A 64,609-nucleotide genomic window follows, 5' to 3' on the forward strand; every position below is an offset into this window, starting at 1 on the left:
TCAAGGAACATTTACATTTGCAGTGTATAAACTTAACATGATGAACAGGAATTACATTTATGCTAACGAGTGACAAAAAATTACTGTGCCTCAAATAAGCCACGCCTCCAATCTGATAAACTTCCACCTCTATAATATATTACTAAAAAGGTTTTAAAAAATGTACCCCTCCCATCACAAAAAGGTTCCGGTTTTAACCTTTAGACATGGGTTCTTCTAAGACCCTTTAGGAACCTCTAGGAACCCTTTTCAACTGGAAAGCAACCCAAAAGGTTCTTCCAGGCACTTTTACTTCTAAGAGTGTGTAAGGTGTATCATAGCTTCACTCTACACTGCCATTTTTTCACACATAGTTGATTGCAACTGTACTGTAAGTATTTTATATTTTATAGGCATTTGCCTCTAATTCATAGTAGACATGTGGTTGGGTTATAAATGGTGTCATGTTTTATGGCTGACATTTTTACATCTCCTCAGAGCGGCGGAATGGTACCTACAGTGGGTACCATGCACTAGCTGGTTGACTTCTGACCCTGATTGCCATCAGATATCTAGGACTGGGCACCAGCTGGTCCCAGAGGGGGCATACCCTCGTACCCTCTCCTCTGATCCTCTCACCCCTCCTCACTAACACCCCCCCTCCCTCTCTCCCTCCCTCCCTCCCCCTCTCCCTCCCTTCCTCCCCGACCATAACTCACCTCAGAACGCTTGATCCCGTTCTCTGTCCCTCTCCACACCTAACCTTCCTCCCCCTGGTCTGCCCCCCTTCCTCACCTCCCTCCCCACCTCCCTCCCTCCTTCCCTCCCCCCTCAGACTTCCGTCATCAACACCTGTCTCCTCTCATGTTGCGACTCCCAGGAAGCTGCTGGGACTCTGGTTCAGAGGAGATTCCACGTGTTGACAGGAAAGGCCTGCCAGTGCTTCTCTAGTCTCACTACATTGGGCGAAATCCACGCCACTCCAAGGTCATGCTATCCCCCCCCCCAGTCACACACACACACAAGCATGTACTCACACTTACACACTTGCACAAACACATACACACGCATACACTTACACATAAGCGTAACACCATAAAAACGTAAAGTACATCACTGGGGCCGTGTTCCCACCCATCCAGGAGATCTACTTAAAACAGCGCCTGAGGAAGGCCCGCAGCATCATCAAGGACCCCACACACCCCAACCACGAGCTGTTCACTCCCTTATCCTCGGGCAGACGGTATCGGAGCATGAGGTCTGATACCAACAGGCTCCGACCCAGTTTTATCTACAAGCCATCAGACTGAACTGACCACCTGTACTCACTCTCCGCACCTTAGCACACATCACTCACACACGCACACACATCACAATTGCTGCTACCAAACTCTTCTATTGCACAGACTCTGATTTAATACTGCACAATTTAAACATTTGCCCCCCAATCCCTTCTTTCTCTCATACATGTGTAAATATTGTACTTTAAATTGTGCATTCCTGTATTATACTTATGCTAAAACATTTACTTTATGTTCGTATTCTTGTCTTTTATTATTTCTTATTCTTGTTACATTGTCGAGAAGGAACCTGACTGTAAGCATTTCGTTGGATGGTGTATACCATGTTTATTCTGTATGTACCACTAATAAAACTTGAAACTAAACCTTGTCCTAAGTGAACTTAAGGAAAAGCCTCACAGCTCAGTGACTGGGATGATAAAACATATAGGCTACACAAACAAAACAATTACACTGAAATGGCTTTCTCTAAACCTGTATAGAGCAGTTATACATGACACACCTTGTAATAGAGATTTGTTACATTACATGTGTCACGAACCGGCTCGTAGCCCGTAACAAACAGGGAGACAACGTGGAGATAAGGAATAACAAAATATATTTATTAACTAAAGCAAACTACAGTTGAAGTCGGAAGTTTACATACACCTTAGCTTAGCCAAATACATTTAAACTCAGTTTTTCACAATTCCTGACATTTCATCCTAGTAAAAATTCCCTGTCTTAGGTCAGTTAGGATCACCACTTTATTTTAAGAATGTGAAATGTCAGAGTAATAGTAGAGAGAATGATTTATTTCAGCTTTTATATACACTCAATTCTTATTTGGTAGCATTGCCTTTAAATTGTTTAACTTGGGTCAAACGTTTTGGGTAGCCTTCCATAAGCTTCCCACAATAAGTTGGGTGAATTTTGGCCCATTCCTCCTGACAGAGCTGGTGTAACTGAGTCAGGTTTGTAGGCCTCCGTGCTCGCACACGCTTTTTCAGTTCTGCCCACACATTTTCTATAGGATTGAGGTCAGGGCTTTGTGATGGCCACTCCAATACCTTGACTTTGTTTTCCTTAAGCATTTTGCCACAACTTTGGAAGTATGCTTGGGGTCATTGTCCATTTGGAAGACCCATTTGCGACCAAGCTTTAACTTCCTGACTGATGTCTTGAGATGTTGCTTCAATATATCCACATAATTTTCCTTACTCATGATGCCATGTATTTTGTGAAGTGCACCAGTCCCTCCTGCAGCAAAGCACCCCCACAGCATGATGCTGCCACCCCTGTGCTTCACGGTTGGGATGGTGTTCTTCGGCTTGCAAGCAACCCCCTTTTTCCTCCAAACATAACGATGGTCATTATGGCCAAACAGTTATATTTTTGTTTCATCAGACCAGAGGACATTTCTCCAAAAAGTACGATCTTTGTCCCCATGTGCATTTGCAAACCGTAGTCTGGCTTTTTTATGGCGGTTTTGAAGCAGTGGCTTCTTCCTTGCTGAGCGGACTTTCAGGTTATGTCGCTATAGGACTCGTTTTACTGTGGATATAAATACTTTTGTACCTGTTTCCTCCAGCATCTTTACAAGGTCCTTTGCTGTTGTTCTGGGATTGATTTACACTTTTCGCACCAAAGTACTTTCATCTCTAGGAAACAGAACGCGTCTCCTTCCTGAGCGGTATGACAGCTGCGTGGACCCATGGTGTTTATACTTGCGTACTACTGTTTGTACAGATTGTACCTTCAGGCATTTGGAAATTGCTCCCAAGGATGAACCAGACTTGTGGAGGTCTGCAATTTCTTTTCTGAGGTCTTGGCTGATTTCTTTTGATTTTGCCATGATGTCGAGCAAAGAGGCACTGAGTTTGAAGGTAGGCCTTGAAATACATCCACAGGTACACCTCCAATTGACTCAAATGATGTCAATTAGCCTATCAGAAGCTTCTAAAGCCATGACATCATTTTCTGGAAATTTCCAAGCTGTTTAAAGGCACAGTCAACTTAGTGTATGTAAACTTCTGACCCACTGGAATTGTGATACAGTGAATTATAAGTGAAATAATCTGTCTGTAAACAATTGTTGTAAAAATGACTTGTGTCATACACAAAGTAGATTTCCTAACCGACTTGCCAAAACTATAGTTTGTTAACAAGAAATGTGTGGAGTGGTTGAAAAACGAGTTTTAATGACTCCAACCTAAGTGTTTGTAAACTTCTGACTTCAACTGTATATACAATTAACAATGGTGTGTGTAGTCAGTAATCAGTAGTGTAAGTGAGTGGATGCATAGAGGTGATAATGAGGAGGGTTGCCAAAGCAAACAAACCATACAGCCAGAAAAATGCCACAACCAAACTCCAACAGTGTGTCTGCATGGAGAGAGTCTCCACAATAAATAGGGGAAAGGTGTATTTATCCCTGGGACACACCCGAGCCCAGGTGTGTCCCATTTCTCTGACGACCCTCCCGGCTCCGCCCACCAACATCCTATTAAGGAAAACAAGAACAAATAGAGAATTCGGCAGACAGAGTGGGAGGGTCGTCACACATGATAACATGATAATGGCAACATTTGTTGTATTTTGAAACACATTTATGACACTATCAGACAGTTGGACTAGTAAGTTATATTAGCTGCCAGTTATCATGTGCTAGAATTTGTGTGAGCCTCTGTGTTGCTCATTATAGTCACCACACCAAACCCAAGCCCCTTCCCTCCAGTCATCACAAGCATGTAGCTAACATCTGTAGCTAATCTCCTTGACCTCCTGATCGGTCATAGGGCCAAGCTTGGCATGTGTAACAGGGATCGGTCAGTCAGTGTGAGGAGTGAATGGGTGTAACATTATAGTCGTGGTCCCACTCCTGGTCCTGCAAACTAAAGAGAGACATGTAGAACACACAGACCCTCGCTGTCTTAAGGTCGTTACGCACTGATGACCCCTGACTTGTGCCGTACGCTTGGAACTCGGAGAGGAATAGTCCGGCAGACACCTCCAGCCAGAGGCCCCATTGCCCCCACCGCTCTCCTAAAGGAAGGGCCTGGTTAGAGAGAGAGACCAAAAGAGAGAGAGAGTGTGTGTGTGTGTGTGTGTGTGTGTGTGTGTGTGTGTGTGTGTGTGTGTGTGTGTGTGTGTGTGTGTGTGTGTGCGTGTGTGTGCGCTCGTGCATGTGTCTGGGGAAGAGGGGAGGGGTTGTGCTTTGGTATTGGAGGGCAACTGCTCCAAACCCAATGGGTTCTGATTACAGTACTGCTGCTGCTGCAGTCAAATGCCTGCTGGGTGAGACGTCCTGAAGGCACAGCTGAATGTTTTTCATGTGAAGTGAACACAACCAAAGTTCAGCACTTTTAACACAGCACTCTGTTTTGTTTTTGAAATGTAATGCTGCATTGATAGCGTTGGCAGGAAACAAACAAAATGTTCTACCACTGTTTAATTATCAATTCTGTTTCTCTTGAGTTTAATTATACATTCATCATTGAAGAAAAAAGTTGTTTAGCTATTTACTATACTGTATTCAGGCCTTTAGTGCATGATATCCTTTTACATGACAGACTAAGCTATGGTATGGCTGTGAGAACTATCTAATTGATGTCTTTGAGGCACGATAATAAGGTGAGAGAGTATTTATGGACTGTGAACTAAGTCCTAACGCTATATAAGGTTTAAATAGATATGTGACTGCTGGATAAGGACCCACCCACAGGAAATAGAAAGATGAACAAAATCTAAATCTCAGAGTTCACAAATGCTTAAGGGATTACTCTTCTCCTCCAGGGGAAAAACATCACATCTGGAAATTGTTATTGATCATAACTGGGAACAAAGGTGTCATGACTGGTAAAAGTGAGATAACTGAAAGCTACTCATGTCTGACAGGCAAGTTGTGAATTATATAGTTGTCCAGCAGATGGCATATACAGTATGCATGTGAACAAATACATCATAAAGATCCCTCCAAAATATTTGTGTAATACAATTCAACTGGCAGAGGACCCAAAACACATCTTTATTTTTTATTTGAAATGTATTAGAATTGTTAGAAAGTAAAGCTGTAAAGCATAATATGTACTGCTGTGTATTTGCATGTATAGTTTATCATTAAATGAATTAAATGCTCTTTATATAGATAATATAAAGTAATACAATCTACAAAAACCTCCAGAATTGAGCATTGAACATACAATGTTTACAGGCCACAGCCTCCGGAAAAATACAATATAAGCGTCCTTCTCGATCTCTTTCACACAGTATTAGTTTTGTAAACAATGGTGCATGATATCTATATAATTTACATTTCACAATTCCAAGGTCCTCTGCTTGAATGTTCACACAGTGCATAGAACATGATTTAGAGGCAAACCCCTCTCCCTTTAGATGAACTGCTGTTGTAGGTAGCACTTACAAATAGGCACACTTGGCTTAACAAACATGGAAGATCTTGTACAAAAGTAAGCAGTTGCTAACTTAGTATTTGTCCTTAATTCAAACTCAAGACCCCTTGTAATGAAGTACTAACTGGTTAGAATTAGTGAATCGCTGAAATAAATAGAACATTTATTTATGTTATCTAAGTTATCCTCCACACATTGTTTTCAAAACGCAAACAAACACAAATTTGATGGTGCAGTTAAGAATTGTAGTAGTAACTCAAAGCGGTTCCATGCATGTGTAATTAATCCATGCCTTTCTCATACAAGTTTCCAAAGAAATTGCAGTGTGCTTGATTGTGCTTATCGAAGTATTTTAGTATCAATAGTCAAATATGCCTCTCCAGACAGAGATTGGGTAAGATACTGTACACACATTTAGGTGAGATTGATATTACAGTATAATTAAAAAGTAGTTAACATCATACTTTTTAATTAATAAACTGCATTCCTAACAAGGCTTCATTCTCCAGTACAAATGATGTTTCAAAGTGCTTTCCTACTGTATTCCCATGATTAAGACATTTCTGTGTTAAGACTTGTATGGTCATTTTAGCTGAAGCTTTTATCCGAAGCGACTCAGTTAACACATATAGTATGTGCCCCTTGTGAAAATCAAATCAACAATTCTGGTGTTACAAGCCCCATGTTCCAATAAACTGCCCAGTACATTTTCAGCATGTGCACCTATTGTGAAAATATGTCATTATTAATTTCTATCATCATACTGCATAAATAATTGCAGATTAAAAACCGAACAATGTTAGTAGTACTTGTGTTACTACAGTACTTGTGTTACTACAGTGATAAAAACTAAAAAAGAAAGGAATCAAAGGAATAAAATCAAAGGAAATATACAGAAAATTAAGAAATTCAACAATAAAAGAAAACTGAAAAGAAATTTGACACATTATTGTGTTAGTCAGCAGAATTAGTTAATTATTGCAAATGTAAATAATTTCTCAGTTAGTTTTCTAAATCTGTTTCTTCATTAAAGCTTTTTGTCATTTTCATATGTTTAAAGGCACATGTCATATTTATAATTAAATATATTTTGGTTAAAAAAAGTATAAAATACTTTGTATAAACTGTACATCCCTGTGTGAGTATTTGCTTTAATACCTTAAAATGAACACACAAAAGTGTTTGCCAAATACGTCAAACCAAACTCCAGACAAATAATAACTTTGGGAAAATACAATTGTATTCACTGAAAAATATATTTAACATTTTTATTTGACATTCTTGTACCGGTATTTGGAAAATGATAGGGCAGTCATAAAAGTTTCGATTAAAATGACAGATGTACCAAAAGTCAGATTCCATATGAAAAAACTATAATACTTGTTGAGAATCCTGTTTTTGGAGTCATATTTAAACTTTGAAGATAGAGCTGAGAATATTGTTGGCCTTTTTTGTTGCAATTGAATACTGTAAGTGCAGATTTGACTTGAAGAATACATCTTGAATAAAAAAGGCATTAAAAATACGAAAAGGAACATATTTATTACTTTCAGGGGACTGAAAGGTATTTTTTTGTGTTAAGAGCAAAACCATAGGAATCAGGTCCCTACTCTCTGGTGAGATGGAGTTTTATTGACTTATTATATTTTACATTGCTACCTATCTCTTAGGTTATTTAATTCTCAATTGATCTCAACTATATATTACAAGGGGTCTGCTACCAAAACTGGGCTTGCATCCATAAATGGGCCCAAACTTTCAGCTCAGGCTTTGGTGATTGTCTTGCCAACAATACATTCCAGGTTATCATCATCAACATCAATTAAATTGACTGCTATATTCGTTATATCATCATCTCTATGCAATCTCTTTGATTCAGTGGGCTGGGCTCAATGTGTCCCTCAGAATTAGTTAGCGAGAACCCTGTCTTTGACCCAAGCCAAACATACCGAAGTTGGACATTGGAGATGAACAAGCAGTCTCATCGTCAAAGGCAGAAGACCATGATGATGCAGTTTTTATCCATTGGTTGCACTAGTTATTCAAACATCAGACTCTTTCAGCTGTGAGTTACGGATTGAGGCAGGGATGACAAAGGGGGCAGAGCGCAAGATGATCTCGTTCTGAAGCTTCACAGGCTGCGGCTCTTCAGTAGTCTCCTCAGGAGGTTGTGTCTCTGTCAGTTCTTTGCTGTCCCGTTTTTCAAAATAATTCACTTCTACAACGGTTTCATCCCCTCCGAGTGATTGTTGGCTTCCATACAGTTTGCTCATCTTGATGGCAATCATTCCCTCCTTCTCTGGTGGCACTTCGTCCTCCTTGGTTAACTCGTTCTTTTCACGGTACTTGTAGGAAGCGAGTTTCATCGAACGTCTCAGCAGATGCTTACGATAGGCTCTCTGAATAACAACAGCTGCTACCTCCTCCTGCTTTCGCCTCAGGGTGGTGGTGATTGGCTCGTATGACACTTTAGAGGGGTTGTTGGCCATGAACTTCTCCTCCATGCTCTCCTTCATGGCATCCATCTCCCCTGACTCTCCCAGCACCTCTGTGGTCAGTGCCAGCAGGATGTCCAGACAGTGGATCTTATCCCCAGGGACAATGGGAAGGTCCATGGTGATCAGCTTGATTGTGTTGGGTTTGGGGATCCTGAGCGGGTCTTTAAGCGTGTCACAGAACTCTGACAAAATGTCGTAGGCAATGAATTGTGATGCGTCAGGGTCGAACTTCTCCCAGGTCTCGTAGAACATCTCGAAGTCTTCCTCACACAGAGGGTCACCACTCTCCTCTGTGGCCACATTGAAGTTCTCGAGGATAATGGCAATGTACATGTTGACCACAACAAGGAAACACATGATGATGTAGCTGCAGAAAAAACAAATTCCCAAACCAGGGCTGCCGCAGTTGCCTCTTACATCTGTGCCGGGATTTTCCACGTCCGGGTCACAGTCCGGAGGTCCACTATTCAGAATGGGTGAGAGGAGACCATCCCAACCGGCTGAGGTTGTGATCATGAACAGACAAATTATACTGTTGCCAAAAGTTTCAAAATTGAACATATCGTCTATTCCGGCCTCCTTCTTGACATATGCAAAGTTGGACATTCCGAAAATGGAGAAGATAAACATGATGAGGAAGAGCAGGAGCCCAATGTTGAAGAGAGCAGGAAGTGACATCATCAGGGCAAACAACAGTGTCCGGATGCCTTTAGCTCCTCGGATGAGTCTCAGAACTCGACCAATCCTGGCCAGTCTTATGACACGGAAAAGGGTAGGTGAGACAAAATACTTCTCTATGATGTCCGCCAGCAGTATACCTGGAATGGAAAGAAAATATCAATATTTTAGTTTTCATTCTTATTACTATGTTCTTCAATCATGTTTCATTTAAGCAAAAATAAAGAATTCTGTAGCTATACGACTAACGAATACAATCATTTCTTCATATTCACCAACGATGGAGAGAATGACGACGACAAAATCAAAAATATTCCATCCGACTGAGAAAAAATGTTGTCGCAGTGCGATCAACTTGAGGGTACACTCTGTGGTGAAGACAATGATAAACACCAGGTTGATGAGGAAGAGGATTTCCTCCTTCTCCACGCTCTGGTCGTCCGTCTCCACCATCATCGTTACCATGTTGAGGCAGATCAGCACCATTATGAAGATGTCGAAGAATTGTTGGGTGATCAGGTCGAAGATAATGCCTGCGAATTTGTTCTTCAATCAATAGAGACCAAGAGAAGGAGAGGACAAAACAGACTGAATTAGAGGTATGTTAGGTCAATGACATGCACATGAAAATAACAGTTTGTCTCTATACTTTAGAGGGAAAGATATCTTCATAAGGGAGGAACAGAAGCGGACAAGAGCAGTTAGTGATAAAGTCTTGCCAATACCTTCTCATTGAGTGGTACTGTATGTAGCTGAATGTTTTCCTCTTAAACATTGGTGGAATACACACTCTTTTGTTCTACATCTTAAGGCAACTTTCCAGTCACCCAAGCAGGTGCTTACCTGTGGTCTAGGAATGGGTTTCTGTGGCTTCTTGGAACCAAGCTTTTTCATGGCATTGTAGTATTTCTTCTGTTCCTCTGTCATGAAAATATCTTTCCCTCCAAAGTATAGAGACATACAGTTATTTTCATGTGCATGTCATTGACCTAAAATACTTGTAATGTATATGTGTATAGTATTGTTGTGATAACATGTTTTAGAAATGGCTTGCATGTTGTGTTTGGTATTTAGTGATATTAGTCTGTAGGAAGGCTACTTATCTTCTTTTTTTGTTGGTTGAAGTTGTCGATAATGACACCAATGAAGAGATTCAGGGTGAAGAAAGACCCAAAGATAATGAATATGACAAAGTAGATGTACATGTAAACATTATCCTCATATATGGGCTGGTCTTCCACCTTGTTGGAACAGAGAGTATAAAATCATAAGAAATGAGTTTGTTTTCATACTCATCTCAAAGTTGATCATTATTATGACAGTATAAAGAAGGAATTGTCTTACTGAACGTGAATCCACAGCTCCATACATTATATCCATCCATCCTTTAAATGTTGCCTGGACATGAGAAACAAATGTATGCTGTAAGATCCATGTGTACATGTAACACAGGCCAACACCCGTATTACCACTTTAAACAACTTCAACTACACAACGGTAGTAGGCTATATGATTAGTAAGCAACCTGTTTTGAAACTCACTACTTGCAGGAGGGAGAGGTAGCCCATGGGCACGTTGTCATAGTTGACCTTTGCGTTCATCCAGCGCACGTCGTCATTACCCTCCATCATTAGTTGATAGCATTCGGTCTTGTTATTCACAACGTCAGCAGAGAACATCTCCTCAGCGGTGGTGTTGAAGCAGTGGTAGTACTTCCCAGCAAACAGGTTGACTCCCATGATGCTGAAGATGAGCCAGAAGATGAGGCACACTAGAAGCACGTTGAAGATGGAAGGAATGGCCCCCACCAGAGCGTTCACCACCACCTGTGGAAAGGAAATCACGTGTCCAAATTTGAGAGAACCTGCAAATCAAATCCCTGGTAAAAGCAGAGCTTGTATAATATGTAAAAAGGGATTAATGCTGAACTGCTGAGACTCAATGGAATGAAATACTCTTTGGATTGTTGTTCAATTCTCGAAAATGTATCAGCAAATGCATTTCATTTCTAGGGCCACAGATTCACATGTTTGGGACTCATCAAATATACCACCTCTCGTTTCGGTTTTCTCGACTTGTGAAAGACTACTCACCCTCATTCCCTCAAATCTGGACAGGGCGCGGAGGGGCCGCAAAGCCCTTAACGTTCGAAGAGATTTGATTGGTCCAAGTTCAGCGTAGCCCAGGATGTTAGCCGTTAAGCTAATCAAAGACACCTAGGAGATTTGGGATGTGACAACAACATGTGAAGATTAGCTTTCTCAAATGAACTGAAATATTGATCATTTATATTGATTCAATATTACTTATAAATGTTGATAAAATAAAATATAGCTTATTATGACGAGGATGCACTACACAGATGGACTGGAGTTATTACTTTGACTTACATCCACAATGAGGAAGTCCAGCCAGCACCACGCGTTTGTGAAGTAGGCCTGGAATCCGTAAGCCACCCACTTCAGGAGCATCTCAATAATGAACACGTAGGTGAAGACTTGATCAGCATATTCCAGGATGATTTTTATGGTCCTGCGCTGTTCAATGTATATGTCTTCAAAAGCCTGTGAAGAATTGAGCAAAAGATTATGGACCGTTGTTTCAAGATACTGTGTGTTGGTATTTGTATTGTACTGAAAGAAGGCAACACTCTCTCACCAAAGCTCCACTACTCATCAGGATCATGAAGATGATGAAGGTCTCAAAGTAGTTGTGCTCCACAATGAGGAAGCATGTTTTCCTGAAGTTCCACCAAGTCTTTCCTTTGCCCGTGGTGATGTCAAAATCAAGGCAAGGGCATCGTCCAATGCATTCTACCAGAGATTTGAGGAAGGAGAACATTTACATTTACATTTACATTTTAGTCATTTAGCAGACGCTCTTATCCAGAGCGACTTACAGTTCGTGAATACATATTTTTTTTATACTGGCCCCCCGTGGGAACATATGAGTAAGATTAGGCAAAACAACCCTCGCACCCCATCTACCAGTTCTATCCACATTTGTCAAGGCATTTCAGAATTACAATCAATGCAGGTGAAAAAACCCATTCATTAATGGAGATGAGTGGGGTGCTAATGAATTCATGTTCACTTAAAGTGTATTCTACCACTTGAACCATACAGAGAACCACCATTTAAATAGGCAGTATAGCCATTGTCATATCAGCCAGGGAAATGCAACATGACTCAGACAAATCTAGACTAAGTAAGCGAGCCCTGCTCTCTCCCTCTCTCCTCCTGAACAACTAAGTAAATCATTGGAGGCTGATGTAGGTTAACTACAGTATACTGAACAAAAATAGAAACGCAACAAATTCAAAGATTTTACTGAGTTACAATTCATAAAAGATGAATGGCACGACAATGGGCCTCAGGATCTCTTCACGGTATCTCTGTGCATTCAAATTGCCATCGATAAAATGCAATTGTGTTCGTTGTCTGTAGCTTATGCCTGCCCATACCATAACCCCACCGCCACCATGGGGCACTCTGTTCACAACGTTGACATCAGCAAACCGATCGCCAACACGATGCCATACACATGGTCTGCGGTTGTGAGGCCGGTTGGACAGACTCCCAATTTCTCTAAAACGACGTTGGAGGCAGCTTATGGTAGAGAAATGAACATTCAATTCTCTGGCAACAGCTCTGGTGGACAGTCCTGCAGTCAGCATGCCAATTGCGCGCTCCCTCAAAACCTGAGACATCTGTGGCACTTTAGAGTGGCCTTTTTTGTCCACAGCATAAGGTGCACCTGTGTAATGATCATTATGTTTAATCATCTTCTTTATATGCCACGCGTGTCAGGTGGATGGATTATTTTAGCAAATGCTCACTAAGAGGGACGTAAACAAATTTGAGAGAAATACGCTTTTTGTGCGTATTGAACATTTCTGGGATCTTCTATTTCAGCTCATGGAACATGGGACCAACACTCTACATGTTGCGTTGATATTTTTGTTCAGTGTATATTGACTCCCATGGTAGCATCAAGCCTGTAAGAGGGAGATCCTATTACTCTCGGTCCAGCAGTTCTCAGGGCTGGTGGGGTCTGCCTCTTCTTCCTCCTCTTCCTCCACTTCAGGGGGATTGTCCACTGTGCTGCAGATTGAAGAGGCATTGTCCTGTGCAATAGGTTTCCTTAACTGTAGTGGGAGAGACATCTGTATTAGATCATCTGGGGTATCCCATTTATAGCTCAAATAAATTAAAAACATCACATGTGAACTATCCCTTTAATTAAATGATATCTTGAAATCAGAGGTTAATCTGGGTTGGATTGAGAGACATGAAATGTCATTCCTTATCATCAACTTACTATGACCTTATTTACTCTCTGTTTTGAGCAGATTGCATAAAGATCTTCATACTTTTGCTGAGACACAACACAAAATGATATCGGTTTAGTAACAGGAGGAATGATTTAAGTTACCTATGTGCCTATGACTCTTTGCCCAGTCACAGATTCATGTGGTATCTCTCTTTCACATACAGTGCCGCTTGTCACATTAGATTAATGAGTAAACACACTGTGGGAAAGAAGTAGGACATAGCAACTGTCGCCCTACAGTCTCTTTTAAAGTTTGTAAACATGTCAGCTCCAAAGAATTCTTCAACCTCTGCACTGAAGAAAGTAAACATAAATTGTAATTCAGTAATGGTATATGTTAACTGCGAGTTATTATGAAAAAAGACTGGCTTTGTTTATTTATACTGTGCTTAAATATGCACCGTCTGATCATTCGACAAGATGGAGTGTCTTATTTCTTGTTTTGTTTATGAGGCCAAACTATTTATTTACCCCTTTTATAATTTATTTACACCATATTCGGAGAAATGGGTCTCAGCTGGGGTGGCTAAAGCAGAGGTCAGAGTTGAAATGCCATGGGTTTAGCCGTAAGCAGAGCTGTCATGTGAAACATGTCATTTGATCCATTTCAGAGGCACGCCAAAGGTATGCATTACTCAATCGTTCGGGCTTTAGCTCCTGAATGAAACAAATGTTATATGATTTGGCCTGCTGAGGAACTGACAAAGGCATGCCCTGTATTTACAAGACACTAAAACAAATATACGAGGTATATATATATATATCTATATATATTTAGCTTTCATAGATTTGGATTGGTACCCCGACACAGTAGGAGTAGGAGTGGTGTGAAATGTTTCCTTTAGGAGTGTGTGTGAGGATGCAGGTAGCTGTGTGGGTCAGGTTTGCTAATCATGCTGCGCTGGTCTTCTTTCCCACGCTCCGTCATTCAGTCACATGGTCTCTCCTCTCTTTGCAACCAGACGCTCAGAGATAGATAGATGTTCTCTCTGTAGCAGAGGCTGTATGTGATCTTTATGAGCTTCTATCTGGGGCTGATGGGGCTGATCCCAGTTAATTGAGGACAGCCTACCCACATGAACAAATACTATACTATAAATACTATACTTTTCACTGTAGTGTTTTTGCAGACTTTACTGTAGTATTTTAGTATAGTGTTTTTGTGGACTAAAGTCCGCAAAAAACAATACAGTGAATACTGTAGTATTTACTGTAGTATACTATAGTATTTACAGTTAACTATAGTATAATTAATGTAGTTAAAAAAACTGTAGAATATAGTATAGTATTTACTGTAGTGTTTTTGCTGACTGTAGTATACTGTAGTATTTACTGTAGTGTTTTTGTCATAGAAGTGAAGGCTTTCTCCTTGAGGAAACCTACTGGAGAAATACTAAAAGTTTTCCATACCCTGTAGGTAGATAGGTAGGTAGGTAGTACTGGGGTCTGAACGGATAGTTCAGAGCTTCTGCTCTTTTCTATAACTTATAGGGAACACAATATATGATCTATACTTGGCATGTAGGTTTCTCACTTGGCACAAATTGGGATATGGGGGAGGGGAATGGGCAGGGTAATTGCAAATGAAATACTGTAGTATTTACAATAGTTTAAAACATTTCGTGTTTTTGCGGACTGTAGTGTTTGATTGTTACCGCGGCACAAAAAATACTGTAGTTTGCTTAAGTTATTTGGCCATGACTATAAGAAACCAAAGGCCCCATAAAATGTACCAAAAGGAAAATGTTCGGTATTTTATCAGTATTACAATAATACTGATACTGAATAGAATAATACTAATCCTAATAATATTGGCAATTGATAACCATATATGATGTGCATGTGCTTGTATATCGGTTATTTCTCTTGTCAGTATGAAGCCTTAGTCTTGATTACTCTCTATATTGCTTGTAATGAATGCTCAAAATATAACCCACTGGGCACATATGTCAATTCAACATCTATTCCACATTGGTTCAACGTAATTTCATTGAACGGACATGGAAACAATGTCGATTCAACCAGTGTGTGCCCAGTGGGAACAGACGTCTGTGTCATGTTTTACTCATCAATAATGCAAAGGTCTTACCTCAGTATCCTCTTTAGCATCCTCATTTGCGCCTTCTCCTTCTTCCTCTTCGGAGCTGTCATCCTCATCATCAGACTCCATTTTGGCAATAGGTACATCCAGGGTAAAATCCGCATTTGTAAGAAATCCACTTGGGTTAACATCGTCCACCCAAACGTCCAGCATTTTGAGCTCCAAATCAGCCTTTGGGTTGTCACTGGAGTTTATATTTTTCAAAGCCAAGCTGTCCTCCGGGAGGCCGTCCACATCTTCATTACTACCCCCATTACCATCAGCCCCGTCTCCATCCTCCTTAGGCTGCTTCCCTGTCAAAATGCAGAACTGTTTGATTACGTAGGCCTTGGCCCAGTCGATGCCCCTGGTGATCCTGTTGATGGCGATCTGCAGGTTGTTCATCTCCCCGTCCTCCTCTGGAGCCGCCAGGTTGTCGCCGCTGAACGAGCTCAGCAGCAAGGCCAAGAAGAGGTTCAACACCTGGATGGATAGTTAGAACAACTGGATTTTATTTTATTTTAATTTTATTTTATAGTATTTGTTGTTATTGTCCCCTATGTTCTTAAATCAGGGTCGTGAAATTATAATTTGTTATTTTTCTGGTTAATATTGTCAAACGTTTTCTAAAACGTTTTCCAGAGGTCAGTTAAACAGTAACCGTGTAACTTTACCTCTCAATAGCATCTAACAGTGGTATTGGACTTGTGTGACCTGTTACATCATCAGTAGACTTAAGGCTGCCCCCTCCATGATTCCTGTAAGCCCTCGGCTATTTTTCTCTATGCCACCTGCCCCATTGGATCCCCAAACACCCCAAGGTCAGAACTGCTGGCCCATATCATGGAGCTAATAATAGCCCCTTCATTGAGTGAATGGTGTGTATCCTATTTGATGCCACTGTTAGTCTATGGGATTCTCCCGGGAGTTCAGACAGAAAGGCCTGTTTGTCTTTGCCACATAGTTTGTTGTCAGGCTTTTGCTACCTCAACTGACATAGCTATTTCCTCTCTTCGTCCTATGAATAACCAAAGAGGAAACACAACCAGTTTCGTTTACAGTGAAGGATCGCCTGGTATCCATCAAAAGTATGGAGGTGGCATAATCAACTCATTATCTAACAGCAACATAAGAGCTGCATCTGTGGTATGTGCACGGAATACTCCACCAAACACTCTCCCTGATCTTTCATGTTATGTTCATTACACTTTTTTTTTTTTTAAAGTCATTTAGCAGACGCTCTTATCCAGAGCGACTTACAAGAGCAATTAGGGTTAAGTACCTTGCTCAAGGGCACATTGACAGATTTATCACCTAGTTGGCTCGGGGATTAGAACCAGCAACCTTTCGGTTACTGGCACAATGCTCTTAACCACTAAGCTACCTGCCATCTTCTGAGTAATCCATGAACTAACTGAACACCAAAATACTTCAATGCCAACCCTCCAGTGCCCACATCCCATGGTTCAATGTATCACTCACCACTAGGTTACCGATGACCATGACCATCATGAAGACAACGAGACACATGCCCTGTCCGGCCACCTCCATGCATTCCCACATGGTCTCGATCCACTCTCCGCACAGCACCCGGAAGATGATGAGAAAAGCGTGGAAGAAGTCATGCATGTGCCAGCGGGGCAGCTCGCAGTCCAAGGAGATCTTGCAGACACACTCTTTGTAGCTCTTGCCGAAGAGCTGCATGCCCACCACGGCGAAGATGAAGACTATGATGGCCAGGACCAGGGTGAGGTTACCAAGGGCGCCCACTGAATTACCGATGATCTTGATTAGCATGTTGAGTGTGGGCCAGGATTTGGCCAGTTTGAAAACACGCATCTGCCCCCAAAACAATTAGAGAGATTATTAGGTTACATAGGGCTGGTTTCCCAGAAACTGATACAAAAAAATTATAACTTGATTTTCCATTGAGCTGTGTCCAGGAAACTGACCAATAATTAGGTTTGTAGAGTTAGGATCACTTTACTTGTGCCTAATGTGATGTTAATCTTGCATAGGGTTGCAAAGGGAGGGTATATTACTCATAACTTTTGAAGTTTACCAGTAAACTACCAACATTTTAGTAACTTTCTATTTTTTTTATTTTTATTAATGATGTCTAGTGATCTTTTTGGGTACTTCAGATTATCACAGGTGTCTGGAATTATCTATGGCCCTCTGTGTGGCTTTATCACATGTAAACTATTTACTGAACAAAAACATAAACGCAACATGTAAAGTGCTGGTCCCATGTTTCATTAGATGTAATAAAAGATCCCAGAAATGTTCCATACGCACAAAAAGCTTATTTCGCTCAGATTTTGTGCACAAGCTTGTTCATATCCCTGTTAGAGAGCATGACTAATTTGCCAAGATAATCCATCCACCTGACAGGTGTGGCATATCAAGAAGCTGATTAAACAGCATGATCATTACACAGGTACACCTTGTGCTGGGGACAATAAAAGGCCACTCTAAAATGTACAGTTTTGTCACACAACACAACGCCACAGATGTCTCAAGTTTTGACAGAGTGTGCAATTGGTATGCTGACTGCAGGAATGTCCACCAGAGCTGTTGCCAGAGAATGTAATGTTCATTTCTCTATCGTAAACCGCCTCCAACTTTGTTTTAGAGAATTTGGCAGTATGTCCAACCAGCCTCACAACCGCAGACCACGTGTAACCACACCAGCCCAGGACCTCCACATCCGGCTTCTTCACCTTCGAGATCGTCTGAGACCAGCCACCCGGACAGCTGATGAAACTGAGGAGTATTTCTGTCTGTAATACAGCCCTTTTGTGGGTAGAAACTAATTCTGATTGGCTGTACCTGGCTCCCCAGTGGGTGGGCCTATGCCTTTCCAGGCCCACCTGTGGCTTTACCCCTGCCCAGTCATGTGAAATCCATAGATTAGGGCCTAATTTATTTATTTCAATTGACGGATTTCCTTATATGAACTTGAACTCAGTAAAATCGTTGAAATTGTTGCATGTAATAATAATAATACGCCATTTAGCAGACGCTTTTATCCAAAGCGACTTACAGTCATGCGTGCATACATTTTTACGTATGGGTGGTCCCGGGGATCGAACCCACTACCCTGACGTTACAAGCGCCATGCTCTACCAATTGAGCTACAGAGGACCACATATTGCTTTTATATATACTTTTTGTATATTTAAAATAATCAAATAAGATGATTTTATAATAAGAAATTGAATGACAAAGCTGCAAAACATTATCCTAAACATCAATTTAGTGAATACAATTGGTGTTAAATGAGGGTTTCATCATGACATATGTATAAAAAAGATTTTCACACCTATTTATTTGACTATGTCAATACATAGTGTTTTACTATGTCTTTATCGTAAATGTTTTAGCGTCAAACTGATGGCAGTTGTGAAAAAAATGTCAATAATTGGAAGAGTTGCAGAGTTGATTAAAAAGAATGCCATTGTTGATTAGATGCTTCTATCATTAATTAGGCTATTTTCTATTGAACCACATAGTCTATCCACTAAAAACTCATAGACAATACGGGCACAGATACACAAAATGAATAATATGAATACAAGCTATTCAAGTATAAATTACCAAAGTAACCACAAATTGCCAAAATTACAGAAGATTCTGGTAACTTTGATAAATTACCCAGTAGTTTGCAACCCTACTCTTGCAACTAGTTTATGAAAATGTATTGATCTCTCGTGATCGATTCTCACTGCACAGTTACACTGAGAGAGTGTGTTCTAAACTGTGGGTGGAGGGACCCTCACCAGACGGAAGGAGCGGAGCACGGACAGACCCTCGACGTCGGCCAGCCCCAGCTCCACCAGGCTTATGGTCACAATGATGCTGTCGAAGATGTTCCACCCGACCTGGAAGTAGTAGTACGGATCCATGGCGATGAGCTTCAGCACCATCTCTGCTGTGAAGATTCCCGTGAAGACCTGTACAAGAGATGAGAGAGTGAATTACATTGAAAACTGTGCAAAGTGTAGATATGCAGATTCTCATGGTGTCTGCCTGCACTGTAAACCTGAATTTTGAACATGATCATTTTGAGAGAGAGATTTCTATGGTATCCCTATCATGGCTACAGAAGAGGTAGAAGTGGAACAGCATCATTAAGGAAGGTAACTCACCAAGTTCCCCACACTCAGCACATCTTCAAACTCTGCTGTCATGGGGTAGTGCTCCATGGCCATGAACGTGGTGTTGAGTACAATGCAGATGGTGATGCCCAAGTCCACGAACGGGTCCATCACTATGAAGTACATCCACTTCTTGAAAGTCACCCAGGGCACACAGCAGTTCCATTTCAGGAAGATGTCTGAACACTTGTACCAGAAAGGCGGACAAGGTCTCAGTTCCTTCTCCAGATCTGTTGGAATGAGGGTAAAGGAGGAGGGTGTTGTTTGTCAAGCTTAACATCAGAGTACATTTTGTGAGTTTTAGATTTTTTTGTACACGACCCTGCATTTAAAGTATTTTTTATGGGTTCATGATTTGTTTTCAAGCTTTATTTATTATTTGCAGCACCTTAAGTTCAAAAGTATTATTCATGTCTATGTAGGTCTTGAAAAGTAAGTATTATTTGTCTTGAGTACCTAAAGTTCAAACAAGTGTAAGGCAATGGGTTGTAGGTCTTATAGCTGAAAAAGCTGACACAATGTGCCATCAGTGCATAAGATGGCAAACTGTGATGATGAAACTCTGCGTAACTCATAATACAGTAGCCAATTAGAACACAGGTATGGGTGGATATCGCAATAACAGTCCTATACATCACATTCCAGTCCCACACATGGATTCCTTAGGACATTTCATTCCTCGTATACAGATCCATTGCGATTTCAGACAGTTACCATCCATGTCATCTTGGCTGTAGACACTGGGTGAACTGGGTGTCTTCTTCTGCAGGCCTGATACTTCCAGCTGGTCCTTACTCCCCTTGGGTCCACTGGCCCTCTTCAACACAACAGCAGAACAAAGAGAAACTTAACCATCAGGCGCATAGCAACCAACTTATTTATTTTTACCCCCTTTTTTTCTCCCCAATTTCGATCTCATCGCTGCAACTCCCCAACAGGCTCGAGAGGCGAAGGTCGAGTCATGCGTCCTCCTTAACACCCACCCGCTTAACCAGCCGCACCAACGTGTCGGAGGAAACTCTGTTCACCCGACAACAGCCTGCATGCGCCCGGCCTGCCACAAGGAGTCCCTAGAGCGCGATGAGCCAAGTAAAGCCCTCCCGGCCAAACCCTCCCCTAACCCAGACGACGCTGGGCCAATTGCGCGCCGCCCTATGGGACTCCCGATCACGGCCGGTTGTGATACAGCCTGGGATCGAACCCGGGTCTGTAGTGACGCCTCTAGCACTGCAATGCAGTACCTTAGACCGCTGCGCCACTCGGGAGGCCAGCAACCCACTTTTTCAGAGCCAAACTGAGCCTAGCCAAACCAAGCTGTACTAAGTTGTTTACGCATTAATTGGTTATGCATTCATCTTAGTTGCTGAAACCGTCCTGAAAAGGAAAATGTGAATAAACAATATCCGAGCCAGCACAGTTTGGTTCAGGTCGGCACAGTAGTGTGAAAAAGGTCATAACATCAAGCGCACAGCAACCCATCTGAGCCATGCGGCTCACCTCCTGGTCTGCCAGGACCTTGTCGGCGTTGGCTCTGATCATGAGGCCTCCATTGGAGTCCTTTATAGCCTCGCCGTCCTTATCAAGGCTGGAGGACGTACACTCCTCATCATCAGCAACCTCTTGATCTGACTTATCACCTTTCTCTTTCTTAGATGTTCTACTGGACAGTGACGTCTGACTGCCAGCAATTTCAGCGTGTTCATGGTGTTCATGATGCCTGTCATGTCTCTGTCAGTCAAATAATCAGTCAATCATTGAGCAGAATCAAACAAACTAAGGACGAGAACGACCAACATGAGCAGTAATCTGCAAATTAACACTTAGTATGATTACTAGATCTTTTTTGTATTTATCCAGTTCATCAGACATTTGAATCTAGTTGAATCAACTAACTAAATCTTACTCTATCAACTATCATCTGAACAAAGAGTGAGATTTATTTTTCATTGATTGGATTAATACATAGGTATAATATATATGTATGTATGTATATATATATATATATATATATATATATATATATATATATATATATATATATATATATATATATATATATATATATACAGTGGGGGAAAAAAGTATTTAGTCAGCCACCAATTGTGCAAGTTCTCCCACTTAAAAAGATGAGAGAGGCCTGTAATTTTCATCATAGGTACACGTCAACTATGACAGACAAATTGAGGAAAAGAAATCCAGAAAATCACATTGTAGGATTTTTAATGAATTTATTTGCAAATTATGGTGGAAAATAAGTATTTGGTCACCTACAAACAAGCAAGATTTCTGGCTCTCACAGACCTGTAACTTCTTCTTTAAGAGGCTCCTCTGTCCTCCACTCGTTACCTGTATTAATGGCACCTGTTTGAACTTGTTTTCAGTATAAAAGACACCTGTCCACAACCTCAAACAGTCACACTCCAAACTCCACTATGGCCAAGACCAAAGAGCTGTCAAAGGACACCAGAAACAAAATTGTAGACCTGCACCAGGCTGGGAAGACTGAATCTGCAATAGGTAAGCAGCTTGGTTTGAAGAAATCAACTGTGGGAGCAATTATTAGGAAATGGAAGACATACAAGACCACTGATAATCTCCCTCGATCTGGGGCTCCACGCAAGATCTCACCCCGTGGGGTCAAAATGATCACAAGAACGGTGAGCAAAAATCCCAAAACCACACGGGGGGACCTAGTGAATGACCTGCAGAGAGCTGGGACCAAAGTAACAAAGCCTACCATCAGTAACACACTACGCCGCCAGGGACTCAAATCCTGCAGTATCCCCCTGCTTAAGCCAGTACATGTCCAGGCCTGTCTGAAGTTTGCTAGAGTGCATTTGGATGATCCAGAAGAGGATTGGGAGAATGTCATATGGTCAGATGAAACCAAAATATAACTTTTTGGTAAAAACTCAACTTGTCTTGTTTGGAGGACAAAGAATGCTGAGCTGCATCCAAAGAACACCATACCTACTGTGAAGCATGGGTGTGGAAACATCATGCTTTGGGGCTGTTTTTCTGCAAAGGGACCAGGACGACTGATCCGTGTAAAGGAAAGAATGAATGGGGCCATGTATCGTGAGATTTTGAGTGAAAACCTCCTTCCATCAGCAAGGGCATTGAAGATGGAACGTGGCTGGGTCTTTCAGCATGACAATGATCCCAAACACACCGCCCGGGCAACGAAGGAGTGGCTTCGTAAGAAGCATTTCAAGGTCCTGGAGTGGCCTAGCCAGTCTCCAGATCTCAACCCCATAGAAAATCTTTGGAGGGAGTTGAAAGTCCGTGTTGCCCAGCGACAGCCCCAAAACATCACTGCTCTAGAGGAGATCTGCATGGAGGAATGGGCCAAAATACCAGCAACAGTGTGTGAAAACCTTGTGAAGACTTACAGAAAACGTTTGACCTGTGTCATTGCCAATAAAGGGTATATAACAAAGTATTGAGAAACTTTTGTTATTGACCAAATCCTTATTTTCCACCATAATTTGCAAATAAATTCATTAAAAATCCTACAATGTGATTTTCTGGATTTTTTTCCCTCATTTTGTCTGTCATAGTTGACGTGTACCTATGATGAAAATTACAGGCCTCTCTCATCTTTTTAAGTGGGAGAACTTGCACAATTGGTGGCTGACTAAATACTTTTTTTCCCCACTGTATATATATATATATATATATATATATATATATATATATATATATATAAGCGAGAGAAAAATATATATGAGGGATTGGAAGTGATGCAGACAATTACATTGATGGAAGTTACAATCTATCTGCAATATTAAAGCTGATCTACCCCCCCCCCCCCCCAAAAAAAAAAAAGTATATATAGGTCATTTTTTCCCCAGATTCTCAAAGTGCTTTACATACATAGTAAGTTGACCACACCTCTTTGACCTCCGCTTCTTTCCTTTCCTTCAGCTGCTCCAGGATCATGGCATACTCCTCCTCCTTCTCCTTGGCCTCGGCCATGGTGGCCTCATTCTGCTCAGCATACGCCATGGCCACCACAGCCAGGATCAGGTTGATCAGGTAGAACGAGCCCAGGAAGATCACCACCACAAAGAAGATCATGTAGGTTTTCCCTGCTGAGCGAAGAGTCTATGGGTAAGGGGAAAACAGCCAGTTAACTCACCAAACCGAGAGAGCACTCTTTCTGTATCAATATCCCTGATGACACATAAGATTGCAATCTCTCAAATTCAATTCTGGTCTACCGACTGACGTTACAGATATAGATTTCAGGAAACGTCAGGAGCAAATTTCAAAACTCGTACGTCTCTATGTCGTTGTCATGGAAGCACATGATATATACGCACCAGCTGGAATAGATTTTCCCAGAAGTCCTGTGTCATGAGCCGAAATAGGGCAAGGTAGGCCCATCCAAAACTGTCGTAACTTGTGTAGCCATAGTTGGGATTCCTTCCGGCCTTCATACACGTGTATCCTTCAGGGCAATTTCTGTCAAAATGCCAATGAAGTGGCACAACAAACTGAATGGGACTTATAATCTTCAGCATCCAAAGATATGTTATATTTTAACTACGTTGAAATTCTTTGCACCATATATTGCGTGATCAACAGAGACAAGGCAAGATTATAAAGCTCCCCATATGCTCAACTCTGATATCCCAAAAAACCTACCCAGCATCAGATGCATTTCCACAAAGAATAGGGTCTAACATTCCAGGAAGGAAGTAATGGTTCGCTGGAGGAAAACAGAAAAGGGACCTCCATTAGAGAGCGCATCAAGTTTATAATCTTATATAAATGTATGTACTTCTTTTACATATTTATATAGTTATTCTATACAGTAATATCATATAGTACTGTCACAAAATCCCAACTAATATATAGTTAACGGTTCAGTAAGTCATTATCAATTCCCTAAATCAATGTGCCATCAAAAGCCTGTCACAACCTTAATCATTGATGTATGCATTGAAGTCCCACGTGCTGTTGCCACTGAAGCATGCATTTTTTATATTTCTTATACAAATGTGTATACTTCTTTTAGAAATCTATATACTTATACACATTTATATACTTATTTTAAACTATCCTACAGTAAGTGCCATGGTAATATCCCAATTAATTTAATATAATGGTTCATTAGGCCATTATCAACTCCCCTTCCACAAATCAATGCGCCATCAAAAGCCTGTCAATACCTTGATCGTCGATGTATGCCTTGAAGTCCCACGTACTGTTGCCGCTGTTTGTGCCATTGTAGCCCATAATGTCGTTGAAACCAGTAATGTTGTTGAAGGCCATAGTGATGTTGTCCATGTTGGTGGAGTTTAAACGCCATTCCGCAGGGGGCCAGTAAACACACTTCTGCTTCAGGTTTCCCATGAACAGTTGCAGGCCGACCAGAGCGAACACAGCCAGGCAGAACACTGTTAGGATCATCACATCAGCCAGCTTCTTCACTGACTGTATCAGAGCGCCCACAATGGTTTTCAGACCTGAAAATAACACACAAAAATACATTCAAATAATCTGTGACCTGAAAACGATTTGTTGAAGAATGAATAACATCACTTTGAGAATATTTGATTCTGCTACTTGATCCTTGTTCTCTGTATGGTGTAATTAATAACCCATGTTTTATTGTGTAGCTTGCAGGGCTTTGTGTTTATAATATTATAACAGATGCCATTTAGCAGATGCTTTTCTCCAAGGTGACTTACAGTACAGTGTGGGAATGCGACCCAAAACAACCCTAGGGTTGCTAGCACCACACACTTACCAACTGAGCTACACAGGACCCAAAGCAGGTGTTCAAAAGCAGGTGGTGCAGTTAACAAACAAACCCCAGTGGGACTTGGACCTTCTTATGTGACACATACCGGGAATTACAGTGATTGTTTTAAGGGCTCGGAGCACACGGAACGTCCTGAGGGCAGACACGTTGCCCAGGTCAACGAACTCTGTGAGGTACCTGCCGAGCACAAAACATAACAACATAACCACACATTAGAATTGAGGAGTTGACAGTTGATGTGTCAGTTGAACAAAAATCTGTTCAGTTTCATGGACTTTTAATGTACATTTAATTCAATACCGTTGGCTCAGTTGTTATTCTAACACAGAGGATCAGAGGTTTGCTATGGTAAAAGATATGGTTTAGCTGAGAATATATTTAGCTCAGGGCAACTGTCTACTTCTAGAGCCAAATGGCAGTGTTATCTGTAATCCGACTGCTGAAGGCAGGAGTGTGACTAAACCAGTAAGACACCATATGGAAATTTAGATATGAACTGGCATACGTCATTATGTTGCTATGAATCACACGCAAAAGTTTCAATGTTTGATGAAGGATGACACGTACAAAAATACATTTGAAAGAAAGTAGATCACATTGGGCTCCACAGAAACAAACTCTGTTTCTGATTTTGATAGTAGGATCCTTAACCCACTTAGATGTATCTCAAATATCTGAATCTTATATTTACATGATTGAAACTAGCTATATGAACTGTATGGTGTTACTTTTCATCGGGGGCTCCAGGGCCATATACGGTACAGTATCTGCCCCTCATAAGTCATAGTGCAGCACCTTGTAGCGCCACAGACCTTCAGCCACTTGGTACTGGGACAAAGAAAGCCTGGGGAGGAGGTGAGCCCCTATAAATAGACCCGGAGTGTGGTGTGTGACCCTCCTTTGCAAGTGGATAAATATTTTCATTCAATGAGGCTCCATGATGAAGCAAGGCAAGTGGTGTAGAAGGTCATTATGGAGAGAGAAAGAGTGAGAGAGAGAGAGAGGGAGAGGGATGGAGAGATAGAGAGAGAGAGAGGGAGAGGGATGGAGAGATAGATAGAGCGAGAGAGAGAGAGAGAGAGAGAGAGAGAGAGAGAGAGAGAGAGAGAGAGAGAGAGAGAGAGAGAGAGAGAGAGAGAGAGAGAGAGAGAGAGAGAGAGAGAGAGAGAGAGAGAGTACAGGGGGTGCTGGGACCTGGGGGGAGGAGAGGTAAGGAAGCAGACAAGGCCATGGTCAAACTCATCAAGCCTTTGGAGATGTCCTTTGACCTTCCTGACCTTTGACCTTACTCCTTCACTCATGCACACAGACACACACAAATACACACACACTCTAACACCTGCCCCTGTATGGTACTGCGCTGATGACTGACGGCCATCACTCTCCCATTACTCACGCCATGCTGATCACCATGAAATCCAGCCAGTTCCATGGATCTCGAAGGAATGTGAAATCTCCAACACAGAAGCCTCTGGAAAACACTTTTATTGTTGCCTCAAAGGTATAGATACCAGTGAAAACATATCTGCAATACAAAAAGAGGGGAAGAGAGAGAAACTTTATAAAATAGCTTTTGGTGAAACTTTGTAGTGGTCAAAATCACTCTCAATAATGTTATGACCAATCTTTTAAATTAAAAAAAATTAAATTTTAAAAAGAATACAGATATTTATATGATAATTTAAACTTTTTTTAAGTGCCCCCACCCCAAAATGTAAGTATTGGCTTGAAAAGACATGGGATGCTGATGCAGCCAATATAGTTTTCACAAAACATTAATCATCTCCTATGTAGGTTTGAAACTTACTCAACAGTTTTACTCCATGCCGGAGGGTCACTCATCGTCATAAACACACAGTTGGACATGATTGTTAACATGATGAACATGCTAAATAATGTACCCACATTAAGGAAATAACATGGAGTTACAATAGTACTCAAATCTAATTCTATGGACCAATTGATTTAGTCAATTTTTTAATAACAATTTTTATTTTATTTATAACTTCTGATTCATATGAATCTAGTAATCAGTTGTTGCTAATGGACGACATACTTTATTATAAAATTATTATAAAACCACATTATAAAATCACCACCATTTTCCGTATGGATCAAACGGCGGCTTCTGATAAGAGTAGGGGGGGGGGGTATATTTCCTCATCAACAACTCCTGGTGTACCGAAATGTAAAACATCTCGAGCTCCTGTTCACCCGACCTGGAGTTTCTGATGCTAAAACTCATTTTAATTAGATCAGTTAGGAGTGTTGTAACTGTTGCCAAATAATGACATTAACATACAGTGGGGAGAACAAGTATTTGATACACTGCCGATTTTGCAGGTTTTCCTACTTACAAAGCATGTAGAGGTCTGTCATTTTTATCATAGGTACACTTCAACTGTGAGAGACAGAATCTAAAACAAAAATCCAGAAAATCACATTGTATGATTTTTAAGTAATTAATTTGAATTTTTTTGCATGACATAAGTATTTGATCACCTACCAACCAGTAAGAATTCCGGCTCTCACAGACCTGTTAGTTTTTCTTTAAGAAGCCCTCCTGTTCTCCACTCATTACCTGTAATAACTGCACCTGTTTGAACTCGTTACCTGTATAAAAGACACCTGTCCACACACTCAATCAAACAGACTACAACCTCTCCACAATGGCCAAGACCAGAGAGCTGTGTAAGGACATCAGGGATACAATTGTAGACCTGCACAAGGCTGGGATGGGCTACAGGACAATAGGCAAGCAGCTTGGTGAGAAGGCAACAACTGTTAGCGCAATTATTAGAAAATGGAAGAAGTTCAAGATGACGGTCAATCATCCTCGGTCTGGGGCTCCATGCAAGATCTCACCTCGTGGGGCATCAATGATCATGAGGAAGGTGAGGGATCAGCCCAGAACTACACGGCAGGACCTGGTCAATGACCTGAAGAGAGCTGGGACCACAGTCTCAAAGAAAACCATTAGTAACACACTACGCCGTCATGGATTAAAATCCTGCAGCGCACGCAAGGTCCCCCTGCTCAAGCCAGCGCATGTCCAGGCCTGTCTGAAGTTTGCCAATGACCATCTGGATGATCCAGAGGAGGAATGGGAGAACGTCATGTGGTCTGATGAGACAAAAATATAGCTTTTTGGTCTAAACTCCACTTGCCGTGTTTGGAGGAAGAAGAAGGATGAGTACAACCCCAAGAACACCATCCCAACCGTGAAGCATGGAGGTGGAAACATCATTCTTTGGGGATGCTTTTCTGCAAAGGGGACAGGACGACTGCACCGTATTGAGGGGAGGATGGATGGGGCCATGTATTGCGAGATCTTGGCCAACAACCTCCTTCCCTCAGTAAGAGCATTGAAGATGGGTCGTGGCTGGGTCTTCCAGCATGACAACGACCCGAAACACACAGCCAGGGCAACTAAGGAGTGGCTCTCTAAGAAGCATCTCAAGGTCCTGGAGTGGCCTAGCCAGTCTCCAGACCTGAACCCAATAGAAAATCTTTGGAGGGAGCTGAAAGTCCGTATTGCCCAGCGACAGCCCCAAAACCTGAAGGATCTGGAGAAGGTCTGTATGGAGGAGTGGGCCAAAATCCCTGCTGCAGTGTGTGCAAACCTGGTCAAGACCTACAGGAAACGTATGATCTCTGTAATTGCAAACAAAGGTTTCTGTACCAAATATTAAGTTCTGCTTTTCTGATGTATCAAATACTTATGTCATGCAATAAAATGCAAATTAATTACTTAAAAATCATACAATGTCATTTTCTGGATTTTTGTTTTAGATTCTGTCTCTCACAGCTGAAGTGTACCTATGATAAAAAATTACAGACCTCTACATGCTTTGTAAGTAGGAAAACCTGCAAAATCGGCAGTGTATCAAATACTTGTTCTCCCCACTGTATATTGCTAAGGATGTGTGAGTAGGGTGACTCACCTAGCATGTCTCTAACCCAAGCCACCAGCACCAATGACAAACATCCTAACCACTGTCCCAGTTAGGGATATCTCTAGGGAATGTGCTTATTGGGCCAGTATAGTTAGGCCCTGTCCAGAAGAAACCCTAACCCCTTCTCCCTAGGCACTTATGTAGATCTGAAATAACTTAATATATGTAAGCAATAGGGTGAATGCACTTTGGAGTAAATCTCAGCTCTGTTAAAAGTACACTCAAGAAAAACTTTAATTGATCATAGTGATTCAGGAGTATCCTTAAAACAGGTTAATATGCCGCACCAACACCAGACAACTATACAGAAAGCCCTTCAATTGTTGAAATAAGTCAATCAAATCAATGATGAGAGAAAAGTCCAATTAACTGATAACTGACACAGACATGATGGCGTAGCAGGAAGATCTGAATGCCTTGAACCATGAGGTTGTGAATTCAAATTCCAGGTGAGGACATGTTGAATAATAATTACTGTATACACTGAGTGTACAAAACATTAAGGACATCTGCTCTTTCCATGACATAGACTGACCAGGTGAAAGCTATGATCACTTATTGATGTCACTAGTTAAATCCCTTTCAATCAGTGTAGATGAAGGGGAGGAGACAGGTTAAAAAATGATTTTAAGCCTTGACAATTGCAACATGGATTGTGTATGTGTGCCATTCAGAGAGTGAATGGCCAAGACAAAATATTTAAGTGACTTTGAACAAGGTATGGTAGTAGGTGCCAGGCAACCGGTTTGTGTCAAGAACTGCAACGCCACTGGGTTTTTCATGCTCAACAGTTTCCTGTGTGTATCAAGAAAAGTCCACCACCCAACGGACATCCAGCCAACTAGACACTGTGGGACAGCTTTGGGAAGCATTGGAGTCAACATGGGCCAGCATCCATGTGTGTCAAATATGTAAGTAGGAAACACTGTATGTTAAAAGCACTGTGTGTGTGTGTATGGATCGCAATACCCACAATAACATCTGCTAAATATGTGTACAGTATGTGACCAATAAGATTTGATTTGATTTGATGGGCTTGGCAACATTAAGGTGTAATGTTTTTTTTTGGGGGGGGAGAACGTTTCTTTGGGACCATCAGGCGACGTCCTGACAACTGATACACAGAAATGTTCTTGCAACATTCCCATGAAACGTGTCTAGAACATTAATATTGTTTATACCATGGCATTGTTCAATTCTGATTGGCTTGAAAGGGCATTCTAGAGCGTGCATTATTTCCCTATTACACACAGTATATTTGCACAGTAGAATTCAATGGCTATAGTTCATTCTTACATGTTCTATGTTTGAGCTGCTTTTGAAAGCAAAAGTAGAATAGAAAACATTATTGGCATTGATGAATTCATTATTGGCATTGCTGAATTCGATTTTCATAATAGCAAGCTAGGACTGACACACAATCTAAGTAAAGGAATGGAATAAGAATATATAAATATATGGATGAGCAATGTCATTATCATTATCAGAGTGGCATTGGCTAAGATGCAATAGATAGTATAGAATACAGTATATACATATGAGATGGGTAATGCAAGATACAGTTGAAGTCGGAAGTTTACATACACCTTAGCCAAATACATTTAAACTCTGTTTTTCACAATTCCTGACATTTAATCCTAGTAAAAAGTCCCTGTCTTAGGTCAGTTAGGATCACCACTTTATTTTAAGAATGTGAAATGTCAGAATAATAGTAGAGAGAATTATTTATTTCAGGTTTTATTTCTTTCATCACACTCCCAGTGGGTCAGAAGTTTACATACACTCAATTCTTATTTGGTAGCATTGCCTTTAAATTGTTTAACTTGGGTCAAATGTTTCGGGAAGCCTTCCACAAGCTTCCCACAATAAGTTGGGTGAATTTTGGCCCATTCCTCTTGACAGAGTTGGTGTAACTGAGTCAGGTTTGTAGGCCTCCTTGCTCGCACACGATTTTTCAATTCTGCCCACACATTTTCTATAGGATTAAGGTCAGGGCTTTGTGATGGCCACTCCAATACCTTGACTTTGTTGTCCTTAAGCCATTTTGCCACAACTTTGGAAGAATGCTTGGGGTCATTGTCCATTTGGAAGACCCATTTGCGACCAAGCTTTAACTTCCTGACTGATGTCTTGAGATGTTGCTTCAATATATCCACATAATTTTCCTTCCTCATGATGCCATCTATTTTGTGAAATGCACCAGTCCCTCCTGCAGCAAAGCACCCCCACAGCATCATGCTGTCACCCCTGTGCTTCACGGTTGGGATGGTGTTCTTCGGCTTGCAAGCTCCCATTTTTCCTCCAAACATAACGATGGTCATTATGGCCAAACAGTTCTATTTCTGCTTCATCAGACCAGAGGTAAATTCTCCAAAAAGTACAATCTTTGTCTCCATGTGCAGTTGCAAACCGTAGTCTGGTTTTTTGATGGCGGTTTTGGAGCAGTGGCTTCTTCCTTGCTGAGCGGCCTTTCAGGTTATGTCGATATAGGACTCGTTTTACTGTGGATATAGATATTTTTGTACCTGTTTCCTCCAGCATCTTCACAAGGTCCTTTGCTGTTGTTCTGGGATTGATTTGCACTTTTCGCACCAAAGTACATTCATCTCTAGGAGACAGAACGCATCTCCTTCCTGAGCGGTATGACGGCTGCGTGGACCCATGGTATTTATACTTGCGTACTATTGTTTGTACAGATGAACGTGGTACCTTCAGGCGTTTGGAAATTGCTCCCAAGGATGAACCAGACTTGTGGAGGTCTGCAATTTCTTTTCTGAGGTCTTGGCTGATTTCTTTTGATTTTGCCATGATGTCAAGCAAAGAGGCACTGAGTTTGAAGGTAGGCCTTGAAATACATCCACAGGTACACCTCCAATTGACTCAAATGATGTCAATTAGCCTATCAGAAGCTTCTAAACCCATGACATCATTTTCTGGAATTTTCCAAGCTGTTTAACGGCAGAGTCAACTTAGTGTATGTAAACTTCTGACCCACTTGAATTGTGATACAGTGAATTATAAGTGAAATAATCTGTCTGTAAACAATTGTTGGAAAAATTACTTGTGTCATGTACAAAGTAGATGTCCTAACTGACTTGCCAAAACTATAGTTTGTTAACAAGAAATGTGTGGAGTGGTTGAAAAACAAGTTCTAATGACTCCAACCTAAGTGTATGTAAACTTCTGACTTCAACTGTATGTAAACAATATTAAAGTGGCATTATTAAAGTGACTAGTGTTCCATTTATTAAAGTGGCCAGTGATGTTCAAGTCTGTATGTAGGCAGCAGCCTCTCTGTGCTAGTGATGGCTGTTTAACAGTCTGATGGCCTTGAGATAGAAGCTGTTTTCCAGTCTCTCGGTCCCAGCTTTGATGCACCTGTACTGACCTCGCCTTCTGGATGATAACGGGGTGAACAGGCCGTGGCTCGGGTGGTATTTGTGCTTGATTATCTTTTTGGCCTTCCTGTGACATCGGATGCTGTAGATGTCCTGGAGGGAACGTAGTTTTCCCCCGGTGATGCGTTGTGCAGACCGCACCACGCTCTGGAGAGCACTGCGGTTGTGGGCGGTGCATTTGCTGTACCAGGCGGTGATACAGCCCGACAGGATGCTCTCAATTGTGCATCTGTAAACGTTTTTGAGGGTTTTAGGTGAGAGGCAAAATGTCTTCAGCCTCCTGAGGTTGCGCCTTCTTCACCACACTGTCTGTGTGGGTGGACCATTTCAGTTTGTCAGTGATATGTACGCTGAGGAACTTAAAACTTTCTACCTTCTCCACTGCTGTCCCGTCGATGTGGCTAGGGGGGTACTCCATTTGCTGTTTCCTGAAGTCCACGATCATCTCCTTTGTTTTTTTTTACGTTGAGTGAGAGGTTATTTTCCTGACACAACACTCCGAGAGCCCTCGTTGTTGGTAATCAAGCCTACTACTGTTGTGTCATCTGCAAACTTGATGATTGAGTTGGAGGCATGCATGGCTACGCAGTCATGGGTGAATAGGGAGTACAGGAGGGGGCTGAGCACACACTCTTGTGGGGCCCCAGTGTTGAGGATCAGCGAAGTGGAGATGTTGTTTCCTACCTTCACCACCTGGGGGCGGCCCATCAGGAAGACCAGGACCCAATTGCACAGGGCGGGGTTGAGACCCAGGGCCTCAAGCTTGATGATGAGCTTGGAGGGTACTATGGTGTTGAATGCTGAGCTATAGTCAATGAACAGCATTCTTACATAGGTATTCCTCTTGTCCAGATGGTATAGTGCAGTGTGCAGTGGGATGGCGATTGCATAGTCTGTGGACCTATTGGGGTGGTAAGCAAATTGAAGTGGGTCTAGGGTGACAGGTAAGGTCACCCTAGAAAAACTGGACACATGAATGTTCTTGCAACATCCCATAGAAAACATCTAGAACATTAATGTAGCATATTCTGTAACCACGTTTTAGATAAGTTCTGTTTGACATTAAGGGAATGTTCTCCTAACTTTACCACCAAAATATGCTAAAAAGGTTCTCAGAAGGTTTTTGCTAACATAAATTGAATGTTACCCTAACTAACGGAAAACTGGACACTCAAACATTAGGGGAACATTACGGGTAACATTACAAAAATGTTACGGCCAATCAGATCACATCTCTCTGTTCCTACTCCCTGATCTACAAGCAACATTTCAAGCGGGAGACATCAACACAGAGAATAGTGAGGCGCTGGACAGAGGAGGCAGACTCAATGCTGCAGGACTGTTTTGAGAATACTGATTGGAATATGTTCAAAGATTCATCCACTCAGGACTCATCCATTGACATTGAGGAATATACATAATCAGTCACAGTCTTCATTAGGAAATGTGTTGATGATGTTGTACCCACAACAACAATCCGGACATACCCCAACCAAAAACCCTGAATGAACTGAGATATCTGTACCATGCTGAGAGCCCGTACTGCAGCATTCAATGTCAGCAGAACAAACCCAGATGACTCTGTGGCTTACGACATGTACAAGGTAAACAGGTACGAGCTCCGCAAATCCATTAGGGAAGCAAAAAGACAATACAGACTCAAACTTTAATTGATGTTGGACAACTCAGGCTCGCGATACATGTGGCAAGGACTAGACTATCACGGACTAGCTGTGTGGTTCCCCAACGAAGCCTCCCTCCCAGACGAGCTTAACACATTCTATGCTCGCTTCGAGGCAGACAATACCGAGCCATCCAGGAAGAATCTAGCTGCTTCGGACGACCAGGTGCTTTAGCTCTCCGAGGCTGACGTGAGGAAAACTCTCAAAAGAATGAATACTCACAAAGCTGCCGGCCCAGATGGCATCCCTGGCAGCATCCTCAGAGTGTGTGCTGACCAGCTGGCGGGGGTCTTCTCTGACATCTTCAACCTGTCCCTGTCCCAGGCTGTAGTCCCCACCTGCTTCAAGGAGACCACCATCGTCCCAGTGCCCAAGAAAAACAAGGTGACATGCCCAAATGACTATCGCCCCATCGCACTCACCCCGGTTGTCATGAAGTGCTTCGAGAGGCTGGTCATGGCCTACATCAAGGCCAGCATGCCAGGCACACTGGACCCACTTCAATTTGCCTATCGCTCCAAAAGATCCACAGAAGATGCCATTTCCATCACTATTCACAAGTCCGTAACACATCTGAACAAAAGGAACACCTATGTGAGGATGCTGTTCATTGACTGCAGTTCAGCATTCAACACTATTGTTCCCTCCAAGCTCGACACCAAGCTCAGAGCCCTGGGTCTGGACACCACCTTCTGCAACTGGATGCTGGACTTCCTGACGGGCAGACCACAGGCTGTGAGGGTTGGCAACAATACCTCATCCACAATGACTCTTAACACAGGGATTCCCCAGGGGTGTGTCCTCAGCCCTCTGCTGTACACCCTGTTCACCCACGACTACGTGGCTTTGCTCGACACCAACTCCATCATCAAGGCCTGATAACCAACAACGACGATTCAGCCTATAGGGAGGAGGTAAGTGAACTGGCATTGTTGACTTCAGGAAGCAGAGGAGGGAACATGCCCGATCCACATCAACAGGACTGCAGTAGAGAGACTCAGCAGTTTTAAGTTCCTCAGCGTCCACATCACCAAAGACATGACATGGACCAACAACACCACCACTCTTGTCAAGAGGGCGCAACAGTGTCTCTACTTCCTAAGGTGGCTGAAGAAATTCGCAATGCCACCACGGGTCCTCTTCAAATACTACTGATGCACCATCGAGAGCATCCTGACCGGTTGCATCACGGCCTGGTATGGGTATTGCTCCATCCATGGCTGCAAGGCCCTCCAGCAGGTAGTGAAGATGGCCCAGTACTGAGACCGTGCTCCCACCCATCCAGCACATCTACTCAAAACGGTGATGAGGAAGGCCAAAAACATCATCAAGGACCCCACACACCCCAGCCATGAGCTGTTCACTCCCTTACTGTTGGGTACATGGTATCGGAGCATGAGGTCTGATACCAACAGGCTCAGAGACAGTTTCTATCTACAAGCCATCAGACTGTATTGGAGCATGAGGTCTGATACCAACAGGCTCAGAGACAGTTTCTATCTACAAGCCATCAGACTGCTGAACACTTGAACTGGACTGACCACCTGCTCTGATTCTCCACACCTTAGTACACATGCAATCACTCGCGCACACGCGCACACACACACTATACTAGCACACTTCTTGGACTCTGAACATGCAGCAGGATCCTCTTCAACCACAGGGCTCTCCAGAGGGTGGTGCGGTCTGGCCAACGCACCACCAGGGGCAAACTACCAGCCCTCCAGGACACCTACAGCACCCAATGTCACAGGAAGGCCAAAGAGATCATCAAGGTAACAACCACCCGAGCCACTGCCTGTTCACCCCGTTATCATCCAGAAGGCGAGGTCAGTACAGGTGCATCAAAGCTGGGACCGAGAGACTGAAAAACAGCTTCTATCTCAAGGCCATCAGACTGTTAAATCGCCTTCATTAGCACAATAGAGGCTGCTGCCTATATAGATAGATTTGAAATCACTGGCCACTTTAATTATATAATAATAATATGCCATTTAGCAGACGCTTTTATCCAAAGCGACTTAAAGTCATGTGCGCATACATTTTTACGTATGGGTGGTCCCGGGGATCGAACCCGTAAATGGAACACTCGTCACTTTAATAATGTTTACATATCTTGTATTACTCATCTCATATGTATATAGTATTCTAGTCTATGCCACTCTGACATTACTCGTCCATATATTTATTTATATATTCTTAACTCCATTGCTTTACTTAGATTTGAGTGTGTTGGGTATATGTTGTGAAACTGTTAGATATTACTTGTTAGATATTACTGCATTGTCAGAGCTAGAAACACAAGCATTTTGCTACACCCGCAATAACATCTGCTAAACACGTATATGTGACCAATAACATTTGATTTGATTCAAGTTGTATTTATTTATCATGTAGGTCAGTGTGATACTTGTAATGAAAGGATATGAATGTATGAGAATTTTGATGGATCCTCTCCTGAGAATACTGAAGGGTGTCAGAATGTAGCAGGCAGGCTCAGCATTGAACCTGAAGATTGTCTTCCCTTTGGTGATGACAATAAAGGTCTGAAAAACAAGAAGTAAAGATTAGTAAAGAAATATGATCTTTACTTTAACTGAACGTATTCATGTTTGTCTCAAGGATATTAGCAAAATAGAGTTTGCATGAATCATCATGATACATCAGTTATTGTTGTAATCAGAGGGCATTTACCCTCTGAATAATAACGTAAGATATATAATAATATTATTTGGAATGTGTAAGTCTGTCAAAATACACATCTGATTTGATCTTATTGTAAAGGAAATGACTTTGTGACAATGTCTGGTTATGTGGACACTCAGTCTTCAGGCTACTAAGGGACGGGGGCTGCAGTGCTCACTTTGTGTGATTTGTAGAAAGGATCCAGTTCCTCCAGGGGCGTGTTGAACAGCTCAGGTGGCGGGTCTCCGTAGATGAACGGCAGGGCCTTGCCGGCCTCCAGGTCGACAGCAGGCTTTGGCAGGTCCTCCTCTGCCACCTCCGAAAAGGTAACAAAAAAAACATGATTACTAACACTTTACCATTTCTTACTAGCACTGATTTTGCGGATAGCAGCTATTTTTAAAGAAAGTTTTACTTGCAATGGCTTGACTGTGATATGTGGTCGTTTTAACTACCTTATCTGAATCCACTGATTGTAAAGTCACTCTGGAATCTGGATAAGTGTCTGCTAAATGACTAAAGTGTTAAATGTACCTCAATGTTCAGGGCCTTTTTTCTCTCCTGCTCCTCTGCTTCCTCTGCCATCCGCCTCTCGATCTCCGCCAGCGACTCAAGGGTGAAGCGGCGGAACACTTCGGTGCCTGTGGGAGGGAGCAGGGCGACCATCTTGGCATTCTGCTGGGCGAGAGATGCAACCACACCGGGGTCTCTCAGCAGTGGGCTGTGAGTTGGAGGGATGGATCAGCAAGATGAAAAGATATTAGGTACGAAAATGGAAGTTGAAAAAATACATATTTAAAACGCATTATTTAAAACAATGTGTTTTAGCATATTGTTTCATAAGGGTATTTCATGGAGAGGGGCAGGGACACAGAGAAAAGACTAGGTGAGGAGCTTCAGCTGAAATGTGGGTCCTTTTCTGTGTTTTGAGCAGTCATGCCTTCATCTGTACTTTGCACAAGAATCCGTAGCCTTGAATGTTACAGGATGGGGTCGCAGTTCCGTAGCGACCCACTAGGTGTCATCCTCCGACAACCTTATGCACCTCCTCACTCACAGTCTGGACAAATCATTATCCTATTGGTGTCACCTGTGTCTACCTGTTCACCTGTGTATTTATGCCCTCACTTCCCTGTGTTCCCTTGCTCTGTTTTCTCTGCTTGTTTCTCTATGCTCAGCAGTACTAATCAGTGTCTGATCGGAGAAGTATGTACAGGTACTCGAGAAGTGTTCTCCCTGTTTCTTTATTATTTCAGTCGTAGTTACTATTTCGTATTTTGGCTGTCAGCCTGTTTTTGGAGACTTATTTGCTCCACCTTTCTTTTATGGTGTTAAGTCCGTTGTTTTGTATCCTGGCTTCGGGACCACCAGTAAAGATCCTTGTTTTCACCATCTCTGCCTACTGCCTACTGTATATCCTGCACCTCACCTGGGTCACACCTCACGCCAACCCTTACACTTGAAACCACTTTACAGAATCCCCTTCCTCTTTTGTCAATGGAAACTCCTTTCCAATGACAAGAGGACTTATAAATAATACTATTTTGACCATACCAAGGAAGTGTGGCTGGTTGCTCCACAGGCGTGCATGCACGCACAAACACAGACGTGCACACACACACACACACACACACACTAACCAGCTGTCTCACGCTGGGTTACTGAACAACACATTTAAAAAAATTAAAAACTGTGTTCCAGTTGATAATACAAGGAAATACACATTTGTATCATATAATTTCTCAAAACTTCCAGTTGCAATAAGACTCTAAAATAATGTGTTAAAGGTTGTAAAATAATGCGTTGAAGATCTGCTTTGCTGTACTCATCACAAAATATTGACAAAATCCAGGATAAAATCATCACAATAGTATGTATGTAGATAAAATGTTACTTAGCACAACAAAACCTGTCGACTCTGGCTGAAACAATCAAACCAATTCCCTCTTGCATACAACCACCAATGTGGTCCATTCAATTTAGGATATTATTAACAATTGAATTATATTTTATTTTATTAAAGTTATTTTCTGAGTGTACCAACCATGTTGATAATTGAGCACTGACTACCATCACATCTTTAAGGACAAACAGAGAACTTCTACCTCACAACTAGATACCTAACATTGAGACTGTGAACCCCAATCGCCACCCTCCTTAAAGGTGTATATCCACTTACAGTAGACGAGGACATATTTTCAGGTCTTTAGCTTTCTTCCTCCGAAAGGTCCTGTGCCTCTCCCAGGCTTCCAGTAGTGTTATCTTTCGGGTCGGCATGATTGCAGAGCCCTCCGCTATCCTTCCACACTATGGCCGTGCCTTTCTGTACACATAGACCAGTTCTGAACGAACCCCTTTGCTGGCAGTCCCTTTTAGACTGCTGGACATTTTGCTGGATTAAGATGAAAGTTCTCCAGCCTCATGCGGGTCGAACAAAGTTCCCATTATTCTTGTTGCACGCCCGCCCCCATAGTCCAAGTCCTCTACCCATTTTACCCATGGATGTGTCGTAGCAGGGGCACAAGGACATTGTTCTACTGAAGGGAGCCACTTCATGATGGATAGTTCTTAGAGAAATTAAGGCCAGTGGATCACTGGGTTACATTCAAGTCACTGAACAGACACAGTCTAGAATGTAAATAGTGAATTGTTGCAGAAAGCTTCCTATATTATGGCTAGTTAAGTTGTCTTTAATGTGTATTACTACAAGTACTATTTCTGTTAATTGCAGCTGCAATACTTATTGGACATGGCAACAAAATGTGTATGAAATGTCAATATTTTCTAGTTCAAGGAAACTACATGTTCACGACCGCAGCACTTCGAGGTGACTGTATGAGACCTAATTGCAGTGCTGTCAGACTGTCCCATATTGTCCACGACTCGAGGACAGTGATTTTGTCCTTACATGGACCGTCCCAATACTCCCTATCGGCTTCACAAGGACGTGACTCTATCCACACAAGGGCTGTGCTCTGTGTAAAAGCCTGCCCTGCGCCAAACTCAGCTTTGGATTACAGGAGGATCGGAGATCGGAATTGCAACACTATTGGACCTGAAGAATTGCCTCGATGAGTTAAATCAGTCAGCTAATTATTTGATGCAGTTTGCATAGCTATAATGGCTGATGATGTGCTTGTTCTACATCATTATTCGAATATTTCTTTTATGTATAATCTTTAGACTACAGACTGATCATTTGATTATCTGCCCCAATCTATTTACCAGCAAGCATGTTACGATGATAACAATTGTGTGAGGTTAAAAGCTCCAAGTCTTTGCAGAAAACCTTAATAATAAGATTGTGTCCCTCTGCAACAGAACATGTCAAGAGTGCCCTTTCTTTAGCGGCCTCTTTGTTGTGGCTTTCTGGGATATCCAGGCATTCCTTAATCCCCCAATGCCACTGGTCAAGGTCCTGACTCATTATGGATGCAAGGACAGAGGAAAACAAATCCAGAAATATTGATGGGCCTGAGACTTCCCAGAAGTTACTGGACATTGCCTAATCAGGAAAACATACAGAACATTCCTTATTCTCCTCAGCATGCTACTGGAAAGGGGAAGACTTGTTATCTAACATATTGTTATTGTTAGTTAAGAAGTTAAGAATTAAAATGGGCTTCCTTTATAGGAATAGGGCATGCCTTTAAATAGCAGGAAACAAATCATTCAGTCAACATTCATTCCGGCTTCAGACTGTAGTGATATCATTTATTTGAAACCATTGGACGTAGTTTATCATACAGTGAGGGAAAAAAGTATTTGATCCCCTGTTGATTTTGTACGTTTGCCCACTGACGAAGAAATGATCAGTCTATAATTTTAATGGTAGGTTTATTTGAACAGTGAGAGACAGAATAACAACAACAAAATCCAGAAAATCGCATGTAAAAAATGTTATAAATTGATTTGCATTTTAATGAGGGAAATAAGTACTTTTGACCCCCTCTCAATCAGAAAGATTTCTGGCTCCCAGGTGTCTTTTATACAGGTAATGAGCTGAGATTAGGAGCACACTCTTAAAGGGAGTGCTCCTAATCTCAGTTTGTTACCTGTATAAAAGACACCTGTCCACAGAAGCAATCAATCAATCAGATTCCAAACTCTCCACCATGGCCAAGACCAAAGAGCTCTCCAAGGATGTCAGGGACAAGATTGTAGACCTACACAAGGCTGGAATGGGCTACAAGACCATCGCCAAGCAGCTTGGTGAGAAGATGACAACAGTTGGTGCGATTATTCGCAAATGGAAGAAACACAAAAGACTGTCAATCTCCCTCGGCCTGGGGCTCCATGCAAGATCTCACCTCGTGGAGTTGCAATGATCATGAGAACGGTGAGGAATCAGCCCAGAACTACACGGGAGGATCTTGTCAATGATCTCAAGGCAGCTGGGACCATAGTCACCAAGAAAACAATTGGTAACACACTACGCCGTGAAGGACGGATATCCTGCAGCGCCCGCAAGGTCCCCCTGCTCAAGAAAGCACATATACAGGGCCGTCTGAAGTTTGCCAATGAACATCTGAATGATTCAGAGGAGAACTGGGTGAAAGTGTTGTGGTCAGATGAGACCAAAATCGAGCTCTTTGGCATCAACTCAACTCGCCGTGTTTGGAGGAGGATGAATGCTGCCTATGAACCCAAGAACACCATCCCCACCGTCAAACATGGAGGTGGAAACATTATGCTTTGGGGGTGTTTTTCTGATAAGGGGACAGGACAACTTCACCACATCAAAGGGACGATGGACGGGGCCATGTACCGTCAAATCTTGGGTGAGAACCTCCTTCCCTCAAATAGGGCATTGAAAATGGGTCGTGGATGGGTATTCCAGCATGATAATGACCCAAAACACACGGCCAAGGCAACAAAGGAGTGGCTCAAGAAGCAGCACATTAAGGTCCTGGAGTGGCCTAGCCAGTCTCCAGACCTTAATCCCATAGAAAATCTGTGGAGGGAGCTGAAGGTTCGAGTTGCCAAACGTCAGCCTCGAAACCTTAATGACTTGGAGAAGATCTGAAAGAGGAGTGGAACAAAATCCCTCCTGAGATTGCAGAGGGGTCAAATACTTATTTCCCTCATTAAAATGCAAATCAATTTATAACATTTTTGACATGGGTTTTTCTGGATTTTTTTGTTGTTATTCTGTCTCTCACTGTTAAAATAAACCTACCATTAAAATTATAGACTGATCATGTCTTTGTCAGTGGGCAAACTACAAAATCAGCAGGGGATCAAATACTTTTTTCCCTCACTGTAGAGCACTAAGCTTTATTATGGGCGATAGGTTCAGTATACATCAATGCATTCTGTATCAGAAAGTAGGCTGGCCCTCTCTTAAGTCTCGTAGATCAATGGACTGCTCTCTTTTTTGATTATAAAGCCCTCTTGTGCAAACTTCCGCCATACCTGACTTCATTGTTAAATTAAAGACATTCGAGTCACCAGACACGATCACAGTGATGGCTAACTCTGGAGATCCCTTTGGTCTCCACTGAGTTAGGTAGATCTGCGTTTAGTTTTTTTGCACCTTACTTGTGGAATGATCTCCAGAACCCTCTAAAGCTGGATGTTTTGGTGCCTCTAGGGCAGTTCAGACGGCTGGTTGATTACTTTTTTCCTGAGGAATGTCTTTCTTTTTCATGATCATGTTTTGTTACTTTTCTTAAATTGCTTGTAAATATTGTATTTTTTTATCACGTTGGAATTGTAAATATTGTGAATTTGTATGATTGTTAAAAGAAGCCTTGGTCTTAATGGGTTTTCCCTGTTTAAATACATTTAAATAAAATAAATATAATTCCATCCATTGGTCAACATACAGTAAGTGCCATTAATACAAAATACAATTGTTTTGCTATCTACAGCCTAATTCATGTCTTTGCTTTCTCTCTCTCTCTCTCTCTGACACCTTTTTTTCACTAATCATGGCGAACATTTCATCTTAGAAGCTGTTTAATCAGATGTAGGCCATGTAACCTGTGTCTTGGAGATATTCTGACACTACAAAATGTCCTTACGCTATATATCTGACAGCATATTGCAGATGGTATTCATCTGAGATGAGTCATCTTCAGATATGTGGGGGCTGGAGGCTGTATGGGTGGAAGACAATGGCACTGCATCAGACACCAGTTCTCACCTGTTCACTGACCAAATGTTGTGAAACTCCAAGGAGGCCAGCATCACATCAAGGACAGGACAGGTGTAAATGGCATATTATATTATTATATTATATTAATACAAATATTAGTTACAATAATACAAATATGGGCAAGATAGATCTCTTATGGCCAAATCGTAACACAAGATCTGTGAATGTAACTCGAATTTTGGAGCAAGTCTATTTGACATCCTTGCATGATTTACGCAGAAGTCTGAGTTACACATTTTTATTTTTTTTAATTTTTTTAATTTCACCTTTATTTAACCAGGTAAGCCAGTTGAGAACAGGTTCTCATTTACAACTGCGACCTGGCCAAGATAAAGCAAAGTAGTGCAATAAAAACAACACAGAGTTACATATGGGGTAAAAAAAAACATAAAGTCCGAAATACAACAGAAAATATATATACAGTGTGTGCAAATGTAGCAAGTTATGGAGGTAAGGCAATAAATAGGCTATAGTGCAGAATAATTACAATAGTATTAACACTGGAATGCTAGATGTGCAAGAGATTATGTGCAAATAGAGATACTGGGGTGCAAAAGAGCAAAATAAATAACAATATAGGGATGAGGTAGTTGGGTGGGCTAATTTCAGATGGGCTGTGTACAGGTGCAGTGATCGGTAAGGTGCTCTGACAACTGATGCTTAAAGTTATTGAGGGAGATAAGAGTCTCCAGCTTCAGAGATTTTTGCAATTCGTTCCAGTCATTGGCAGCAGAGAACTGGAAGGAATGGCGGCCAAAGGAGGTGTTGGCTTTGGGAATGACCAGTGAGATATACCTGCTGGAGCGCAGACTACGGGTGGGTGCTGCTATGGTGACCAATGAGCTAAGATAAGGCGGGGATTTGCCTAGCCGTGATTTATAGATGGCCTGGAGCCAGTGGGTTTGACGACGAACATGTAGTGAGGACCAGCCAACAAGAGCGTACAGGTCACAGTGGTGGGTAGTGTATGGGGCTTTGGAGACAAAACGGATGGCACTGTGATAGACTACATCCAATTTGCTGAGTAGAGTGTTGGAGGCTATTTTGTAAATGACATCGCCGAAGTCAAGGATCGGTAGGATAGTCAGTTTTACGAGGGCATGTTTGGCAGCATGAGTGAAGGAGGCTTTGTTGCGAAATAGGAAGCCGATTCTAGATTTAACTTTGGATTGGAGATTCTTTATGTGAGTCTGGAAGTTGAGTTTACAGTCTAACCAGACACCTAGATATTTGTAGTTGTCCACATACTCTAGGTCAGACCCGTCGAGAGTGGTGATTCTAGTCGGGTGGGCGGGTGCTGGCAGCGTTCGATTGAAAAGCATGCATTTAGTTTTACTAGTGTTTAAGAGCAGTTGAAGGCTACTGAAGGATTGTTGTATGGCATTGAAGCTCGTTTGGAGGTTTGTTAACACAGTGTCCAATGAAGGGCCAGATGTATACAAAATGGTGTCGTCTGCGTAGAGGTGGATCTGAGAGTCACCAGCAGCAAGAGCGACATCATTGATATACACGGAGAAAAGTGTCGGCCCAAGAATTGAACCCTGTGGCACCCCCATAGAGACTGCCATAGGTCCAGACAACAGGCCCTCCGATTTGACACACTGAACTCTATCTGAGAAGTAGTTGGTGAACCAGGCGAGGCAGTCATTTGAGAAACCAAGGCTATTTAGTCTGCCAATAAGAATGCGGTGGTTGACAGAGTCGAAAGCCTTGGCCAGGTCGATGAAGACGGCTGCACAGTACTGTCTATTATCAATCGCGGTTATAATATCGTTTAGGACCTTGAGCGTGGCTGAAGTGCACCCGTGACCAGCTCGGAAACCGGATTGCATAGCGGAGAAGGTACGGTGGTATTCGAAATGGTCGATGATCTGTTTGTTAACTTGGCTTTCGAATACTTTCGAAAGGCAGGGCAGGATGGATATAGGTCTGTGCAGATTCTGTGCTAATTTAACTGTTAATATACACTGAGTATACAAAACATTAAGAACACCTGCTCTTTCCATGACATAGACTGACCACGTGAATCCAGGTGAAAGCTATGATCCCTTATTGATGTCACTTGTTAAATCCATTTCAAATCAGTGTAGATGAAGGGGAGGAGACAGGTTAAAGAAGGATTTTTAAACCTCGAGACATGGATTGTGTATGTGTGCCATTCAGAGGGTGAATGGGCAAGACAAAATATTTAAGTGCCTTTGAACGGGGTATGGTAGTAGGTGCCAGGCACACCAGTTTGTGTCAAGAACTGCAACACTGATGGGTCTTTCAAGCTCAACAGTTTCCTGTGTGTATCAAGAATGGTCCACCACCCAAAGGACATCCAGCCAACTTAACACAACTGTGGGAAGCATTGGAGTCAACATTGGCCAGCATCCCTGTGGAACACTTTCAACACCTTGTAGAGTCTATGCCCAAAACGAATTGAGGCTGTTCTGAAGGCAAAAGGGGGGGGGGGGCAGTTGAGCAGTTACACCGGCGGGCCCCGGTGGCAATAAATTAATAAAACCAAAAGCTTACCTTGACTTGGAAGAGTTCCAGTGTTGGATAGCCATAGCCAGCTAGCTAACATAGCATCCCTCTCTGTTTGAACCGGGTGTTTGAGTAGGCTAAACTAGCTAGCTGCATTGCTAGCTAAGTAAGTCAAATTGAAAGTAAATATACAGGGGGGATGCAACTCAATATTAGGAAGGTGTTCCTAATGTTTGGTATACTCAGTGTAGTGTTTATGAAGAGGGTTGAAGATCCCAGCCCACAACTTTCTCACAGCTTGTCTGGTCTGCTTACTCTACAGTGTTCCTCATGTCATGTTTCATGACCTCTGCAACCAAGCCAACTGCATATTAAACGCAGCATCTTACACATACTCTGTGTCTCCTACCATATCTAAGTATACCTATGTGTCAGCAACTTAAGGTAAGCATATATAGGACATCTTGAGAATCCTTTCACCATGCTGTGACATCTGGTAGAGGTTCAAAAAAACATGTATCGATGGCTACATCATTATAAATGTTGAACTCAGCTCTGCTCCAGATACTTATTCCCACACGGACTAACACTGAAAGGGAATACTGAACGTTTGGGGTATGTTACACCCATAGAAATAGAAGGGTGCCCATGACGGTGCAGTCAAATTGCCATGGTCTGAGGAGCTTTGCATGTTTTAGTAATTGTAGTACTATGATTGCAACTGCATCTAGTAGGGGAGTCTGATAATAGGTGTGAGGGTATTTGGGTGTGGGTTGGGATCAGTGGAGGCTCCCCAGAGGAGGAAGGGGAGGACCATCCTCCTCAGTGAATTTAATAAAAATTAAAATAGTGAAAAATTAAAAAAGTTATCCCTTTTAGATAAAAATATACAAAATATATTAATGTCACCAAATAATTGATTAAAACACACTATTTTGCAATGAAGGTCTACAGTAGCCTCAGCAGCACTCTGTAGGGTAGCACCATAGTCTAGCTGGAGGACAGCTCGTTTCTGTCCTCCTCTGGGTACATTGACTTCTATACAAAACCTGGGAGGCTCATGGTTCTCACCCCCTTCAATAGACTTACGCAGTAATTATGACAACTTCCGAAGGACGTCCTCCAACCTATCAGAGCTCTTGAAGCATGAACTGACATGTCCACCCAATCAAAGGATCAGAGAATGTCTAGTACTGAAAGCATAAGATACAGCTAGCTAGCACTGCAGTGCATACAATTTGGTGAGTAGTTGACTCAAAGAGAGAGAAAGACAATAGTTGAACAGTTTTGAACAAATTCATGTCTTCCAAAATTAAGGTGAAGCAAGAGAGAGAGAGAAAGCTATATATATGTATTGTGTATATACAGTACCAGTCGAAAGTTTGGACACACCTACCACACCAAAAATAGTAAAAATAAAGAAAAACCGTTGAATGAGTAGGTGTGTCTAAACTTTTGACTGCTAGTGTATATTTACTTTCACTTTTCCTTACTTAGCTAGCAATGCAGCTAGCTAGTTTAGCCTACTCAAACACCCGGTTCAAACAGAGAGGGATGCTATGTTAGTTAGCTGGCTATGGCTATCCAACACTGGAACTCTTCCAAGTCAAGGTAAGCTTTTGGTTTTATTAATTTATTGCCACCGGGGCCCGCCAGTGTAACTGCTCAACTGCTTGCTGTACACTGTAATGCATGATTGTGGCGGGTTTACAAACGCGTTAGTTCTAGTAGCTATGTTTTTTTTAAAGGGTAGATCAGCTTTAATATTGCATCACTTCCAATCCCCCATATGTTTTTTTTCTCGCAAATATATATATACATATACATACATGCACATACATATACACATACATATACATACATATAAATTCATATACATTTGCAAAAATTAAGAGACCACTGGAAATTTTTCTTAAATCAGCATCTCTACATGTATGACAGACATTCCATTCCAGTGTCTGTTGAATTCCAACACAGGCACACGTCATTCTACTGAATTAGGTACTGATTAGGTGATCACCTGAACCAAATCTTATTTAATGAGGAAAAGTATAAAAACCACTGCTGTAGTCATCACTATCCTCTTGCAATAGGACCAGCTGGATGGCAAAAACAGTGCTAATAGTACCTCAAAAGTAATATTAATCAAAACATAACTATTGACCATGCCAAAAGAGTTGAAAAGGAACGTTTTGAGTGAGGAAAAGAAGGGTTCAATTCTGGCTTTACTGGCAGAGGGATACAGTGAGCGTCAGGTTGCTTCCATCCTTAACATTTCAAAGATGGCGGTTCATAAGAACAAGATCAAGCAGCAGGCATTGGGGACAACAAAGCTACAGACCGGCAGAGGGCGAAAACGACTCTCTACTGACCGGGATGACCGCCAACTCATTCGAATGTCACTCAACAACCGTAGGATGACATCAAGTGACCTACAAAAAGAATGGCAAACGGCAGCTGGGGTGAAGTGCACGGCAAGGACGGTTTGAAACAGGCTCCTAGGGGCAGGGCTGAAGTCGTGCAAAGCTAGAAAAAAGCCCTTCATCAATGAGAAGCAAAGAAGAGCCAGGCTGAGGTTTGCAAAAGACCATAAGGATTGGACCGTAGAGGACTGGAGTAAGGTCATCTTTTGGACGAGATGGGTCCCATTTTCCCTGGCGAAAACCAAACACTGCATTCCACAGTAAGAACATCATACCAAAGGTCAAGCATGGTGGTGGTGGTGTGATGGTTTGGGGATGCTTTGCTGCCTCAGGACCTGGACGACTTGCCTTAATAGAAGGAACCATGAATTCTGCTCTGTATCAGAGAATTCTACAGGAGAATGTCAGACCATCCGTCTGTGTGCTGAAGCTGAAGCGCAGCTGGGTCATGCAGCAAGACAATGATCCAAAACACACAATCAAGTCTACATGAAAATTGCTAAAAAGCAACAAATTGGAAGTTTTGGAATGGCCTAGTCAAAGTCCAGACCTAATCCCAATTGAGATGTTGTGGCAGGACTTGAAACGAGAAGTTCATGCTTGATAACCCACACGTCACTGAGTTAAATCAGTTCTGCATGGAAGAGTGGGCCAAAATTCCTCCACAGTGACGTGAGAGACTGATCAACAACTACAGGAAGCATTTGGTTGGAGTCATTGCAGCTAAAGGTGGCACAACCAGTTATTGAGTGTAAGGGGGCAATTACTTTTTCACACAGGGGAATTGGGTGTTGCATAACTTTGTTTATGAAATAAATAAAATAAATATGTAATTGTTGTGTTATTTGTTCACTTATGTTCCCTTTATCTAATATTAGGTTTTGGTTGAAGATCTGATAACATTCAGTATCACAAATATGCAAAAGTAGAGAAAATTAGAAAGGGGGCAAAATACTTTTTCATAGCACTGTACCTATAAATAGTAAAACCATAGAAACTGATAATTTTGCAGTGGTCTCTTACTTTTTTCCAGAGCTGTATATACATATCCTTTAAAGAAATATATTTCCCTTTATTACTTTCCAACCCCACCACCCCTTCCCTAATTGGAGTAAACTAGTGAACAACAATGCTTAGGCCTCTACTTCCAGCTTATACATACTATATACATTTTATGGACACAGTCAATTTTACAATAATTCTATTTTGTTTGTTTTTACTCCTGAACTTCCTCTACCCTCAACCTCTCTGATCATTTTCATGATGTCCATCCGGTTTGCTTCTATATGCCATATCTTTCTAACTGTGCTCTTTCACAAATGCTCTCAACCTATAACCTTTATACTTATTATGGACACATTATGCTTTACATGAGTTATCTTGTTGTTATTAGTTGTTGTTAGTTGTTATTAGTCCCATCCTTCAACTCCATTCAACACCTCCCATCTATCTCTTAACACCATTATATTATTGATTGATTGACTATGACTTTTCAGATCACCCAGTAGTGCTATCTGCAGGGTTAGCTCCAGGTAAATATTGCAATCCTAAAACAAGCTACAAATGGACAATACCAAAACAAATGATCTAATGATTCTGTCTCTTCGCAGCAAAATCTGCAGAGCTGGGAAGATTGTATCCCCCATATAAATAAAATTCTATTGGTAGCAAGAATTTTGTATAATAATTTAAATTGAAAAATTCAAAGTTTTGAATCCGGAGTCGTTTTGCGTATCAGTTCATAAACAATATGTCATGGAATTGGTACGTCAAAAATCTCTTCCCAACTATTTTGCAATCTATATGGGATGGCTGTCAATGCTTTGGTCCTTAAATGAAACTGGTATACTTTTTTATTTATCACAATTTTCTTTAACCAATTATGTTCTTTAATGCAGGGCCGACAGACAAGTTCCTTACTTTTTCCCCCTTCCACTTTCCTCTTCCATTTTTGCGGTAATGCTGCAATTATTTGGTTGTATTTTTGGGTAGAGCAGACATTTCCATATGTTTTTGTTAGCTGCATGTGCGACATAACTCCACCAGTCCTACCTATGATATAATTTACGAAGATTATACCTTTTTAAAACATTTTTTCAAAAAATAATGTTTTTTTAATCAATTAGTATATTTGAGTATAACTACAATATTTGTTGCATTATCTGTTCTGTCGTTTCTGGAGGATTCAATTGAAATTGCAACCAACTTTCTATGGCTTGTTTTAGAAATAGTGATATTTGGGAGATTATTTCCTTTTCAAATAACTGAAAGTGAGAGGTTGTAATCTGAATAAAGGGAAAAAGGCCCTTCTTGAACATGGGGTGAGACAATCTTACTAATTTGCTAGAGAACCAGTTCGGAATTAAGTCTAACTTTTGTATGACTGAAGCTTTTAGTGATAGGTCTAATGCTTTAATATTTAATCATTTCTGTCCTCTGAATTCATATTCATTATATAAATAGGCCCGTTTAATTTTGTCTGGCTTGCCATTCCAAATAAAATGGAATATTATTTTTGTCATATAATTTAAAAAACTGTTCGCTAGGCGTAGGCAAGACATTTACATTTTACATTTACCAGACACTCTTATCCAGAGCGACTTACATACATTATTATATATTTTTTTATATATATATATATACAGTGGGGAGAAAAAGTATTTGATACACTGCCGATTTTGCAGGTTTTCCTACTTACAAAGCATGTAGAGGTCTGTAATTTGTATCATAGGTACACTTCAAATGTGAGAGACGGAATCTAAAACAAAAATCCAGAAAATCACATTGCATGATTTTTAAGTAATTAATTAGCATTTTATTGCATGACATAAGTATTTGATACATCAGAAAAGCAGAACTTAATATTTGGTACAGAAACCTTTGTTTGCAATTACAGAGGTCATACGTTTCCTGTAGGTCTTGACCAGGTTTGCACACACTGCAGCAGGGATTTTGGCCCACTCCTCCATACAGACCTTCTCCAGATCCTTCAGGTTTCGGGGCTGTCACTGGGCAATACGGACTTTCAGCTCCCTCCAAATATTTTCTATTGGGTTCAGGTCTGGAGACTGGCTAGGCCACTCCAGGACCTTGAGATGCTTCTTACGGAGCCACTCCTTAGTTGCCCTGGCTGTGTGTTTCGGGTCGTTGTCATGCTGGAAGACCCAGCCACGACCCATCTTCAATGCTCTTACTGAGGGAAGGAGGTTGTTGGCCAAGATCTCGCGATACATGGCCCCATCCATTCTCCCCTCAATACGGTGCAGTCGTCCTGTCCCCTTTGCAGAAAAGCATCCCCAAAGAATGATGTTTCCACCTCCATGCTTCACGGTTGGGATGGTGTTCTTGGGGTTGTACTCATCCTTCTTCTTCCTCCAAACACGGTGAGTGGAGTTTAGACCAAAAAGCTCTATTTTTGTCTCATCAGACCACATGACCTTCTCCCATTCCTCCTCTGGATCATCCAGATGGTCATTGGCAAACTTCAGACGGGCCTGGACATGCGCTGGCTTGAGCAGGGGGACCTTGCGTGCGCTGCAGGATTTTAATCCATGACGGCGTAGTGCGTTACTAATGGTTTTCTTTGAGACTGTGGTCCCAGCTCTCTTCAGGTCATTGACCAGGTCCTGTCGTGTAGTTCTGGGCTGATCCCTCACCTTCCTCATGATCATTGATGCCCCACGAGGTGAGATCTTGCATGGAGCCCCAGACCGAGGGTGATTGACCGTCATCTTGAACTTCTTCCATTTTCTAATAATTGCGCCAACAGTTGTTGCCTTCTCACCAAGCTGCTTGCCTATTGTCCTGTAGCCCATCCCAGCCTTGTGCAGGTCTCCAATTGTATCCCTGATGTCCTTACACAGCTCTCTGGTCTTGGCCATTGTGGAGAGGTTGGAGTCTGTTTGATTGAGTGTGTGGACAGCTGTCTTTTATACAGGTAACGAGTTCAAACAGGTGCAGTTAATACAGGTAATGAGTGGAGAACAGGAGGGCTTCTTAAAGAAAAACGAACAGGTCTGTGAGAGACGGAATTCTTACTGGTTGGTAGGTGATCAAATACTTATGTCATGCAATAAAATGCAAATTAATTACTTAAAAATCATACAATGTGATTTTCTGGATTTTTGTTTTAGATTCTGTCTCTCACAGTTGAAGTGTACCTATGATACAAATTACAGACCTCTACATGCTTTGTAAGTAGGAAAACCTGCAAAATCGACAGTGTATCAAATACTTGTTCTCCCCACTGTATATATATATATATATATATATTTTTTTTTTTCTTCATATTGGCCAGCCATGGGAATCGAACTCACAACCCTGGCGTTGCAAGCGCCATGCTCTACCAACTGAGCTACACCATAAACCATAAGCAAATATGTAAACTGGGATTTTAATCAGGGTGATTTTTCCACAAATAGACAGGTATTTACCTTTCCATGGTAGCAAGATCTTATCTATTTATGCTAATTCATGCTATTTCATTTGGGATATATATTCCGAGTATATAGTACATTTATCATAATTTGGTTGTAATCCAGAGAGGTTTGAAAATGTATCTAGATCTAGAGGGATTCAAGTTGTGGATTTAAAAGAAAACATGAATCATCAGCGTACAATTACATCTTTGTTTTTAAGCCCTGGATTTCTAATCCCTTGATATTATTGTTGGATCTAATTTTAATAGCTAACATTTCGATGGCCATAATAAATAGATATGCCGATAGTGGACAACCTTGTTTTACTCCTCTTGACAGTTTAAAACTTTCAGAGAAATAGCCATTATTTACTATTTTACACCTAGGGTTACTATACATGATTTAACCCATTTTATAAGAGATTCTCCTAAATTGAGCTGCTCCAAGCATTTATATATAAACTCCAGTCGTACTTTATCAAATGCCTTTTCAAAGTCTGCTATGAATAGCAGGCCTGGTTTCCCAGATTTTTCATAGTGTTCCATTGTTTCCAGTACTTGCCTTATATTATCTCCAATGTATCGTCCATGTAAAAAACCTGTCTGATTAGAATGAATAATGTCCAACAATACCTTTTTAATTCTATGCGCTATACATTTTGCTAGAATTTTTGCATCACAACACTGAAGTGTAAGGGGCCTCCAATTTTTTAAACAGACTGGATCTTTATATTTCCTACTTGTATCCTGTTTCAGTAATAGTGAAATCAGACCTTCTTCTTGAGTGTCTGATAATCTACCATTTACATAGGAGTGATTAAAACATGCTAATAACGGTCCTCTGAGTATATCAAAAAAGGTTTGGTATACCTCGACTGGTATGCCATCCAACCTTGGAGTTTTCCTGGACTTAAAGTCTTTAATTGCATCCAGAAGTTCCTCCTCTGTAATTTCACCTTCACATGAGTCTTTCTGTATGGCTGTTAGTTTTACATCATCAATAGAAAAAAATCCCTACAATTAGCTTCAGTTAGTGGAGATGGAGGCCACTTGAAATGAAAACATATGCTTAAAGTACTTTGCTTCCTCCTTCAAAATATAATTTGGGGAATCATGGGTGACTAGCATTTCTATGTTGAAGATTAAAAAATAATTTGGTGCATTTTTCCCCATAATCCATCCAGTTTGCTTTATTTTTATAATATACAGTGGGGAGAACAAGTATTTGATACACTGCCGATTTTGCAGGTTTTCCTACTTACAAAGCATGTAGAGGTCTGTAATTTTTATCATAGGTACACTTCAACTGTGAGAGACGGAATCTAAAACAAACATCCATAAAATCACATTGTATGATTTTTAAGTAATTAATTTGCATTTTATTGTACCTATGATGAAAATTACAGGCCTCTCTCATCTTTTTAAGTGGGAGAATTTACACAATTGGTGGCTGACTAAATACTTTTTTTCCCCCACTGTATTTAGTCCCATCCTCATCACTTCTAGCTCAAAACCCCTCCCTCTTTAAATGCAAATCAATTTATAACATTTTTGACATGTGATTTTCTGAATTTTTTTGTTGTTATTCTGTCTCTCACTGTTCATATAAACCTACCATTAAAATTATAGACTGATAATTTCTTTGTCAGTGGGCAAACGTACAAAATCAGCAGGGGATCAAATACTTTTTTCCCTCACTGTATGTATATATTCTTAAATCCCATTCCTTACTAGTTTTGTGTGTATTGGCAGGGGTGCACATAACTTTTTCAGTGAGTTACTCAGGTGAGTACCAGCAGATGGTGTCTGGTACTAACCCCATATGTAGCGTGGTCTTAATAAGTGCAGTCTTCCTCACTGTCCTCCTCAGTGCCGCCACCACTGTCCTCTTCAGTGTCGCCCCCACTGTCCTCTGCTTCAGCTTCCTGCATGGTAGATGATGAAGATGCTGCAGATGCATCTCCCTGTCCTTGGTTGAGCCTCCGATTAGCTGTCTCCATCCACAGGTCAACAGCAGGCTTTGGGTCAAATGTCTCTGTGGTCTGCTTTGACAGGTGAATGTGCATCAGGGCTGAGAGACGAGCATGTGACAGACGAGATCTGTACTTGGTTTTTATTATGTTGAGATGTGAGAATCCCCTCTCACAAGCTGCACTGCTTGAAGGCAGTGTAAGAGACAGTTTAACCACCTTGTTGATGTTGGAGTAAGCATCTGGGTTACTTGTATTTACTATTTGGACCAAGTCATACACAGAAGAGGCTCCCAGGCGTTTTCCTGCCTGCTTTAAGCGCATCCATTCTGTCACAGTGGTATCTTTGTCAAGTTCCAAGGTGGCCTCATATTTCTTGAGAATGCTGCAAACTGTTGTGTTTCCAAAACTGTGGAGGTCTTGCATTTCCTGAGGCCATGTTGAAGGATCAAATACTAAGAAATGATCACATGACTTGAGGGAGTCATATCTGATTTCAAACTCTTCAATTAACCCCCTGAGTAAGTGTGTCTTGTCTCTGTCAGCATCAGCATTGGAAACAGTGTGTGCCCTGTGGCTTTCACCATCAAGCAGAAGTGTGAACTGTCCAATGGCCACCATGAGTTCATCCTTACATTCTCCAATGGTCAGCTTTTCCTTCTGAAACCTAATGGATGTGGTCTTCAAAATGTTGCAAATGTCAAGCATGTTTGACAGAAAGCACTGAAAACGCTCTGTGCAGATATGCTGCAAGTCACTGTTATCACTCGTAACCAGTTGCATTTTAATGGCTGGCAATAGTATTGATATTGTTAACAGTGTTTCATGCCTCCATGCAGACCATCTGATATTATGAAACTTACCCAGTTTCACAAAGGAGATCCCATTTTCTTCACATAGCTTATTCAGTGCAGCAGTTTTTTTTTGCTCCACCTTTTTGTAAATAAAACTGCAGCAGCTTGACCACAGAGCGATTAAATGTCTCACAGTAAGGAACGTTGCGATCAGCTGATTTCGCGCAATTCTCCAGTGTGTGTGCGGTGCACAGAAGTTGCCGGAGTTTTGGCACAACGCCGTTGTAGATACCTACGTTGACAGCAGCCCCGTCTGTGCACACAGCGACCAACTTTGTTGTCCAGTCATCCAAGCCTGTGTCCTGGAAAAGTCTCACAAGTCCGTCTGTTATGGCCTGCGCGGTTCGGTCAGCACCCAATTCAATCAATAAAGTCTGAAGTAAACTCTCCGTTGCTGGACACAGACACAATGTAAACGATTTCCTGCTCAGTTTTTGTGATGTCCTCAGATCCATCAAAAAGCAGCCCCCAAAATTCAGCAGACTGCAACTTGGCTCGTAACTCCCCGTTGATGGTGTGAGCCAGGGGCGGTGTGTTCATTAGGGCGATATGGGCGACGAACTGCCAAACGGGAAAAGGAAGGGATTTTTTTTCTAATCAATTATATCACGGCAACAGTAGTTATCAGTGTTCTAATCTAGACGTCTGATCTGCCACTAAATGTCCAATCAGGCTAAAGTCGTGCTTCAAATGGCCCCGCCCCTTTTGGGGCGATTTCAGTCAGGTTGAAAATCGCCCAGGAGTCTCTCATAGACTATCATGTAAAATATTTTTGTTTTCAAATATCAGAGCTTTCAATACAATCTCTATGGGTTCCGGGAGGGCTTGCACTTACGCGCATACATAAGTAACCATGAACATAACTAAGAAAAGAGCGGGTAGCAGCGTCAATCAATTCACGTACAACTGTCAAGATGGCTAGCTTTGCGAGGCAAAGATGAAACTGAGGGCTCCACCAACCCTGGTATTTTTCTTGGACTTGTCAACTTTGTGGCACAATTAGATGAGGTGTTTGATGACCATCTTAAAAATGCTAAAGTTTTCAAGGGCACATCAAAGACCATTCAAAACGAGCTACTGGAGTGTATGCTAGCGGTCATGAGGGAACATATTGTGGAGGAGGTGAAGTCGGCGAACTTCGTAGCTATCCAAGCTGACGAGACCACGGACGTTTCTACACAGACACAGCTGGTGCTTGTGCTGAGGTACATAGATAGCAACCACAAAGTGCAGGAGCGCTTTTTTGAGTTCCTTCCCATCTCGGAATCAACCTCAGTCTCAATCACCAGTGTGCTTTTGGAGAGACTGAACGGTCTTTTTGCCGACGACGAGAAAGTCAAACTCATTGCGCAAGCTTACGATGGAGCCAGTGTGATGAGGGGAGAGAAGGCTGGTGTGCAGCAAAAGGTGCGTGAGCATTTCAAGAATGCCCATTACGTGCATTGCTATGCGCATCAGCTGAATTTGATCATGCAGCAAGCTAGAACAGTTTCAGTACAAGTAATGTAGCCTCTCTCTCTCTTTGTCCCTCCCTGTCTGTCTCTTTAACACACACACGCCCAAATCAGTTCACAGTTGATGTTGTTTAAAATAGTTATTTTTCATTTTTTTTTAAGTTAAAAAAATAAATAAATCTGTTCATGTTCATTTTTACAAATCTATACAATTGGCCAGAATATGGTTGTTCATATTTACAAATCTATACAATTGGCCAGAATATGGTTGTTCATTTTTACAAAGCCATACAGATAGCTGTGTTTACCTTTTCTAGAAATTATTTTCAAATTCTGTTTTCAGGCAAAATGTCTATCACTGTTCATTTTCACAAATCTATACAAGAGGGCAGAATATGGAAGTCTATAAAAATTTCTTATTACCAATAACTTGCATCAATGTTTTCAGTAGCCTCTATCAAAAGCTCCTGCTGGCTTGTTGTGAATTATGCTCAGGTGCACATATTTCCAATTCAACCATGAGGCCTTTTTGAAGCAAGTAATGTGTATATCAGTATTGACTTATATGCTGCCCCTGTCTTCATGTTGTTGCTGGACATATCTTTTTAAAAATGTGTGTAGGTCACCTAAATCATCAGAAAAATTGCCCCCCCTGAGAATTTTTTCAGGAGCCGCCACTGGTGTGAGCGATGCTCTGCATGATCCGTGTGCCCCCTTCACGTGAATGACATGCACCTCCGACATTTACTCCTAGCCGCTTCAGTAAAGGAACATCCTCAGAATAGGAAGACATGGGACGTGCGTGTTTAGCTTTATGGAAGGCAAGGAGAAAATTATTAAACAGAGCTTGCCGCTGTTCTTCATTCAGCTTGTCTCGCCATCTGGCAAGTGGGCGACTGGACATTTCTTCTCGGCTAGCTTGTTTATTAGCGATGGCTTGCGCCACATTCGTGTGCTCCTTGCTCTTTTCATGTTTGTCAAATAAAGGATGGTTGAAATTCTTTGAGCCTTTATAAAATGCACCTGTTTTGTCTGCTAGATGTGGATTTGAGCGGCAAATCTTGCACCACATTTCAGTGCGTTCATCGTTAGCTTCAAGCCACTGCACATCTTGGAGCCACTTTTCAGAAAAAAATATTTTCTTCGGCTCTGGCTCCAGTTGCCGTTTCTTTGTAGGTGGCGAAAGGCCAAAGAAGCTGCTTAATGTCTGTTGCTTTTTGGACATCCCTGACAGTAGTTAACAAGCAACATGTCATGTGTAAGGTTAGATGAGAAGATCGGTCAAGTACGCAAAGGCGCGTAGTAACACAAGTGGCATTACGCATTCCTGATTTTTGTCGCGCTTGCGTACCTGCGTACCAGTTATGTGCACCCCTGTGTATTGGGTACAGTTGAAGTCGGAAGTTTACATACACCTTAGCCAAATACATTTAAACTCAGTTTTTCACAATTCCTGACATTTAATCCTAGTAAAAATTCCCTGTCTTAGGTCAGTTAGGATCACCACTTTATTTTAAGAATGTGAAATGTCAGAATAATAGTAGAGAGAATAATTTATTTCATCTTTTATTTCTTTCATCACATTCCCAGTGGGTCAGAAGTTAGTATTTAGTTAGTATTAGTATTTGGTAGTATTGCCTTTAAATTGTTAAACTTGGGTAAAATGTTTTGGGTAGCCTTCCACAAGCTTCCCACAATAAGTTGGGTGAATTTTGGCCCATTCCTCCTGACAGAGCTGGTGTAACTGAGTCAGGTTTGAAGGCCTCCGTGCTCGCACACGCTTTTTCAGTTCTTCCCACAAATGTTATATAGGATTGAGGTCAGGGCTTTGTGATGGCCACTCCAATACCTTGACTTTGTTGTCCTTAAGCCATTTTGCCACAACTTTGGAAGTATGCTTGGGGTCATTGTCCATTTGGAAGACCCATTTACGACCAAGCTTTAACTTCCTGACTGTCTTGAGATGTTGCTTTAATATATCCACATAATTTTCCTTCCTCATGATGCCATCTATTTTGTGAAGTGCACCAGTCCCTCCTGCAGCAAAGCACCCCCACAGCATGATGCTGTCACCCCCGTGCTTCACGGTTGGGATGGTGTTCTTCGGCTTGCAAGCTCCCCTTTTTCCTCCAAACATAACGATGGTCATTATGGCCAAACAGTTCTATTTTTGCTTCATCAGACCAGAGGTAAATTCTCCAAAAAGTACAATATTTGTCCCCATGTGCAGTTGCAAACCATAGTCTGGCTTTTTTATGGCGGTTTTGGAGCAGTGGCTTCTTCCTTGCTGAGCGGCCTTTCAGGTTATGTCGATATAGGACTCGTTTTACTGTGGATATAGATATTTTTGTACCTGTTTCCTCCAGCATCTTCACAAGGTCCTTTGCTGTTGTTCTGGGATTGATTTGCACTTTTCGCACCAAAGTACGTTCATCTCTAGGAGACAGAACTCGTCTCCTTCCTGAGCGGTATGGCGGCTGTGTTGTCCCATGGTGTTTATACTTGCGTACTATTGTTTGTACAGATGAACGTGATACCTTCAGGAGTTTGGAAATTGCTCCCAAGGATGAACCAGACTTGTGGAGGTCTACAATTGTTTTTCTGAGGTCTTGGCTGATTTCTTTTGATTGTCCCATGATGTCAAGCAAAGAGACACTGAGTTTGAAGGTAGGCCTTGAAATACATCAACAGGTACACCTCCAATTGACTCAAATGTTGTCAATTAGCCTATCAGAAGCTTCTAAAGCCATGACATAATTTTCTGGAATTTTCCAAGCTGTTTAAAGGTACAGTCAACTTAGTGTATGTAAACTTCTGACCCACTGGAATTGTGATACAGTGAATTATAGTGTGAAATAATCTGTCTGTAAACAATTGTTGGAAATATTACTTGTGTCATGCACAAAGTAAATGTCCTAGCCGACTTGCCAAAACTATAGTTTGTTAACAAGAAATATAATATAATAATAATAATAATAATAATAATAAATGTGTGGAGTGGGTGAAAAACGAGATTTAATGACTCCAACCTAAGTGTATCTAAACTTCGGACTTCAACTGTATATGTTGTGAAATTGTTAGATATTACTGCACTGTCGGAGCTAGAAGCACAAGCATTTCGCTACACCCGCTATAACATCTGCTAAACACGTGTATGTGACAAATAAACATTTGATTTGATTTGATATGACCGGTGTCAGTAAATGTCAGCAAAAAAGCGCAATAAAATTGTTGCCAGCAGCACAGTTACAGTCACCAACGCTCTAGATAACCTGAAAACAGCCTAACCAGCTCTGCTAGGGCGAGTAAAATGGTCAGAGTGAGCTGTTCTCTCATTTGTGTCTGGAAGTAGCTAGCAAGCTAGCCAAATGTTGCCAGTTAGCTTGGGTGCTTGACTGCCGTTGTGAGGTCAGAACGCTTGGATCAACCCTACTCCTTGGCCAAGGCGTCCAGTGTGTGCTCTGAACGATCAGAGAACGAAACGCTCTGAATTTATGAACGGACAATCTGACAACGCTCTGAATTTACGAAAGCGTGTGCAAGGTGGTATTGAATGTGTCACTGTCTGTCACCTTGATTAGTAGACATGTGTACCTATGTTGTAAACTTTTATTCGTAGGCTAGGTTGTAGCAATCTCATGATGGGTATAGGTTAAATTCGAGCATCATGTAGTAGCCTAAACCTATCAATGTTACATTGAGCTGGGTGAATGGAATATGAATATATAAGTAAGGCCATGCTCATAAAAAAATGTTTGTCCTCCCTCATCTTAAACGGCACCGACCACCACTGGTTGGGATGTTGTCATGATGAGGGTGAGTGACAGTGCAGATTTGCATTGTTTTTTACCCCTGAGGTCAACGTAGGGACCTCATGTTAGAGTATGGAGTGGGCCTGCCTGGATCATATCATGGATGGCCTAGGAAAGTAAATGGTTCCAGGGGGAGCGTGGTTCTTCCACCAGTAGCCTTTTCTACATGGTGGCTGCCCAGCTGCTACAGACAATCATTGTAAGGCATTGGGTTACAGTACCGGCGATGACTCTGCTCATTCCTAGCTCCTCACTCTCTAGCCCTCTGCTCTCTCCCTGCCTTACATCGTGCCGATAAACAGGCCGTTGGCATTCCGGCTCAGAGCTTTCTGACAGCTCAGAACTCTGCCACATTCTATTTCGCATGGGGTTAAAATCCCATCCACTCTGTTTACATGTTCATGTCCCCCTCCACCCCGCTCTCACCGACCACCCCTCTCCTAGCACTTGACTGCTTCCCTCAACACACACACACATGCCAACCCCTCCCTCCTTAATGTATGTGCCTGGCCTGTGACAACCCCCCTATCCTCCCCTCCCCTCCTCCTGCCAACATGTCGCTCCCAGTTTGTCTTGCATTTTTCTTGGCAGAGATGGATGGCTGCCTCTGGTTTCCCACAACTATTAGGCTACACTGCTCCATTCTGGTCCTGGTCTGCTGCTATAAAACAAGCCACTTGCAGATCCTTCACCCCTGTCAAGTCTGCAGCACGTACTCAACACAGCAACAAGACTTTTAATATAATCAAATCAAACATGTTTTCTAAAAGAGTCTTATCTGTCTGTGGTTCTGTCCGTCTGCCTGCCACCCTGTCTGACTGTCTCTGTCTGTCTGTCTGTCTGTCTGTCTGTCTGTCTGTCTGTCTGTCTGTCTGTCTGTCTGTCTGTCTACCGCTGTCTGTCGTTCTTCCTTTCTGTCTGTCATCCTGTGGAGCCTACAACACACACTCTGCACCCAACCAGACTTTTATATAATTCACTTTTCTTAAAGAGGTCTGTCCACCTGTCTGTCTGTTCGTTTGTCCGTCCGTCAATCTGAGAACGAGAAGTGCTGATGTAAATCTTGTAGTGAATGGTGGGGTGTCTCCAGGGGACTGGGCAATAAAGTAACATATTAAGGGGTGGTTACAGTGTCTGTGGTAAAGAGAATCAACTACATAAAAAAAAAAAAGTCATTTAGCAGACGCTCTTATCCAGAGCGACTTACAGTTAGTGAGTGCATACATTTTTCATACTGGCCCCCCGTGGGAATCGAACCCACAACCCTGCAAGCGCCATGCTCTACCAACTGAGCTACAGGAGGGCCCACTTAACAGATTGAGGCAGACCTTGGTTGAGTCCCAAATAGCACACTATTCCCTACATAGCAGGGGTTGGAACCTGTTCAGGGAACAGAACTGAAAACCATTTTTCGAGGAACAGTATCAGAACCAAGAACGAAAGTGATCTATACTGTTCCGGAACAGAACCGTTATTTTAAAAGCATGGGAACCAGTTAATAATGTTCTTTCACTTTCCGGGCATTTTTTTTTTTGTCCCACGAACAACGCAAAAATGCACCTATGCAAAGCCCTCACTCTGTCACTCAGAAACGTATTCCAGTGTCTGCCTGCTAGCTGAAAATATTTGCCAGTGTGTGTGAGTGTGTAGGCTACCTAATTCAGATAATACATATCATATCATAACAAGATGCCCAGCGCTTCAAGCCAAGCCTCCACTTCCAACCTCTCTCGCTCTCTCCCCAGCCACAAAATGTCAGTCGCATCTCCGCCCTACACCTGTCTTTCCAAAGCATGTAAACAACTATAGCTTGCCCGCTCCATAGCAAGCTGCTCTATCCGCACTGATTGGTGAAGTCATTTAATGTCCAGCTACAGTGAGGGAAAAAAGTATTTGATCCCCTGCTGATTTTGTACGTTTGCCCACTGACAAAGAAATGATCAGCCTATCATTTTAATGGTAGGTTTATTTGAACAGTGAGAGACAGAATAACAACAAAAACATCCAGAAAAACGCATGTCAAAAATGTTATAAATTGATTTGCATTTTAAGGAGGGAAATAAGTATTTGACCCCCTCTCAATCAGAAAGATTTCTGGCTCCCAGCTGTCTTTTATACAGGAAACGAGCTGAGATTAGGAGCACACTCTTAAAGGGAGTGCTCCTAATCTCAGCTTGTTACCTGTATAAAAGACACCTGTCCACAGAAGCAATCAATCAATCAGATTCCAAACTCTCCACCATGGCCAAGACCAAAAAGCTCTCCAAGGATGTCAGGGACAAGACTGTAGACCTACACAAGGCTGGAATGGGCTACAAGACCATCGCCAAGCAGCTTGGTGAGAAGGTGACAACAGTTGCAATTATTCGCAAATGGAAGAAACACAAAAGAACTGTCAATCTCCCTCGGCCTGGGGCTCCATGCAAGATCTCACCTCGTGGAGTTGCAATGACCATGAGAACGGTGAGGAATCAGCCCAGAACTACACAGGAGGATCTTGTCAATGATCTCAAGGCAGCTGGGACCATAGTCACCAAGAAAACAATTGGTAACACACTACGCCGTGAAGGACTGAAATCCTGCAGTACCCGCAAGGTCCCCCTGCTCAAGAAAGCACATATAAAGGGCCGTCTGAAGTTTGCCAATGAACATCTGATTGATTCAGAGGAGAACTGGCTGAAAGTGTTGTGGTCAGATGAGACCAAAATCGAGCTCTTTGGCATCAACTCAACTCGCCGTGTTTGGAGGAGGAGGAATGCTGCCTATGACCCTAAGAACACCATCCCCACCGTCAAACATGGAGGTGGAAACATTATGCTTTGGGGGTGTTTTTCTGCTAAGGGGACAGGACAACTTCACCGCATCAAAGGGACAATGAACGGGGCCATGTACTGTCAAATCTTGGTTGAGAACCTCCTTCCCTCAGCCAGGGCATTGAAAATGGGTCGTGGATGGGTATTCCAGCATGACAATGACCCAAAACACACGGCCAAGGCAACAAAGGAGTGGCTCAAGAAGAAGCACATTAAGGTCCTGGAGTGGCCTAGCCAGTCCAGACCCATAGAAAATCTGTGGAGGGAGCTGAAGGTTTGAGTTGCCAAACGTCAGGCTCGAAACCTTAATGACTTGGAGAAGCTCTGCAAAGAGGAGTGGGACAAAATCCCTCCTGAGATGTGTGCAAACCTGGTGGCCAACTACAAGAAAAGTCTGACCTCTGTGATTGCCAACAAGGGTTTTGCCACCAAGTACTAAATCATGTTTTGCAGAGGGGTCAAATACTTATTTCCCTCATTAAAATGCAAATCAATTTATAACATTTTTTACATGCGTTTTTCTGGATTTTTTTGTTGTTATTCTGTCTCTCACTGTTCAAATAAACCTACCATTAAAATTATAGACTGATCATGTCTTTGTCAGTGGGCAAACGTACAAAATCAGCAGGGGATCAAATATTTTTTCCCTCACTGTAAACGTAAAAAAAAAGGAACAGAAAGGAATGATATAAACTGTTACTTGTTTTTTGTTTGAACCAGAACTTTATTTGGCTGGTCGGAACAGTGGAACGGAACGGAAGAAACATATCGTTTTGATTCCCCTACTACATAGTGCACTACTTTTGACCAGAGCCCTATGGACCCTTCCTGTGTCAGGGTCGCCGGGGCTTTCGGAGGCCTCCTTCGCTGAGTTGTTAACATGTGTAACTACCCTTGTGTTGTAAAGCCCTGGGCCCCAATGTGTGACCTGCAGCCCGGAGTGCCGGGAGGGTTGGGGGTGGGGGGGCACTATTTGATACGAAACTGAAGTCATCCAAACTGGGCACTATTTGATACCACAACATTTGATACTGTATGTAACAGCCGAGCAACAGGCAGTAAGTCAAACAGTGCAAACATTTCTCTGTCAGTCAACATCAGTTATATGGGGCCGTCAGCATTTGCTATAACAGGAAGAACAGGCACCTTTCAGAAAGCTTAGACTTTGTGTTCTACAGGGTGATATTTATGCTTGATCCAGCCCAGTACTGTAGGTGTGCGCTTGTATGAAGGGAGATGTTTACACCCTTAGCCAAACGCTTGCAAGCTCTCCATATATTCCTGCAAATACACTAAAGATTTATTCTAAACAGTTTACAGA

General features: G+C 41.9%; 1 protein-coding gene across 1 annotated transcript; it reads right to left on the reverse strand.

Annotated features, from left to right (window-relative positions):
* Positions 1-7,713: 7,713 nt before the first annotated feature.
* On the reverse strand, positions 7,714-37,579 carry LOC311103340 (sodium channel protein type 4 subunit alpha B-like; the record flags this gene model as incomplete). The annotated part of the gene is given in 27 exon segments (XM_084144898.1): positions 7,714-8,987; positions 9,123-9,393; positions 9,691-9,788; positions 9,947-10,088; positions 10,192-10,245; positions 10,389-10,673; positions 10,941-11,063; positions 11,238-11,411; positions 11,506-11,660; positions 12,868-12,994; positions 15,269-15,742; positions 16,742-17,098; positions 19,042-19,215; positions 19,411-19,649; positions 20,134-20,254; positions 20,917-21,147; positions 23,314-23,526; positions 23,745-23,886; positions 24,070-24,133; positions 24,597-24,893; positions 25,278-25,369; positions 26,589-26,717; positions 27,000-27,080; positions 36,639-36,649; positions 36,652-36,774; positions 37,092-37,229; positions 37,448-37,579. Coding segments are annotated over 27 exon segments (5,721 nt in total).
* Between the last annotated feature and the right edge of the window lie 27,030 nt (positions 37,580-64,609).

This window comes from Coregonus lavaretus, assembly GCF_964263955.1.
Source record: "Coregonus lavaretus genome assembly, chromosome: 28".
Taxonomy (NCBI): domain Eukaryota; kingdom Metazoa; phylum Chordata; class Actinopteri; order Salmoniformes; family Salmonidae; genus Coregonus; species Coregonus lavaretus.